Source organism: Emydura macquarii, unplaced genomic scaffold, assembly GCF_026122565.2.
Source record: "Emydura macquarii macquarii isolate MOO-44397 ecotype Brisbane River unplaced genomic scaffold, CSIRO-AGI_Emac_v2 contig_2636, whole genome shotgun sequence".
In the NCBI taxonomy this organism is placed as follows: Eukaryota; Metazoa; Chordata; order Testudines; family Chelidae; genus Emydura; species Emydura macquarii.
The window spans coordinates 41,532,268-41,604,356 of NW_027132773.1; the positions used below are offsets into that span (position 1 = coordinate 41,532,268).

The 72,089-nt window shown below is 42.2% G+C and overlaps 1 long non-coding RNA gene and 1 pseudogene across 1 annotated transcript; both read right to left on the reverse strand.

Annotated features, from left to right (window-relative positions):
• Positions 1-33,094: 33,094 nt before the first annotated feature.
• Positions 33,095-38,422, reverse strand: LOC137163719 (uncharacterized). Its single transcript, XR_010922807.1, has 3 exons — positions 38,216-38,422; positions 33,820-33,908; positions 33,095-33,647 (listed from the first exon to the last, which is right to left on the reverse strand). It is a non-coding gene; the product is annotated as an uncharacterized lncRNA (long non-coding RNA).
• A 26,260-nt stretch (positions 38,423-64,682) lies between these two features.
• Positions 64,683-70,185, reverse strand: LOC137164007 (F-box/LRR-repeat protein 3 pseudogene; annotated as a pseudogene).
• Between the last annotated feature and the right edge of the window lie 1,904 nt (positions 70,186-72,089).

The following is a 72,089-nucleotide window of genomic DNA, read 5'->3' on the forward strand; positions in this document are numbered from 1 at the left end:
AGCTGATTATACGATATACTTATATGGACTGCAGTGATCACAGGCTAACAGCTGAAGTCTTATGAGTGTAGGTCAGCACCCTTATTCAGTCCATCTTCTCTCATTTATTTCCAGCCAACATTACTCTGTTGGATTATCCTCCTGCTAGGATTGGCTTTCACTTGTGTTCAAAGCACTATATAAGTCCAAATGCCTTCCAGACAGATATTCTTTTCTTTTTACATTTCCTGCCACTTTCAAAGAGAAAATAACAGGGATTGGCTGGGGGAAGGAGGTTGTGGTGGTGGGGGGAGAAGGGGGTGTCATTGCAAAAGTAAATAAATAAATACAAAATTATGGTTTTATCCTGGATGAAATCTGTACAGCCAAACCATATTGACTTGAGTCCCAATAAAAAACAGACACGATACCTCCTAAGGAAATACTGTCATTCAATCAATATGTGAAGCATTTTGACTAGCCCTAATGTGGCCCCACTCACACCACAGTGGATCTGCATTAGGATTGTGCAGACTGGATTCAGATTCGGATCCTGAGCAGCGCTCTCCCCAGGAAGCACGGGGTTGAGAAGGTGGCAGAGCTATCATTTAGTTTGGGCCCCCGGTTGTGAGTCTTTGCTTTGCTGTTTTACCTGTGCTGCAAATAGTCAGATATGTGCTGTTAAACAGGTACTGGAATCCAGCAGATTTGGTGGACAAATCCAGTTCCCCATTTTTGGCCAGGATGAACTGAGCAGTTTGAGGACGATTAATACTTATATAGCACTATAGAGTTTCATGACACTTTACACAGAACAAGACTAAGTCACGGCCTTGAAGAGCTTTACATATGTATTGATCCAAATAACACAATGACCTGGTGTGAGAACGGCAACATGGAGCCCCTGCGTGGACAATAGCAGTAGAATGCTAGCCCCCAGAATGTAAACTCTAAGTGGTTTGAGGCCAGGATATCTGAAACGCCTTCTCGTGTGCTACTGCCTGACTGTGATCAGTGCTTGACCTGGAGTCCCATTGGTTTAGATGTGGGGGGCCTGCTGGCAGGGTGTTTTCCATGAAGTCCCTTGACTGGTATTTACTCCTACTTTGGTCTGTTTATGAGCAGATTGCCAAGGCCCTCTTTATCCTGAGTGGAGAGTGGAGGGATTGAGTGTTCATAGCAGTATAGAATTATGATCTCCATGGTTTATAGGGGCAGTTCATTTGTTTACTTTTACTTTTATTTTTATAGTTGTATTTTATGGAGTTTGGGAGGCTGGGCCAGATCATCTAATGTAATTCCATTTACTTCAATAGAGCTGTGCAGATTTCTGCCCACAGAGGATCTGTCCCTTTACACTTTGTAAATGCCCAGGATCTAGAATTGGAACACAAAATATAAAACATATTGAAAGCGAGTTTTGTGGAGGAATTTGAACGGATGTAGGACTGAGGATCTCTCTCCTGTAAAGGCATAAAAAAACCAGCAAATGCTATTTGCCAAAAGGACTTGTGACCGTCTTATAATGTAGGATGCACACCAATGCTCCAGGGACAGTTCAATAAAGTCAGCAGCATGTGAACAGCATTGTTATGGACCTGATATCGAATGAGCAAAATATACACATTGGTAATCCCTTGTCCCTAGACTCTGTAAATAAAAAGGTCAAATAGCCTTGATGAAGGATCTATGGAAGTGTTTTCTGATCTGGGTATAAGTTGCTGTAAATTATTTTCTCTGATAATTCTTCACAAACAGGGATCCTGTTGGAGAAATGAAACGTGAGTAGATTTGGGAAAGCATTCAGAGACCATTGGCAGACTGTCTAGTGGCTTGGGATATGGGTGCTATTATTAATAATATTTATACACCACCATAAATATATATAGTGCCTTATGGACTAGGAGTCTCTAGGTATGATTCTACTCTTCACTTCCACACTCCCCAAGGCCAGTCCTCTTACAGAAGCAGCAGAGATCCTCTAGAGCCCTGTGTCTCTATTCTGTGTGTCTGCCTCTTGTAACTGGGGAAAAGGCAGATTTGGATTTGGATTTCCTCAGTTTAGCCCTCCAGTGCCATATGCACCTCAAGAGTTCCAGGAACTCTTCTTGCTCCTGTGATTCTAACATGCCTTATAGCTTAATAAGCCTATCCTGCACTTGCAGGGTTGCCTCCAGTCTCTCTGTCCCTGCCCCTCCTACTCTGATTCTGGCACATCATGGCCTGTAAGGTGAAGCTTATTCTGCTGGCACAGAGCCTCCAATAAACGTTTGTTGAAAGTGTGGGAGGCCAGGACTACAGTGAAATTTCTATATTATTAATCATTATCATGGTGATATAGTTTGCTGTTAAACTAAAATGGTTATAAATTGATCTACAAGGCGTACAATTACCCTATTTGAAACAAACTAAGGGGAAAATGATCTTCCCTAACCCATGCTGTGCATCTCATTTCTATTGCACATTTCTGATTTATTCAATGTGCAAAACTCCTGTGGAAGTTCCATTTAGGGAACAAATATGGAATACCTAACAGAGAGGAGCAGAGAGGAGAATTTTGCACTAATAATTTAAAAATTAAAATAACTGTGTCCTTGTTTTAAACTGGGTGAAGTTACATTAGTGGAAGATGAGTACCATGGTGTTGCCTTTTTGCAAACATGTTATTACTTGTTTTGTAGTGGCCCAGGGTATGTCTGCACTGCATCTGGGACCGAGCCTCCCATTCTGGGTCCACAGACTTGTCGGCTAGTGGGACTTACATTAGCATGCTAAACATAGTTGTGTAGGCATTGCTCTGACACATGAGTGTCAGAGAAGGGATGGGGGCAAAGGGCCATTGCCTCCCACTTGTGGGAACCTGAATTCACCAGGGGTGCAATGAGAGGGGGGTCAGGGATCTAGGTCCCCCCTTGACCTCTGACCTGAGCTGTGTGGCATAATGGTGGAGTCCCTTCCCAGCTGGCATGACGAAAGGGCAGCGAGACCAGATTTGAGTGGCATTGTGATCCATGCACGAGGTCTTAACGCCACCAACTCAGATCTGGCCCAGCTGCCCTTGGCTGCTGGGCCCTACGCTACTTCAGTCCTTCCAGGAGTCATGCTTAGACATTCAGGCTTGGGCCGTCAAGCCTGGGATGGGCTTAAGAACCCAAGCTCCAGCCCAAGCTGCAACATCAAAGCAATGTCTGCACAGCTACTTCTAGCACACGAGTGGGGGCCCCTCTCTCAGTCTTTGGACCCAGGCTGGGAAGCTTGTTCCTAGATGCAGTGTAGCCATGCCCCCCAGAGACCTGTTCCATGTTCCTTTTGTGCTATGCAGTGTACAGGCAAACTTGGTGGAAATTCAGAATTCACCATTTATGCTTACCCTGGTGAAATTTTTCCCCTCAGAGTTACTAGCACTGATCCTGCATCAGGATCTACTAATGGATTTTAAAGAGACTTCACAGGAGGGGCAGAGGATTAGTCTATGGTACAAAGTGCACCTGTCATAAATAACAGGTTCTTTATTCAGGCAGCAACGTAGAGTTAATTAAGATGATGAGACTGGTGAAGCACACACACAAATTTATGTGCTTTTGTTAATACAGAGAAATATAATTGTAATCATACAAAAATCAATAAAAATAAATAAAAGAATAAGATAAGGACAGTAAAGTGGTTTCGTGCATTGTCCACACTTACAATCTTACACTGTGCATACTTACAATCCTATGGAGACCATTAGGAACAAAGATGGAGGAAACAGTCAGTGGAGTTCCCCACAAGAGGATGACACTTGGTTAGGCTTCCTAACTAGTTGCCCCACATCATCATCCCAATGTCCCCAACTGGGGATGGGTTTATCAACCTTTTCTATACCTTTTTCCATTTCACCCACATACATCCAGTACCATATCTCCGCCCCTGTTCAGATTTGGTATTCTGGGAGACCAATGTTAAGGTTCCGGTTGTCCGTAGTGGTATGCTGGTTGAACAGAATTACATTCCACAGTTAACCCAACCATTTGTGTCAGTCCCTTGCCCAATAGTTTTGATATATCCGTGAGGTTAGCTCCTATTACAAAAAGCCCTAAGATGCTACCTTATATTCATATGTGGTTTACTTATTTGGTAAACGACGCATTACTAACCTATCACAAAATACATATTGCTAAATTTTATAACCTCAGGTCAGGCACATACCATTTCATAACTCTTGGTCAGGAACATAATATTCATGCTAACTTATGCCATGTACCAGATTCTACTAGGACTCACTCCAAGCCCTGAACACGTAATGCTTAAACTCAGTAGCCAACCCTATTTTGAATACATAGAAGTTTGTTCTTCTACTTGCTGTTACAACTTCAATAACTTCCATTCTTATTTCTATGAACATTCTTAGCAGGTAGATTATAATCTACCCCAAACTATAGACCCTTCAAGATGAGGTCAGGGGTCAACAGTCAACAGGACTCAGAACAGGATCAGGCCTTATAGCCAGATCCAACATTCACCCAGTAGAAAGACCTCCATTGATATCAGTGGATATTGAACCGGGGCCTTCATAAGGAGTTCTGTTGTTTACTAGACAGAATTGTGTTGCTGGAATTTTACTGCCCCACATTTGAAAAAAAACAGATATCAGCACTATAGCTTTCCTGGAATTTCATAGTAAAGTTAAGGAACATGTAGCTAAAACACCCAGATCTTGCAATATAGACTAGGGAAAGATCACTCTGAAATATCACTCAGAAATAGGTTTCTAATTAGCTGTACCCAGGAAGGTTATATTTATAGGGTCAAATACTGAGGTTCTTACTCAGTAATTACCCTGGTAACACTCTCATTAACTTTAAGGAGGCTCCTAAGATTTAGACCATAGGTAAGAAAAATAAATATTGCTGATCAGTGGCTAAGACATCACAGTGAAAAATCACCTGATGTTAACTGGGGGCTTGTTTTCTCTAATGTCAGTGTTAGTGATTAATAATTAGATGGATATTAATTACATTTTCAAATAAGCACTTGATGTACAAAAAGGTAGGGCAAAGAGACACTAATGTTAAAGCATAGCTGATAATTTTGTATAACCTTGTTTTAATCCTAAATCTATCCTTTACAAGTCTTAGCATGAGCAAGGAGACAATAAATCACTTATGAATAGTATTATCTTTGTTAGAGCTGCTGTGCAGGAACCTCATCAGTCCAAAATGCTAATTTATTGCAATGAAGGCCAATGTGTATCAGTGGCATTTTTGAAATGAGGTTTGGAGAACTTTTCCTCTTCTGACTATTCATCTCACACTCGTTCCTTCGTCTGCTCAAAGTGGTGGTAGCACCTGATCATCTGATGAAATAGGTACAGCTATTTCACAGATACCATCTAAAAGTGGTACCATCTAAAAAGGAAAGAGATTCTTCTGGGCTGGTTATTTTGAGAACTGGGACCTAGTCTCTGCTATGCTAAAACTTTAAGGTTGATTTTGGACAAGTCATTTACCTCTTTGTGCATCAGTTTCCCCATTTGTAAAACGGGGATAGTGATATTTACCTACCTCACCGGGATCATTAAAGTTTCTAAAGTACTTTGAAATCTTTGGCTTGGAAGTTTGAAGTATTCTCTGCTTACAAGAGTCAGCCAGATGCACTCCCAGCAAGGTAGCATGGTCTCTTACTAACCCCCACTTTACTAATGGATTGCACAAACTATATTCAAGAATTACTTTGTCTGCCACTGACTGTAACCACCGCTGAAGTAGGACTGAGCATGTCTAGACTGAAAGCTAATGAATCAGATGCTCCACTGTGTCAGAGTGGCAGCCTAGGGGGCTCAAAGGGAATTATTTCCTGTCAGTCCATCATGGGGAGCAGACAGGGGTGTGGGAATAAATATGCAGCATAGCTCTGAGTGGCAGCAGGGGGAGGAAGGTATAGAAAAGGGGCTAGGAGAGGCTGGGTCTTGTGGGAATCCATTGGAGCTTGGGGGAAAACAACTAGTTTGGATGATTCTGAAGTTTCCTTTAGGGGAATAACAGCTGGGTGTTTGCAGTACTAGGTAGAGGGAGCAATAGGGCAAGTTGGAACCCGTGTATTGCTGCAATGGGAGAATGGTTGGGATCAGTAAGCCAGGTGGTGCAGCTTGAGGAAAAGGAGTGTCCTCTTCCATCTCCTCATCTGCCACCAATCAGCCTCCTTCCCTTTCTTTCTTCCCTTCTCCTCAGTCTCCCTCCCCTTTCTTTTCCTCTGCAGAATCCACTCCCTATTCTCCATCTGTCTCACCTTTGACCACCAGCTCTTCCAGCTCCTGATCCCACACCAACATTATCCACACATGCATGCCAAATCTTACTCTATTTCCAGGCCTCCCAAGATCTTCAAGATCAATGACAATTTATGGGGTTCCCTCTAGGACTGTGTCATGGATTGTAACTAAGGAACAGAAAGCTGGGACAATAGGCATGATAGCTCAGAGCCCTTCTCAACTCCAGTTAGTCCTTTGGGAGGGATGAATGATTTCTTATCTCTGATGCTTTTTACCATATATTTAAGGGGCTGGCTTTTGTCTTGTGATATTTTGCTGCTGTTGTTTCCCTGACATTGCTGCTTCCTTTAACTGGCAGGACTGATTCGTATCAGAGAAGTGGCTATGCTGTTGATTATCAATACTCAGACTCCAGGGCTCTGCTTTGAGCTGCATCTGAGCCTCCCAGGGAAAAGGGGTAACTAATAGAGTCTGTTCTAGCACAAACTAGTTGGGAATTTTTTGACAGAACATTTTTTTCTTTGGAAAATACCAATTTTTCGAAAAGATTTCTCAGGTCAAGGTTGGAATGTCAGAGAAACCTGCCCCAGAGTGGCCAATAGGCTGGTGGTTTGGGCCGTAGCAAGCCCAGGTTCAAGCTTCTGCTCTGCCTGAGCTGGAGCAAGTACTTAATGTCCTGTATCCCATACGAGTACTCTAGCCACTGGGCTGTAGAGTCATTCTCTCCTATTGGAGCCGATCCACTTTGTAGAAAGAATTAAATCTTCGTCAGGCCAAAGAGAGCGCACACTGACTCTATATTTCAGGGGCTAGGGCACTCACGGTTCAAGACTCTGTTCCAAATCAGATAGAGCAGGGACTTCAACCTGCATTTTCCACATCCCAGGTTAGGGCCCTGACTTCTGGGGCAGTCCCGCTTGTTTTGTCATTAACGTTTTCAAAAGGCCGCATTTTCATTCTGATGTGGAATGAAAAATGTCTAGACCTCAAACTTTTTCCATAATACAGAATTATTGTTTTCTAGCCAGCCCTGGATCTAACTGGCATCTCGCTGTCCACGGCCACAAAGAACAGGTCTAGCAGCCTGGAATACCTGGATGCATAGGGGTATCTGTCATTTCCCAGCCATGTTGCTGGCATCTGGCAGTGCACCAGCTACAGGTTACCATATAGCTGGTTAAGTCAGGGTACTGGCTGCTTTGTGCCAGTGGAGCGAGCTCAGGACCCACTGAGGTGGCGGGTGCTATGGAAATGCAGATTATAGGGCAGGATATGCTAGTGAACAAACATTATTACACAAGGGATTATTTCTGCTTGGAGCCTCAGATTGGCATATGCCTAGTGGATGGGCTTTGTTTATTCTGTTGAGCGAGTTTGCAGTTCTTGTTTGCACTTAATTGTCTTGCTAATTTATTTGTTTTCATTTTTCGGTTTCTTATTATTTGTACTTAATTGTTAATTGTAAGGATTTGTGGTTCAGTTGTATTATAATAAAATAGAAGCTCTGGAGTGGAATGCAGAAGCTGCTTAATTGTACAGTAACAGAGTATAATAGCTTAGGATGGGAAAACTTGAGTAGACAAAATATGATTTCCCTGTTTCAGGTAGGACATAGGGTTGTAACAACCCTAGTTTTATAAAAAGTGCCATAGGCTCTGTAAAAGCACTTAATGACCCGTGGCTTTACAGATCTAAAAGACAGCACCTCCTGTAACTGTCTGTTAGCACCATGCTGGGGCATAGTCTCTGTACTGGCTCAAACTGGAGTGTAACTAATTTAAATTCTCCCATGAGGTCTCTCATCCAAGCACTGACCTGGCAAGATGCTGCTTGGCTCATGACATCTGACCAGATCACAGTTTGTCATGGTTTTCTTTCATTTCCCACACATACAGTACAGTCATTTAAGTAACTGAACTAGTTAAAAATTATTGGCTATGCAATTTCATGCATCTGTGAAAATGTATTACACTACAATTCCCTGCATTTGCTCTAATTTGTGCTAATGAAAGAGCTTGGCACTGTCTCTAGTAAGTCTTATGAGGAGGAAGATTCAGAGGGATCACTGTAATTATTTCAGATTAGAATAATAAATTTGATTTTATCAAATTAAAATGAATAAAATTCTCATTAGTGATTTGATTTTGTACTGTTTAATGTCCAATGTGGGGTGCAGGTCTGGATTTATCCCCAGGACAGAATATTTCTAGCAAGCTCTTGGAATTTTGAAAATTATGATTCTCAGTAGGTTATAGAGAAATATTTTTAAAAGCATTCCCAAGCAAGCTGGAATTGTCAATCAAAGTAAAAATATAGATTTACATCTTGGTATATGCCTTGAGAAATTTGAGTCTGAGAGGGTTGTTATAATCTGCTGGAGAATCTCAGGTAGTAGGTGTGTAAAAGCAACCTAGCTGAAGTGTAATAGGTAAGTTTAATGAATATTTGGGCTGCTAATCAGGTACTTAATTATGTAAAAGGGTATTATGTAGCCCCAAAAGTGTACCTGTAATCAGCAGAGTGATAAGGGGCCATATCATACTGGTGTATGTAGTTATAAAACAGTGATGCCTTTGTTTTCTGTATACTTTACCTTTACATTTCTAAGAAGTACACTTTTGTTCCAAGATGGCAGCCATGTTGTTCTCAGAGTTTCTACAGGCTGGTGCACAGGAGACATACACACTGTGCTCACCATACAAATTTGACTATCTTCTTTTACTTAAATTAAAATAGAAGTCATTTCACAGTGAAAGTATATGATTAGTTTGTGTGTCTGGAAAACAAAACACCTTTCTGCACAGAACAGGACAGAAGGGTCTAAGAAATGTGGAGAGTTGGGCTAAAACTGGCCTCATGAAATTCAGATGCATCATACATTCCAACAGGACATCTCAAGTTGTCCAGTGCAGTAGGATGCACAGCCAGAAAACTCATTATTATGAGAATCATTGGGGAATCTGCATTAGTATAAGTCTCTAATCATGGATCTGTATGCAGGGGATAGGTGATCAGGCAGCTGAAGCCTTTCTGCTGAGCAGACAGCTCAGCATTAGTAAGAGCATTTTGCTCCTCTGAACTCTTATTTTTATAGAAGCACAGAAATGGAGCAGTTTGATGATAGCAGCAGATTTACACACCCATATTTTGCATCACATGCTGGATCGTGCCAACCCACATAGAGGTTGGTGAACCACACGACACACGTGACCACATCCTATGGATCTCGGGCTCCTCCAATACCAGCAGAATAGCTCTTCCATGCTGTACTGCCATTGGTCGAGCAATTGCTGTGGTTCTTTTAATTTGTTTTGCAGGGAGCTGTGGTAAGCAGCAAGAAAATATGCTCTTTTCCTTCATCTAACTAGAGTCAATTTTTGGTGAAAAGTTGCACCATCGGAATTGGGCACAAGTGTTTGAGCTGAGATTCCAGACAAACAAATTTTCACTTTCACCATAGAAATTTTGCTGTACAGTTATCAGTTATTATATTAAAACACTATACCATGGGATCGTTTAATCAGTATGGGAGACAGCAAATGCCTGAAGAAGAGGATCTGCATGTAGTTGACTGATCTGATTGGACCAAAAAGGAAACCTAACCTGGACAATATGTTTATAGCATGCGCTTTTGTCAGGATTTTTCCCTCCGCAACTCTATCTGCTATAAATCTTTTTAATTTGCCTTACATATAGACTCAATCACACATCATTCTTTCATTAACTACATCTTAGCTATACATATTTCAGTGAGACGTATGGAGAAAGGAAAAATAACTTTGCAAGAAAACCGGCTTACTACTGTTTTTCTTTGTGAGATTTATGAGACAGCATTTCTTGAATGGATTTCTAACCAAACATGCAATTGGTTGTTTGCCCAGAAGTCAACACAGAATCGCTATCAAATATCTACCACAAATTAGTATATTGTTCAATTTCTAAGTCCTTGACAGTCTGGCTCAAGCTGCTCAGTAACTATTAACATCATTTGTGGTTTGCTAATGCAAACCAGAGATATACTGCTAGATGACTCTCTCTGCTCTACACGGAAGTTTGATTTGTTTACACCCTTAAAGGAGATGGAACTGGGCAATAGCTAATCCCTTTTCCAAGATTAGGGCTCTACAGAAGATATTATCCTCTGAAAAAGTATTGAATTAATTTGCAAATAACAATACCCAAACACTGAAAGATTTATTTTCTAAAGCTTATTGTTTTAAACACATCCAGTCCCTTTAAAACTACAAATCCTATAAGCAGTGATGCTTACTGGCCTTTGACATAGCAATATGTATTTAGTGAACAGTATAGTAATGTAGATTTAATAGACCACATATCTTCTTAGGTGATGTATCAAAATTTAAATGTTCTGGTTTTTGAGAATTATAACTATATTATGTGGATACACCCTTACAAATAATGAAAAGCAGCACAAAGAGCTCTGGTTCAGCAGCCTTGCATCACTAATATTGTCCATCAGATTAATGTGACAGTGTGATACAGCCTTGGCACTAAAACTCAGATGAAGTAAAAATAGGTTATGTTGAATTCCTAAATTACCATTGCTACTTTTCATGTAAGATGGTGAATTGCTATTTTTCTTTATAATTATAAACATGATGGGTGTTTTAGCTGGCCATCGCAGATGGTGAGTGAGGGACTGTGTTCAAACATAACTCAGGCAGTGTTCAAAGGCATGAAGGCTCTTGCTTTCACCACTCTTGCTGCTGCCCTGGGAGAGAATGCAGGCAAGCAATCTGGTCATCACGGTCAATTATTTTAGCAGTTTGTTATCAAACATGAAATAAATGATGAATACAACTTCCACTTTTACCTAAGCTTTTTAAAAATATGAGAATGCTTTTAAATATATTTCTATATAACCTACATAGAATATGATACATTAAATGGCTTGATTGCCAGAGATGCTGGGATACTCACCTCCAACTAAAGTCAATAGGAACTGCAGGTGATCATTACCTTTGAAAGCCAAGCCTCTAACGCCCAATAAGACCAATTAAGAACTAAATCCCAAGTAGTCCATTATGCAGGAAAAAACCGGTGGCTGGGACAAGGTTCCCTTCAGAGACTGGGATGGTAGACCCTTTCCACACACACAAAATATGAAAAGTGACCAAACTCCAAAGAGCTCCCATTGACCTCAGTGGGAACAGAATCAGTCCTTGGAGAAGCAGCATGGAGAAAAACTTCCCTTCTCACCCCCAGATGTGGTCCCTGCCAGATCAGGAATCGTGTCTGTTGTCAGGGCACTAGGAAAGCAGTTTGCAGGGCTGCCACTGACTGTGGAGGAATAAAGAACTCATTTTTAAAACAATCAGATAATGAATTGTGTGTATTATTGAGAAAGATACACATATACACATTTCATTTGCTTATTTACTTTATTTACTTTAAATTTTGCCAGGCCTACAGGTGCAATTCATGAAATCATAGAACTGAAGGATTGGAAGGGACCTCAAGAGGTCTTTCTAGTCCAGTCACCTGCACTCAAGGCAGGACCAAGCATTATCTATACTATTCCTGACAGGTGTCTGTCCAACCTGCTCTTAAAAATCTCCAGTGACAGAGATTCCACAACCTCCAGAGGCAATTTATTCCAGTGCTTAACTACCCTGACAGTTAGGAAGTTTTTCCTAATATCCAGCCTAATCTGCCCTTGCTAGAAATTAAGCCCATTGCCTCTTGTCCTGTTCTCAGATTTTACAGAGAACAATTTTTCTCCATCCTCTTTGTAACAACCTTTTATGTAATTGAAAACTGTAATGTCCCTCCTTTGTCTTCTCTTCTCCAGACTAAATAACCCCAATTCTTTCAATCTTCCCTCAGAGGTCATGTTTTCTAGACCTTTAATCATTTTTGTTGCTATTCTCTGGACTTTCTCCGATTTGTCCACATCTTTTCTGAAATGTTGCACCCAGAACTGGACACAATACTTCATTTGAGGCCTAATCAACGTGAAGTAGATCAGAAGAATTACTTCTTGTGTCTTGCTTACAAGATTCCTGCTAATACATCCCAGAATGATGTTTGCTTTTTTTGCAACAGTGTTACACTGTTGACTCATACTTAGCTTGTGATCCACTATGACCCCCAATCACTTTCTGCAGTACTCCTTCCTAGGCAGTCATTTCCCATTTTGTATGTGTGCAACTGATTGTGCCTTCCTCAGTGGAGTACTTTGCATTTGTCTTTATTAAATTTCATTGAATTAGAGTATTGCTTTGTATAGCATCAGTCTGAAAGTATTTTTAATAAATGTCTCTGCACAGTGGAATGCTCATAAAGTTTTGAATCATGGGCTAGAGGGCTTGTCATCCTTCTATTACCTTTAAATCAATTTGTCATTTTTTAAAAGCTTCTCTTTCAGAATCTGAATGTGAAATGTAACTGCCATTGTGTTAGTCTCTCTGGGCCAATTCAGGAAAGCACTTAAGTATGTGCTTTAGCACTCTTTTTGAACAGGACTGCTTTTCTGAATTATCATTCCCTCTTGACAGAGCAGTGTATCTTCACACACACTCATGATGCTCATGTGTCATTAAAGAGGAAATCCCACTCTTGCGTTCTGACTAGGATTGACTTACTTTTATTATGAAACTCTAGCCCATTAGCAAATATTTCCCCAGGCATAACTTTTAAAATCCCTTCCACATGAACAATTATTACAATGCTCTCCAGTATATAACTAGAGCTGTTTGGAAAATGTGGGGTTTTGAAGAATTGAAAATCATAAACTTTTGGCTGAAAATCAGAAGTTTTAATTCAGAAATATCATCACAGTATTTCATGGGAGTTGTATTTCAGATGCCTAATGCACCCATTCTCCTCTATCGGTAGAACTTCCTGGCTGGACTATATCTTTCATGGTGCACCATGGTTTCCAACCCCCTTGCTGAGCCACCACAGTGCATCATGGGCATCCCCAGCTGTGGTGCATCATGGGAGATGTAGTCCAAATAGAGAAACTATTCATCCCAAATGAGTGTTGATAAAACCATTGTACCTCAGCACACCATCATGTATATGCCACATGTATTACAGAGAAAAGTTATTCTAAGAATGTTTGAGAGTTTTAAAAAAGTTTATTGGGACAGTTATTTTTTGTCACTCTTCATGTCAAGCCAAATGTCTTTCCTATAAGGAATACAGCTGCACAAGACTCAGAAAGACATCTAAAAAGCGTCTAAAATAATTCTAAAGTGTCACAGCTTTGATGTCCATTCCCAAGGCCTTCCAAGGCTAAAAGTGGGAAACTATCTGCTTTGATGGACTAAAGTTCCCATTTTCTTTCCTGTAGGGGAACAAAATATTAGACTTTAGAGCGAGGACATTTTTATATAGAGAAAATCTGCCACGGTTGCAGGACTGATTCATGTCCTTCCTAGGTCTTGGGCAGATATAATGATTGGGGGAAATTCTATATTTGAGGGGGGAAGTAGGATTTCTTTGGCACGATGATTACCCTCTTGCCCCCTGTGATGCTGTTTAAAACTACTCAGAGGATCTGAGTGTTAGATAAATTCTGTGGGGGTGGATTAACAGAGACGGAAGAGGTTGTTAAAGGTTCATGATAAATATATTTATCATTTGGCTTTGCAATTTATTACATGTAAAATCTTTGTTAGCTGTAGCCATCTCACAGATCCAGAATTTTGTGAGCAAAGGCATTAGCAAAGAGTCAAATGCCAGTGCCCTCTCTCCTGCTTCTTTTCACTCAAGCTGTTGATACCACTTATGATAATTAGCATCATCCGGCATGAGTAAATGTTTTCAGTGAATATGCTTCTTAATACAGCACTTATATGATGGATACATCTCAACATTCTTCTTCCCAATAGCATGGGATAGATTGTACCTAGCCATTCTCAGTTACATAGGGAGTAAGCCCTTCCACTAACTATCCTGTGCAGTTGAGTAAGGGATACTCCCTGATGCTCCTCACACAAAGAAGTGGGGAGAGTGGAATGAGCAGAGTCTTGGCTGGGCCTCTTCTACTTACCAGCCAAAGTAGCTGGCCAGGTGGCTGGAGGGTGGAAAGTAAGCTGGATCCTGCAGAGGTTTGAAGTAGCATACTGCCCTTGACAACAAAGGAGAAGCACAGCAAAAATTGAGTCCTGAGGTTATGTCTACACTTAAAATGCTACAGCTCCACAGCGAAGACACTTACTACAGTGATAGGAGGTGTTATCCCATCACTATAATGAAACTACCTCCTAAGAGGCAGTAGCTAGGTCAACTGAAGAATTATTCCATTGATCTAGTGCTGTCTACACAGGGGGGTAGGTCAGCTTAACTATGTCTCTCAGGGGTGTGGATTTTTCAGATCCCTGAGAGATGTAGTTAAGCCAATGCAGCTTTTCTGTGTAGACCATCTCACATGTCACAGTTCCTGCTCAAGTTCCTCTTGGGCAGCACAGCTACATGCTGCTTCTTAGACTTGGTCTACACTAGAGACATTTGTTGACCAAAGTCAGCTTTTTGTGCAAAAACAGTGGTGGTGTACACTCTGCAATCACATCCCCACTGACCCAACTTCCCTGATTTTGCGACAAAATAACACCATCTCGATGAGAGGCATAGCGCTTTTTGAGCCAAATTTTTAGCTACAAAGTGTCAGTGTAGACACCACCCTTTGTTCTGTCATGGTAAATGGCCTCCAGGAAGTGTCCCACAATGTCCATCCTGACTGCTCTGGCCATCAGTTTGAACTCCACTTCCCTGCAGCCATCTGCCCTTCCATTTTAAAGTCCTGGGAATTTTTGAAATTCCATTTCCTTCTTGATCGGCGTGGAGAGCTTACATTTCATCTTCCCGGCTGACCATGGCAACTCCATGCACCAAATTGTTTCCCTCTTGGAGCACACTGGAGCTTTTTGATCTGATCAACATTTGGGGAGAGGAGTCTGTGCAGTCCCAGCTCTGCTCCAACCAAAGGAAATTTTGATACATATGGTCAAATTTTCATTTAATGGCAGAGAAGGGTTATGAACAGGACACACTACAGTGTCGTGAAAAAATAAAGGAACTGTGGCTGGGGTACAAAAGGCTAGGGAGTCAAACCGTCACTCTCATGCAGAACCAAAAACCTGCCACTTATATAAGGAGCTGGAAGCCATCCTCGGCGGTGACCCCACCTCCACTACCAAAAGACTCATGGATACTTCCACGGGCCTGGAAGCAGCAGACACCGAACCCAACTCTGATGAAGAAGTCATGGACGAGAACGTTGAGTTGGAGGATGATGCAGAACAGGGGACTGAGTCGTTTGCAGACATGGGGAGCCAGGACACCTCAACCCCTGAGCCAGTTCCAGCCCTCCAGCCAGGATGCAAGAGAGGGGAGATTGGGTAAATGATATTTTTGAGCTGATGCTGCTCAGTTACATGAGATATAGCTGTCCTTTGCTTTGTTGCATTAAACAGCTTGTTGAAGGGATAGAAATGCACAAGAGTAGCTTTGTTTGCGTGTGCTTCCCATTCCCCAGTGCAGCTAGGCAGTGTGGCAGAGAAGTGTGTTAATGCACACCGAAATTTCATGGAAATCCTCCAGAGAGATCTCTAGGAGACTTTCCTAGAGGTACTCGCCAATCCTCTGCTGGAGATTCCTCAGCAGAGCTGCTTTGTTTCTTCCCTCGTTGTAGGAAACTTTCCTGTGCCAATCATCAATCACTTGTGCAGGGTCCAAAGCAGCACACAGGCGAGAAGCATAGGGACCCGGTTTGAAGCTGCTCGCGTGGAGGAGATGCATCCCTGTTTACTCTCAGGAGTGAGATATCAGCTTCTGTGGCCCCCACCTGTGGAAAATGGTGGCACGATTTGAAATTTTGTCCCTATCTACCTTCATCAATACTCCAAGCAACCACTCAGAACCTTTTCCCCAGCTTGAGTACCCCCTTACCCCAGGCACAACTCACCATGCCCTTGTTGGTTGTCGAGCTGTGCATTTGCCAGGGAGAGTGAGAAAGAGGTGTATCTTACAGTAGTGCATCAATGCTGTTATTGCACTCACAATAATACTTCTGTTTGTTGTGCTTCTACAGATGTGCCCTTGACGGGAAAGCCCTTCACACCTGCTGAGCACCTGCAACTGATAAGAAAATTATCACAGAGGAGCAAGGAGGAGATGTTCCAAGAACTCCTCCAGACCTCTGAGATGGAAAAAATAGAAAAAAAAAAGCATGGAGACACACTGTGTCTGAAAATCAGAAAATTGATAGGCAGGAGAAGAGGGAAAACGAGGAGCAAATGACAGTAAATCACAAGTGCATGATAAAAACCAAAGGAGCAAACAGAGCTGCTAAAGTCACTAATAACACTGCAGACTGAATTTGTGAGTGCTCGTCCCCCCTTGCAGCCAATACAGAACTGCTTTCCATGTCCTCCTCAAGCTCCACCCACACATTCCTACCAAACTCCTGGCCCATCTTGGTACCCTGTTCACTCCACCCCTTCAGAAAGCTTCCAGAACAATAGCTGGACTTACACCCAGTTGTCATAACTCATAGTGCCCCTTACTGCTTTGTCCCCTCCAGCCAAGCTTTTCATGTGTGTTGTGAATACTTATTTAATAAAGACATACTCTGTGAGGAATAATCAATCTTTATTTGTCTCTTGCACATGGTGGTTGCACCTCACATTGATACACAGTGCAAGCTGGATAGCAGTCATAGCATGGCACAGTGCTGTTTACAAAGACACTTTATTGTTGCTCGTTTTCAAAATTATTCCTCAAGGCCTCCCTGATTCGAATGGCCCCCAGCTGTGTCCCTCTAATAACCCTGACATCTGGTTGTTCATATTCAGCTGTAAGGCAATCCACCTCCGCGCTCCATCCAGGGGGAATCTTTTCACCCTTAGTTTCACAAATATTATGGAACACACAGCAGATGGCTACAAACATGGGAATATTTTCCTCATTTAGGTCTAACTGGCCATAAAGGCATCGCTAGCGAGCTTTTAATCTGCCAAATGCATATTCACTGGTCATTCAGCACCTGCTCAACCCATTATTGAATTGCTCCTTGCTGCTATCCATGTTGCCCATACAAGACTTCATGAGCTATGGCAGTAAGGAATAGGCTGGGTCCCCCAGGATCACTATGGGCATTCCAACATCCCTGGTTGGAATCTTTTGGTCTGAAAAGAAAGTCCTTGCTTGGAGCTTTCTCTACAGGCCAGTGTTCCTGAAGATGCGTGTGTCATGCACCTTCCCTGACCAACCTGCACTGAGGTCAGTGAAATGTCCACTGTGATCCACAAGCATCAGCAGCACCATAGAGAAGTACCCCTTTCTGTTTATGTACTCCATTGCAAGATGTTTTGGGACCAAATTTGGGATGTACGTGCCATCTATCACCTGCCCACAGTTAGGGAATACCATCGCTGTGAAGCCATCCACTATTTCATGCACATTTCTAAGACTTTCAGCCCTATGTAGCAGAATGTTATTAATGGCCCTGCATACCTGCGATAAAACACAGCTCCCAATTCCTGACTCCAAAGTGATTAGTGACCAACCAGCAGCAGTCTTGAATTGCTAGCTTCCACATGGCGATCACTTTGCGCTTCTCCACTGAGAGGGCAGCTCTCATTCTGGTGTCCTTGCGCCGCAGGGCAGGGGCGAGCTCTGTACCGAGTGCCATGTAAGTGGCTTTGTGCATGCGAAAGTTCTACAGCCACTGCTCGTCATCCCAGCCCTGCATAATGATGCAATCCTACCACTTAGTGTTTGTTTCATGTGCCCAGAAGTGGCGGGGCACCGAGTGCAGATGGTTTGTGAATACAACCAGTAATCTGGCTTTATTTGTTTGCAGGGCACACAGCAAATCAGGCACCTCGGATTCCTGTTCTAATTGGGAGCTCATAATATACTGCTTGACCAGCTGTGATGTGTTCAGAACACTGACAACAACAGTGCAGTGCAGGATCCATTTTTTCAGATAGAGATAGCAGGTGCTCAGGAAACTGGGGCTGTTGAAAAATGTCATGAAACACAGCCAGAAACTCTTGGAATGATGGAATGGAAATGACTGCATCATGGAATGTTGAGCCTGGACCCGTGGTGCAGTGCAATCCTCTCTGCCTTCCCACAACCCTTAGTGGCAGAAAGTAGTGAGTTGCACAATGGGATAGCTGCCCACAATGCACTGCTCTCACTGTTGATGCTAGAGCACCAAGTGTGGATGCACTTCGGCCAGACGAGTGCTGTGTGGACAGGCACAAGCGTAATTACAGCGCTTTTTGATCATTGATGTAACTTGCGTCGACAAAACTTTCTAGTGTAGACGAGGTCTTACTATGGGCTCTGAACAGACCTGCATGAAAAGGAGAGAGAATGACATTGCAAAACAAGACACAAAAGTTTCCCCTTTCTTCTGGGTTTCCCCGTGAATTTAGGGCCTGATTGTCTACTGCCTTGCAGCATAATGTTCCCAAGTCAGAATACATTGCTCATTAAGCCAGACAGAGCCTTTCACACCCTCCTTTGTACAGGTTTGAGTGACCACACAAGGTGTAAGGTAGCAGGGAATTGGGATCTTTCAGCTCATAATTTCCAAAATTCCAGTCCTAATGGTGTTTCTAGAATTGTGTCTCATCCTATCCAGTGCTTTCAAAAAGACTGAGCAATGATCACTCATAGTATTGACAAACAAACATTTCAGAAAATCAAATCAATACTTGATTTAGTGACATCCAATTTCACATATTTCATTTGTAAATTGTTCACTGTAGATTTTATTTACCTTATCATGAAATACCTCAGCTTTATAGAAAATCAATTCTCTCTCATTTAAATGTTTTCTTATAACTGAGCTTGGTGTTCATTTATTTTTGTACTGCTCCTATTAATAGGGAGGTATATTAGACATATCTGTCAAGAATATGCTATGTTACTTTGCTATAGGTATTCTAGAAGAAGTTTGCTGAAATTATTGTTAAAATGAGTATTTTAAAATGGTATAATTTATGTATCCAGAGTGACAGATTAATCATAACTGCCTATATAATATGAAACTCCAATTAAAATAAAAATTAACTTATCAAAGCTGTCTCATATGCAAGAATTAGCTTGATAGTAGAAACAGACTCTGGGCCAACTTTTTCCTTTCAGTTATACTGTTGGAAACACAGATTAACTCATCTGAAATCAAAGGAGTTGCTATGGATTTACATGGGGTAAATCAGAGAAGACTTTGGACTACAGATGAATGGAATTTTGATTTAAATTTTGCAAAATCATAGCAAAACAAGGGGTTAAATTTTCTAAAGCACAAAAGTGACTTAGGATCTTAACAGGATTTAGGTTCCTAAGGGCCAGATTTTCAAAAGTTTTGAAGGACTGAACCTGCTAGCAGTAATTGTGGAGTATCTAACTGGGCTTTGTTACAATAGATAGCTTACCAAAAGAGGGTGTTATAGTATGATAGCATGGTTATGTACAGGGGAATGTCCAGGAACTTAGAGAACTCTTCTTACAGGAAGTACTTAATAGGGTTGGGATGTATGGAGGAAGGAATAAAGTCTGAATGTTGCACTATCTTGGCTTTCTCTCTACTCATGCTTGAACACTGAATTAGCTTTTTAGCAGCATATTGAGGAACGTGAGCTTGCTATTTGCTACATGGCCTGGGTGTAGTACAACAATATTCCAGATGATTGTTGTGCGAAGCCTTGGCATCTCATAGTTTGGTTTCTTTTTTGTAACATTGGCTTTCGGACAAATACTGTCCTTGAATGTGCCTACAGCTCCCAGTGGAGTCAACATGAGCTGTGCCCTCATGCATGACACGTTAACTCTTGCTTCTGTAAAACAAGGACTCTTGAGCAACTTGGACTAAAATTTTATTCTGGTGCAGAAATAGAAATAATTAGCAGCATTTTCTACAAGTGATTTTTTAAGCTTGCTGCTTATTAGTGTCATGTCTGAACACTGAAATTAACATGTATCATCTTTATTGTCATTATTTGTAAGTTACAATTTGCATTTGAGGATCTGATTGGAATATTGACTAGGATTAATACAGCCTTTCTTTGTGCAGGTAAATAAAAAACAGGATAAAAAATTATGAAATAGGGAAAACTGGCCTCCGTAACACAGTAACATTTTCTTCTATGTATAACACACGAATTAATATAGATAGGGGTGTAAATGACATGGTTTCTCCTGATACAAATGCATTGTTCAAAGCATGGTAGTGGAGGTGCTATACCACAGAAGATAGGACTGATTGCATTGTAACTTACATCTGTGCTCTTTCTTCTACCTTGTTTAATTACAAATGCTGTTCCTGTATAAGGTAAAGCACTGGCAATATTTTAAAATGCTGATATGTTTATTTGCATGATTTGTTATGGGTCTCTATAATGTAAGACATATAAAATGTGATATCAATGCTTAAATATCAAGGTGTTAGGCAGCTTAGAAATACCTGAGACCTGATTCTTGAGCAAAGAACTAAAAGGTTTTAAGGCTTCATGAAACATAATATCATTGCACTCAGCCTCCTGGGTTCTTCCCCAAAATAAGACTTGCTTCCCACTTGTTCTAACTGCAGATAGAGAGGAACGGCTCCAAATTCACCTTAAATACCTCCCTCCTCTGTATAAGTTCAAATCAGCATTCTTTCTCATTTGAAGCTGAAACACTCAGAGATCGCCCCCAGACACTGCCTTTGTGCAAGGAGCTCATATGAGACAGGATTCTGTGCCACAAGCATTTGCGGCCCCAGATGGTCCCCTTCATTCCAGCCCCCCTCCTCTATGATCACAGAAATCACACTGGATCTATTGCTAGGGGTCATTCACAGACACAGAGGATGACACTGAGGCCTGGCCCACATTTACTGGGAAATTCATGGCAGTCGATGGGAGATACGCAAGCTACTCTACGTACCTTGCATATCTCCCATCGACATCTTAACTTCTACTTACCGCAGAGTCTTCACTTCCCTGCGTCGACGGAAAGTGCGCTCCCACTGATGCAGCGTTCCTCTTTTTCTGGGGTGGATTTATTAAATCGACTTCCAGATGGATTGAGCAGGTCTCCACTTTTGCTCAATCGATTCCAAAGAATCAATCTGACGGCAGTGAGTTTGCCGCCATCGGTGAAGACATATCTTGATTTTGATCCTAATATTCCCTCATCTGGTGAAGTAAGCATGGACGCATTTTTCCTGGCTATTTCCTCAGTGAGTTGATATTACTATTATTATTATTATTATGTTGTGAGAGTATCTACAGGCTCCAATCATGGATCAGAGCCTCCTTGTGCTAGGCTCTGTATATAACACACAATGAAAAGATGGCTCCTGCCACAAGGAGCCTACAATTTAAGCAATAGCAGCATTGCAAAAATGCCAGAAATTTGGAGTAAACAATATTGGCCCAGATTCTGACCCCTGGTGGGGGATGTGTGTGTGGGGTTGGTAGGAGATTTTACACAGCTCTGGAGATGTCAGGAGCCTAGAATGGCCTGTGGAAAGTTCCCCCAACAGACAAGCAGTGAATGATCAGCATATGTGTGCCTATGTTGCAGCCCCTAGAATAGAGGCCTGGCAGAGATAAGCCCTTAGGGTTGATCTAATTTAACTGACTCTTGGAGCTTTTCCAAACTTTCATCAGAGGCAGCATGAAGTTGCACCCCATCTCATTGCCTACACTTAAACTGTTGCAGCAGCAACATGCACTTCAGTGTCCTTCTGAGGCTATGTTTACACTTAAAAATGCTACAGCAGCACAGCGCAGACACTCACTACAGCAACTGGCAGGTTCTCCCATCCATGCAGGTAATCCACCTCCCTGAGAGATGGTAGCTAGGTTGACAAAAGAATTCTTCCATTGACATAGTGCTGCCTACACCGGAGGTTAGATGGGTTTAGCTATGTCACGTAGGGGTGTGGATTTTTTACACCCCTGAGCAATGCAGCAGGGTCGACGTAACTTTTCAGTGTAGACCTGGCCTCGCCAGGCTGCACTTGTGTGCTGCATCTTCAGAGGGGTATAGAGATTGGCCCTTAGTGAAGGATTTTTGTTGTTTTAAATTCCTCTATTTTTACTCCACTTTCTTACCTATTCCTTTCCAGATATTGCCTGTGCTGCTAGGAGCTTCTCTGGTGGCCATGGGAGTCCCCTGAACATCAGGCTGCAATGAATTCCAGTCTTCTGATTTCACTCACCACTCTAGGGTCTCTTCCTCACATTCTCTGAACAGGTGCTGGTTCCCTCTGATGCCAGGCATTCAACTAGAAAGCAACAGATGATACAAACCACTCCATCCTGCCTCATTATCAATGCATAGTGAAAAAGTAAAACATCTGGTATCTTTCTGCAAAGTTTACATTCATCACACCCAGGACCAAAACCACCATCAGAACATGGGCAGAGACATTCAGAGCCAGCATCTCTACTCAGGTTACAGAGATGCTAGTGCTTAAATGCTCCTGGATTGATGCACTGGGGAAGTTTAGAAATACTTTCTATGATTACAGGACATGATGCAGAGCAAAAGGGAGACACTAATGCAACACTTCAATTTTTAAAAGCTTTCCAATGAAAGAGCCTGAAGCTCTTTAAAAAATTTAAAGTTGTTCAGAACTTTTTTAGTCACTTCCAATGTTCTTAGTACTTTGAAAAACATGTAGTCTGCTGTCCTGGTAGATATGAAAAGGCTTCTGTCTTGCAACAATTAAAGCTAAAGGAAATTTTTCATTATATTCCTGATTTTGACCCTACTCAGATTTTCAGAACTGTATGTGCATATTTGCACACTTAGTGTGAGCATACAATTTCTATGTTTGCACATGCAATTACAATTAATGTACATGCAAATGTCCCGTTAACATATTGTCTACATAGTCTGTTCTATGTGAACCACGATGGATGTAGTTTAAAATGTCTGCAGCCATGGGAAAACCACCAAAGGGCAGTGGGTTTATGATGCGTCCAGCTAACAGAATTGGCAAATTATAATAAATAATAGTGCTTGATGCTGAAGGTCACAAGGATGATCCCTTGCCGCAACACACTGTCTGCTATAGACAATGCTGAGCAATAGGCAGCTACAGGTCCACTTGGCAATGAAGTCAGTTTGCCCCATTTCCTCAACAGTGGACTGCCATGAGGCTCAGGACTCAGGCCAATGCTTTTCAACGTTTACACAAGCGATGTGCCTCCAATGAAGTCGCACAAATTTGTATTTGTGGATTATCTAACCCTGACAATGCAAACAGCCGGCTTCAGCAACATCAAGTCCACCTTGAATGAGGACCTAAACACCATGGAGGAGTATTTCTGGAATTGGAGGCTCAAGCCAAATGCTCACAAAACAGCAGTCACTTCATTCCATCTTGATAACAGGAATGCTGAGCGCACCCTGAAAATGACCTGCTGCAGCAACGCCGTGCAACAGGACCCCACTCCAACCTATCTCAGAGTGAAGCTGGATCACGCACTAATCTTCCACAACCATTTGAAGAAGGTAGCTGCCAAGACAAAGACAGGGGTCAAGGTGGTCCAGAAACTGGCAAGCACAAGCTGGGAAGCAGCGGCATCTGTGCTATGGACGTCAGCGATGGCCCTTGTGTACTTTGTAGCTGAGTACTGTGTACTGGAATGGACCAGAAGAAGCCATACTCGATTTGTTGATGTCCTTGGAACACTGTAATGAGTTGCATCACTGGAACTCTTAACCCCAATGCCTTGGCTGCCAGTGCTGTCGCACATTGCTCCTCCATCCATTTGCTGCAATGCCACAACCCTTCAGGAATTCCAGAGGATTGTGGAAAACGAATGTGTTCCCATCCACCAGGACCTTAACAATGTCCCTCACCACCGTTTGAAGTGGCGAAAGCTCTTTAGGACCTATGCATTAAACCTTCAACAATGCAACTTCAACCCTGATGAAGCTGGAAAACCAAAAGGAGTTCACAAGAAGTTACAAATAAACATCTCGTAAAAGACCCAATGAAGACCCTGGCTTCGATCTCCTCCTGAGATCATGGGCAACCCTAAACCGCAGCCGCACAAACCCTGGCAGCTGTGGATACTTGCTGCACAAATGGAACCTTAAAGACTCTCCAGTGTGTGACTGTGGTCACCTAGAACAGCCCATGGAACATATAACAACTCAATGCCTGATTCACAAATACAAAGGAGGCATCACAGCAAAAGTGCTACTCCAGACTCAGTTATCTGGCTTAACCATCTGATTGTAAAATTATAGTTGTTGCTCTATATTTACATCAGCCATACAAAGAAGAATAAAATAACAATAATAATGATAATTAATAATTACAAGCTTTTTACCTAGCACTTTGCATTTGCTGATCTGATAGCACTTGGCACACCACGGTATCATTATCCCTATTTTATATATAGGGAAACTGAGGTACAGCAAGGTGAAATGCATCCAGGATTTAAATGTATGGAGTCTGACTGGCTGGGGGAATACAAGGGCAGGATTAAGGATGTTTCTGTATTCCTTAAGAGTACAGTTGCACACTCTCCAATGAGGTGTTTAATTTAAAACAAATTTAACTTTGAATTTCCTGACTTTCAAAAGTTTGTGCTTTTTCAAAGCTACATTACTTTATTAAGGGATTTTTGATACATATTTAGGACCTGAATTCCACTTTAATTAAGTTTTTTGTCTGGGATGTTTTAATTGTTGTTTGAATTCATCTTACTCAGCTTTACGTTCTGAATTCAGTTTCACAACAGTTGGCAGGAACTTGGAACCCATATGTTTAAGCAGACAAGGGTTATGTACAAATAAATTCCACAGTAATGTAAAAGGTGAATGGAAAGATGTGTACAGCTATGACAATGTGCAATGTTTGAGAACAGCTGCATGCAGCTAAGCAATAGAAAGGTAATAAGGAATTATAGTATTTTATTTATTAATTCAATATGTCCTGTTTTATTCACTGGCATGTTAAGAATGCAGAACAATAAACCATTCTCATTTGTTTTCCCTGGTGGGAGGAACTGATCAGACAAAATCAACCAAAGTGTCTGGCTACAAGTGGATTGGGCTGTAACCCCTTCCAAAAATCATGTTAATGTTTTTATGGGAAAGGAAAAATAGGGACTTGATTCTCTCCCCCACCATCCCAGCCAAGGTACTCACCCCACCTGAATTGACAGAGGTGTCGGCTGCCCCGATTGCATATTCCTGGTTTCCTGGGACCCTGTGGAAGTCTCCGCAGTGGACTTTGTCTGCATATGGGAAAGGGCAGATGTGAGGTGTGCATCATCCCCTACCCAATGCAGCCTGAAGATGTTAATTAGCTTCCCATAGGAGCTTCTCCATGCTGTGGGGAAGCCTTTGGCAGCATGACTCTTTGGAGCATGCTGTCAGCAAACCAGCAGAATTAAGGTCATCTCCCTTGCCTGTTATTTGATCATATCACTTCCCTCTATGAATCCCTGCACGCACTTCCACTATCACATCAGATTTAATCTTGTCACCACCTTCAAAGCTCTAAATTGCTTTGCCTCTCTCTATTGCATCACCCGCAAGGAGTTTTATGTTGCCCCCTCTTCTCCACCCATGCTCAGCCCACCATATGTTTGTCAGCTTCCCACACATTAGCTTCTGTGCCAGTCTCATGGTATGGCCTCTCTGAGCTCTCCCAGAAAGCTCCTAACCTTGCCCACATTTAAATCTCTTCCTTAAAGATCACTTCTCTGGTATTGCCAACTGTGGATTTAGGAGACTTGTATAAAGAGTTCACTGCTTGTTCCTCCCCTTATTCTAATCTCTGTCTACTCACCTGTTTGTGCTTAAATGTGAACTTCTCAGGACAGGGAGCATCCTTCCCTGAAAGCCTGAAAGTGCTTAGCACAATTTGAGTGTCACCATAAATAAATATGTAATAACAGGCCTCCAAGTGGATGGCTGTGTGTAGCTGGCCAGATCTCAGGGACTCTGAGCAGATCTCAGGGAAAGTGTTTGGGGGCCAAACTCCCTGTAGAGGAGCAAACCCCACCCTCCAAGGAGAGTTTCAGAGGGAACTTTGGAAAGAAAGCCTGTAAAGTTTTCCTTCCCAACTTGATATTGGTTATTGGTGGGCAATCGCTGGGTATTTCTCACTGTCTATACCCTGCCTTTCAGGGGCGTCAGGCATTGGTGCATCTTGGTCCCTCCTGTTGTCTACCTGTGGCACTTTAATAATTTGGTTTATGTCCGGTTGTTGGGTTTAGTGTATGGGAACTGGGAGGTGTTAGTCCCCTTTCACATACAGATCAGACTAGATGATTTGGTGATCCCTTCCGACTTCTGTGTCAGAAGGGGCAATCTGAGACTAAAATATGAGACAGCAGACACTTAAGAGAGGGAAATACCACAAAACAATATCAGTGAACAGTCACAGGAATTTTAAAAAATCCATTTCACTTTGGCTATGTTCATGTACCCTTGTGCTTTTGTGATTTCTGCGAATATTCTTGTGAATGGATTTCCTGACAGGAATATTCACAGAAACAGAAAATTTTAAACAAATATAAGAGAAAATTTGCAGAAACCTAACTTTGAACTTGTCCATGTGAGTATTTACTCCAGAAATCTGATACTATGCACTACGTTTATCCATCCAGGCAACAAAAGCAATAACCTGGGATCTGTGTGTCCAATCAAAAATAACTGATGTAGCTCAAAATTTGAATAGCACTAATGGATATTCAAGTATACTCTATACAAGACAGTTTTACCAGTAATACAGGTATAATTATGCTGGTGTAGTTAAACTGATATAGTTATACTGGTAGAGTAAAACCAATATAGTTATACTAGTGCAAACCTTGTGTGGACACCCTTCCAATATGAGTGGCTTTTTAAGATAATTTTATTTAGCGTAAATCTCTTCTCAATCGACATAAACTAAACCATAAAAGGGCCTCTTATACCAGAATAAGAACCACACCGGCAGTTACACCAGTATGACTATAATTGGTTAAAATTCACACCTTATGTCTATTGGTAGAAGTTCCTGTGTAGACAAACCCTTACATAGAATTGTGTGCAAAACAGCCCCAGAGCAGAATTAATCATAGTAAAGTTGTGACTATTGTAAAATGTTTATGGGCTGGCTGCCAGCTTGGCTGACTCACCAGGAATTGAACTGCGAACTTCCAGAACTGTATTCACTACAGTTTGAGCTCAAAAATCAGCCTTTGTAGATGAACAGAATGAGAGGCTAAATCATAGTTAAATAATTTATTTTCTATGCACAGAGACCTGCTGAGACCTATGTTTATATTATTTTAAAAAATTCTTCATTGCAACTGGAAATGGAAGATAAAATAGCCCTCTTGACTTTTATATCTAGAACAAATCAGTAATCTATTTAACAGAAAATTACCGGGCATGGTGATGTAGCTGGACTGGTGATATTGTTAATAAGCACCATAATCCCTTGATGCTTCCAACTCTTTCCTTCTTGATAAGAGTTCCTGTAATCCTTATTTTAAAATTACTCTGACTGCAGCATTTCTTTGCTGAATGTAGATCTAAAGTAATCTATCAGTTTGCCCTGGATCCATATTCACTCTGATATCAATGGGAGGATTGAGGCCAGCACATGGCCCTGAGGGTTAAATATTAACATTAAATGTTAATGTTTTAGACTTAAGAGGGAAAGAAAGTTAAATAATTAAGCAGCTAGGTTTTTTGCTAGGCTTGTATTGTATAATGAGGTTACTGTTATCTCTATCTGGGTGGGCAGGTGGGTAAAGATAATTACTGCCCGTACTGGATATATAACCAACTAAGAGCATGTATGTTGATGATTTTGGTCACAGAACTGTGATGAATGAAACTCTTGCCAGTGTCATGTATCATTCAAAAAGTATAGCTGGCCCACCCTGCCGTCTCAGCTTGTCAGACACAATTGTTTGGTACTGACTGAAAACATTAAGGTGCAAAACACTAAATTCTGCTCTGATATGTATATGCAGCTCTTCTTCAATCAACAATCTTGAGTCTTTCTGCCAGTTAAAGTGTCCAGGAGAACTGCACCCTTAAATCGGAGGGCAGATTTAGCACTAAGTAAATAGTTCACTCTCTTTTTTTAATCTCAGATCTTAAATGACTTTCAGTTAAGAGAGAGGCTACAGTGACATTTCCATGAAGAATTACAGTCTGAGTCTAGAAACCAACCTCATGCATGTAGTTCTAGTAGATTTAATTTTCCAAAGTGACTAGGAAATTATGATTGGGATTGTACGGCAGGGTTGCTTGTGATGAGGGGTGGGGGTCAGCAGCCCTGGGGTTCCCTTCTGGTTTATGTCCCATGTTCCTAAAATCTCAGTCAAATATCACTAGTTCAGCTACACCACCCTGCTTCAAAGCTTTAGCTGGTCACCTGCAGGGATTAGTAAGGGATTCCCTCTCCTACCCACCATTTAGTTTGGGTTTTTTTTGTCTCCTTCCTCTGAAGCATCAGGGAGTGCTGCAGCTGGACATGGAACCCTGGACAGCGTGTGCCCAGCCACTGAGGTGGCACTGATCATTCTCTCTCTTGGGTGCCTGGGTGGCTGGTTCTTGCTCAATTGCTCAGGATTTTGCTCAGCTCTGTGACCAAAATCAGGATTTGACTGATCATCATGTGTGGGATTGGAAAGAAATTCCCTCCTAGATCAGACTGGCAATGACCTTTGGCTTTTGTTCACCTTCCTCTACAGCATGGAGTGCCAGTCACTTAACAGGATAATCTTGATATATCACACTAAATCAATTCACTGGCGCACCCTGGTACCTCCTGTTTTAACACAGCACACAATAGTTTAGTCTCCTATTGGCTGTAATACTTTGGTTTAATTCTGGTTGTTGAGTTTAGCATGAGGATGACCAGGTGATATTTGGTGGCCTGTGACATACAGGAGGTCAGACAAATGATCAGGTGATCCATTCTGGCCTTAAACTCTAGGATTTTAAATTGGGGTGCAAATTTTGGAGGTGGGTGGGCACCAACTCCAGCACTTTCTGAGAATTGGGCCCCTTTATGGGGCCACCTGGTTGGTACCTAAAAATGAGGCAGATAAAATCAACAAACACTTTTGAAAATGTAGGCATTTCATTTACTTGCATGAGTAAAGGTTGAAAGGTCTGACTCTCAGTTTGGTGTTAACATGGATGTAACAAGAAATAGGCAGTATCACAGGAGTCCCATGTTCTTAGCATAAAGAAATCCACTATCACTCTCAAGTGTCACCACTGCTATACTTTTTATCTAATTTACATAGCCTATTTTCTTCACTGTGCAAATTCTAGCCAAACAAGCATTTCTGAGGCCAAATGTATCTGGCATGATTAAGAGCAACATTTGAACTGCATGAAGATAAAGTATTGTAGGGAAAACCTGCAGTCTAAGAAGAGGTTTCTATTTTGATTTGCAACAGCAGGAAAGCCCATTTCCCTTTGGTAGCTTTAACAATGTAATTAACCTTAACTTGAGCCACTCTATTATTAATTGCTCCTTGGTGAAGAAATTTCACAGCATTCTGTCTCTAGTGTTTATGTTAGTTCATTATTGCTAGGAGAGGTATCTTTAGATCATGTGAAGACAGCTCCCAGTTACTCTTCTCTGGCCTTTAAAGAATGCTGAGTAAGTTGTTCTTCCCTATTAAAATTCCATTATCGCCTCTGGAATCATAGCAGTTATTATGTAAACTAACAGAGCCCAGTTGGGCAACTTCAGTTTCTTTTTTTAAAGGTGACTGCTAAATCTAATGAATGAACAAACTAAATCTGCCAAAATGTCATTTTCATTAATAAATCTGTATATTATTAGAATCCTCTCATTGGGAACTGGATATCTAAGAGGATTAATCAGGAGATTTCAAGCTTTTCTTCTGTGAGCTGTTGGTCTGATTCCAGTCTGAAATGGTTGCAACCAAAATTTCATTACCTTCTGATAGCTATTTGGTGATTTCAATCCATTACCAATTGACAGGTGGACCCCATAAGAATCCTCCCCAAACCTCAACTGGTGCTAATTTATACCTGTTTGGGCAATCAGAACACACAGGCTAAGGTATTATTCTCTTTTCCAAAGAACTGGTCCCTCCAGGTCAGGGCTGGTTGACAGGGAAATGTGAAGAAGCTTGTAGTGTTGAGGCTCAAGCCTTCTGTGGGCATACAGAGCACTTCAACTTCCAGGTGCTGCCAATTCAGATCCCTTACTAGCACTAAATTCTGTCCACATGCGCATGTACAAAAAGGAGTTTCCCAGTGCTTATATTCAGAAAGCTTTCACAGCAAAGAACACAAAATAATGAGATTACAAATTATTCTTTCCCCCTTTTTCTATCTGAGGCCTAATACTAGATACAATTCGAGTGTTTAATTTTATTATAGAAACCCTCCCAGTTCTCAGGAGTGTCCCACTAATTTCACACTTGGAGTTCGGTTGGAGGAGAATAGAGTTTGGGTGAATTCACACAAAGCTAGTACAAACTCTATGCACCACTTAAGTACTTGAAATAGGCAGCTTGTGGCTGGAGCCAAGAATCCAGCTCAACTTTTTAGAATGTGAGGTCTCTGTTTTCCTACAGGAAATTTTATTAAAGTTTAAAGCATAAGAACAGAATGAATTGCAGATATAATACGAATCTAATTTATCAGCCTTTGGGTATTTGAAAAATATATATGCAATTATAGATTGCTGAAAGCATGGTTTGATGTTCTATATTTTGGAGCAGTCGGAACACTCTCTAGTAAGGTAATTAATAAATGATGAACCTAAAATAAACAAAATGCAAAAATAAATAATATATTAAGAAGAGCAGCAGTGCCTCACTGGACACTTCTCCACAGTATCTTGTCCTTTATCATCAACCTTTTTTTAAGGTCTTTTAGCTTGATTTCAGTCAATGTGACAGTGTTTTTATCCATCTATTTCGATTAATCTATCAATTATGATTCCTTGTGACTCCGTCTTAAATGTTTTGCCAAAATCTACATATGTTACATCAGCCACTAATTCTATCAAAGAGAGCAGTCATGTTTGTCTAGACAAAGGTTTCGCTGTATAAACCCATAGGGTGGGATTTTGTGCTGTGCCACTAAGAAGCACAGTACAGCACTCACAGCCCAGGTGGAGGGAAACTAAGGTGGCTTCAAGCCGTATTTTTGCTCTCCCCGTTCTGGGTAGCAATCAGGTGCTCTGAAGTACCTTAGGCAGCTCTAAGTTATGGCAGGCCTTTCTCCAGTTACCTCCGGACAGAAACACCACTAGGAATCCTTGGGTGCACCATGGCTCCATCCCTGCCCTACCTCTAACATTCTCCCTGTGCCCAGGCTTGTAGTGAGGTGATCATAGGGCATTGTAAGCTGAGCCTACAGAATTCTCTCCTGGCTGGATCAGGGGCCCTCATGGCTTATAAAAGGACACTATCAGAGGGATACAGGATGCCTACTGTTCATGGTCCCATACTCTCTACCCTCTAGTGTGTTGTCCAGTCTAGTAGAAGCAGGGTCTGAATAAACTTGCGCCTGACACTTAGTGATAAATTGATGGGGTGGGGGAGATTTCAGGAGCAGATTATATTTGCATAGACACGCCTACTCTGCCTAGCTGGGCAGCAGATGGAACTGCTTTGCCAAAGTGATCAATTTTGGCTGGTTTTGGGTTACAATTCATTTTAGGTTAATTCCTTGTTTTGCCTGATTTGCAGACTGAAGATTCATCTGCAGGGCCCGGCTCAACTACATCCCGCTGAACAGAGGTGGGAAACTGAGGCAAAGGATGCTGCCCAGTGTGCCATGGGGTGGGTGTTTGCTTATGGTTATATGCTTTTGAAACATGATTGTGGTGTTTTCATGAAGTTGGGTTCCTCTTCCTTTTTAAAAGAGAAAAAACAAGAGTCCTGTAGCACTTTAAAAACTAACAAATTTAATTTCTGCAGGCATTCGTTAGTCTTTAAAGTGCTACAGGACTCTTGTTGTTTTTGCTGTATACAAACTAACACGGCTACCCCTCTGGAACTTTTTAAAGAAGTTTTCTTTTGTTATACACAGACTCTGTGCTAGAAGTATTGCTTCTCTGAGGTGCCCAGGGATGGTGTTTAGTTTTCCCAGATCACTGGGTGAAGGCTTGAGCTGCTTCTGCTCTGTATTGTTAAGCGGAACCTAGATATTGAATCCGGCTCTTGTTGCAGCTGACATCACCTAGTAGAAGGGTTACACAGTTTTAAATGACCCAAGCAACGGGGCTTCCATCACTTCTCGAGTGAGCTTTCATTTTCAGGGTGAAATAGAGGTTGTTTTCTATAATAGGCAGCCTAAATTCTCCGTATCTTAATTCCATCCTGTTATTCTCATTCATCACCCTAAATACTTCACATTCCTTACTTCTTACACTCTTTAAATGTTTGTAGACATTATCCTTTACTCCCTTGGTTATCTCTTAGCCAAGATAAACTGTACATTATTACCTCCTTAATCATTTTTGAAAAGTCAGTCCTTCCAGACCTCCAAGTTTAAGAGGAATAATTAATAATAGTTACCATGTTTTAGAAATAGCTATGATGGATCAATAGATGAAACAGTGTGCGGCTTAGCTGTTTTTAAAACCCTTTGAGATTCTGGGAAGGAAGAGGCTTGGAAATACAAAGTATTAGTCCCCTAAAGAATGCATAGAACACTACTTCTGCAGCGGTGATCTGCTGTCACAGGGTTTAGTGCTGACTAGCATATTTTGCTATATAAATCCATGCCATCAAAAATTGGACTAAAATATTATTTTGTACCAAAATAAAGATTTAAGAATTTTACAATTGTTTAACTGACCGGATTATAGTTAAGGAAGTGCAGGGGTTTCTATGTGGAGCACTCACTATATTGCAACTTACTGCAATGTATTCAAGTGGGATTTGGCTTTACTACTTAGATTTCTGCTGGTGTTGTCTTTCTGGCTGCAGTGCTGATTCTTCTCATCCATCCATCTGTGGGTACTTTGGTTAGGCCTTTCCAAAACAGTTAAGGGATTTCTTCTTCCCATTTGTCACAGAGGCCAAAGGAGCAGAAACCATCAGAGATCTCCCCTTCCACAGTGACAAGGAGAAAGGATCCTGGGAGATTTTTTTTCTCTACTGTTCTCTGTGACCAAGAGGAGGTGGTCAAGAGACAGGAAATTTTAATGCTACCAGCTCTTGCTGGTAACCAATAAGCTGGAGAAGTCCTGAGCCAAACACACTAACTCTCAGCATTTCAAAAATCTGGATCCATTTTGCATTTCCTTCTTTGCATTAAACTGCCAGTAAAAGTTTTTTTAATCATGATGGATGCTGACAAATACTACAAGAGAACAGTGCAGAGTGTCACTCTGGTGTGTGACTAATAGCTTTACAATATCCAGTAGCTAAGTTAAATAATGGAAGGGAGATGAATGGTGTCTCTCCTATTGAACAGGAAAAAAGAAATAAGAATTATTAGAACTATTGATTTTAAAGGAATGTGATGCAAATTGAAACCATTCAATGCGATATTTCTGGAACTCTGATCAATCAAAACAGTATCCACATAAAACTGCTTGTTGGAAATGTCAGAAATAATTGTTCAAGAACACTTACTTTAATGCATCTTGTAAGAAATTTTTTTTTTTACTCTTCTAGTGAGCTGCTCAAAATCCCCATTCTTCCACTGAACAGGAACCGATGACCTATTGATTTGGGAATTAAAATTATTATGATGCTGCCTCTTTGTCGTTCGGACACATAATCAATAGCAGAGCTGAGAAAAGCACTGGTGATAACCCCTCTTTTGACAGCTTGTCAATAATGTAGGCATCATGATCAAAAGGGCTGTAGTAAGACTCATAACCTGCATCAGGCAAACAAGGGTACCAAGGGTAGGGTGAAAAATAAAAACTCAGTTAAGTTTTATTGCTACGAAGTAAGCCAAGGACAACAGACTCCTTGACAAGAACATGCAAAAAAAATGTTCAAATGAAGAGATCTCATAAAAGGTAAAGCAAACAAATTATTGAGTGAGCTTAAATCATTAGTTACAAAACACTGGGTACTCCTACCTTGTCAGTTTCAAAAGAAAGTGAGATTTAAAATTTTCAAGGAGTTTATCAATTACTTCATTTTAATCATTTTTCCATCTATCAATAATTCCACTCATCATGTTCTAGAAGCCTTAAGTGAATATATAAAGCAAAGTTTTAAAAAAGATGATACAGCTTGTATTTCTATAATACTACTGAAAGCCAACCATTTCACTCTGCAATGAAGAGTCATCCATCCAGGTGTGTTGAACCTCAGTGACTAGGAATATTTCAATTAAGTCGGGGAATTAGGCAAGCAAAGATGAAGATACACTTGAATATCCTTCAGCTGACTCTAATATGTGCACCCATATCTGTTTCCATTACCCATTGTGCACCAGTAGTTGGAAAATTACTCCATTTCTGGATACCATAATAGGATGGAGACCTGGCCCCACTGGAATAAATGGCACTGGACTCCAAAAGACCTGAGGCACACTATGAACAATTAATTAAGGCTCACAACATATTTATGAAGAAGAGAAGTATCATTAAATCTACCTTACAGATTTGGAAATGGAGATTAGGTAATTTTCAGACTTGGATGGCTAAATTTGGACACAAAAATCCATACCCTGAGAACCTATTTTGAAAATGTTAGCCTAAGTCACTTGACCAAGCTCATACAGGAAATGTGGCAGAGCCAGGCATAGAACTCAGAAATTGTTATTCCTTTCCTATGCCTTCTGCACCAGACCAAGGCTGTGTCTCCACTACAGAGCCTTTGGCATCATAACTCCCTAATCTAAATGCAGTATACACTGATGTAAATCCTGTTAAAATATGTATAGCAACACTATATGCAAAGTTATAAAATTCTACTGTAGGATTATTACTGAAATATGTTGTAATTCTGGGTAACATCCACAAGTCAGTTTTTCAGAGACAAAGACACACTAGCACCCTAGACATCACCTACTCAAGTGGCTATCCTCCAGCAGGGGTGAAGGTATAAATAAGGAATTTACATTTAATCACAGAAAACAACTTCCACAAGGGACTGCGTGTCACCATGACTCATCAAGGATATTTCTAGCACAAGAAATTGAATTATAAAGGGGAGGAAAACACTTGACTTCATCTCTCCTCCTCCTTTCTCTCTGCTCAGAACATCAATGACTCTCAAAGAGGGGGAGTAGTCCCAGGCTGAAGAAACACCTAGCCTGTGAAATTTACTGCAGCATATGATGAGGAAAACCTTTGCCTTTAAGTCCATTTAACTTGTTAATTTAGGTACTAGCTTGCATATTACTCTTATTTTCTTTTTTAACCAATCCTGACTTTTATGCATTATCACTTGTAATCACCTGAAATCTCTTTTTCTGTGGTTAATAAACTTATGTTTATCTTAACTAGTGTGTTTGGACTAGAGTGTGTGGGAAATTCCATTTACAGTAACAAGCCTGGTGCCCATATCATTTTCCTTTGATGAAATGATGGACTTTCTATGAGGTTGCATTGTTCAATGGTGTCTCGGATAGGGTAAGACACATTTCTGGGGGAAACTCTGGGACTCAGAGGTGTCTACCTGTATGTAATTCATGAGTGTCTGGTCAGCGTGCTCATGTATTTAACCGGAAGTAAATTTGCATGCCGAACACTGTGTGAACCAAGAAGGAGAAGGTGGTCTGACAGCAAAGCAGTGTAAAAAGCACCCCATGCTAAAGGATTAAGGGGACACTGCTGTTCAACTGCCAGATTGTACCCTGGGTAATGTCACATTGCTTCAAAAATTTTAACCTCTAGGTTGACTGAAGTTCAGGAGAATAAGAATCATGTAAAGGCTTTTCTGTTAATAACCAGTTTTCTTAGGGCAGGACTACACCTAAAACACTGCACTGACACAGCTGCACCAATGCTGTGCCACGGTAGCTCTTTAATGAAGATGCTCTACGCCGAGGGGAAAGAGCTCTCCTGTTGGCGAACTTAATCCACTCCCTGAGAGGCGATAGCTATGTCAACTGGAGAAGCTCCCCTGCTGACAGTGGTGTCTACACAGGGCGTTAGGTCAGTATAACTATGTTGCTTGGGGGATGTGTGAAAAATTCTATATTGTAGACCAGACCTTGGACATCAAGGGCTTGCTTTCTACAGACATCGTGAATCCAAAGGATCAGGAAATAAAGGAAACTTTGTTCGAGTTTCCTGAGTCATTATCAGAGACAGATACAAACCTACATCAAAAAAAAAAAAAAAAAAAAAAAAGGAACATTGGTATGGTCATAACTTGTCTCACAAATATCAGAAAGATCTAACCTGAGTTTTTGGTAAATTGTGCAGAGAAAACAATAATACCTGAGACTGCTGTTTTAGTTAATGAGACTAAAGAGATTTCTAAGGAGGAGCAGCTTTCTCTACTTATTTGATACCTTCATGAATGCTCTGTAAAAGAAAGAGCTATTGGTACCTACCACATGCTTGAACATGGTGCTCATTCCTTGGCAAACTTTATGTAAGGCTAAACATTCAGTACGATACTTGATTGGCAATTTTGACTGGGACAATGTTATGACAATGCAAGTGTAATGAGTGGGTGGGCTAATGGAGTTCAAGCAAGAATAAATAAAAAGCACCGTACGCTATGTACTTTCGTTGCCATATCCACAAGTTAAGTCTTGTTTTAATTGAGACTATTTCAGATATGCCTGTACTTTCAAAATTCTTTATCACTGTACAAGCTTTGTACAGCTTTATGGCCAAAAGCAATACCAGATACAAGTAAATTGTTAAAGCTCAAAAACAGCTCCATAAGAAAGTTATTCAGCTAGTGTGACTGACAGCTCCTATGTGACTTTATTGGTACCGAGCAGTAAGTACTACAAATCTACACTATGAAGCTATACTTGCTGTACCAGAAGCAATCAGTACAGATCATTCAGAAGTTTCAGATGAGGTAACTAGATTTCAAACTAAGCTAGGGTCTTTCTTAGTGTATTTACTTGTCTTGGAAAGAATATTTCATCTGTGAAGTGCATTATTAGAGCTTCAAGGAAGTGGACTTGTTTTACTATGTACTACACACTTGATCAAAGAACTAGAATCAGCAAGATGTGATGCAGAGTGGGAAAAAATAGTGGAAAAAAGAATTTGTTGTTGATATCAGCATTGAAATGGATTTATGGAATTTTTGTCTAAATGTCCTGCAAAAATTCAGAAAAGTTTCACATTGACTCTCTGTTAGACAGTACCACTGAAAAAAAGACATATTGGGGAATCGAGTCTCAGTAATAGATTTTGAAGAACTTATTTTGCTGTTCTTGACCATTTCATTCCTGAGTTCAACTGGTGTTTTATGGATAATCAACAGTTGCTGGAACTGATGGAAGCATTTGATGTAGATCCTCAGAGTTCATGGACTTCAAGAAACTGGAAGATTTTTCACATTGAAATATTCTCCTCAGCAATATAGAATCAAATAATTAAGTAAAAGGTGAAACATTTATATGATCTGAAGAGAAACCAGAGTACATGGCAAACATTTTAAAAAACAGCTGCTTAATTCTAGGCTCCTATGTCCATACTTAGTCACATAAATAAAAGATCAGATCTGCAAAAATGCTGGATCCATATACACCTCCTTTCCACATAAACCCCCTTTTCTCCCACTTTGTCTTATTGCAGATATTTTGCAAAGCACATACACATTCACTGAGTTAGCAGAAAGACTGAAGATCACAAAAGGCATGAGTCCTGTATCAATTTAAGCTTCTTGCAGTATTAATTTGCTTGCATCCCTCTGTGTCTCTGGTTTGCTCCTGGGAAGTTTGAAATGTGTAATGAGTCCTGAATGGAATCATTATAATAATGGGAATTTTGCCCGAGTAAGGACAACAAGATTTAGCCCAGATATGGCTTATTATGTACAAGTGACTGTTTTTAAAATCCAGTTCTATGTTATGGAGTGTAGTGGTTTGTACCTAGCCCCCTTGCTGCCCAGGCCCTCGGCTTCCACAAATCACTTCCAGACAATGGCTTCATGCTCCAGCAGTATGCTTCATTTATAATGGGTTCCCTACCACCTCCTATATAACCAGTTCCCACCAATTGCAAGGGTCTTACAGATTTTGCTTCTAGTCAAAAGATAGTCAGCCTTCCCTTGCTCTAGCTTTCCCCCCCTGAGTGTTTGCCTCTCCTTTCCTTCCACAGGGCTCTTCCTGGGAGCTTTTATAGCCTTCCCAAGTTCTACAGCTGTTCCTAATTCCTTCCTTCCAGGCTGGCTTGCTCAGTTGGCTCCCATCTACCCTTAATGAGGGCTCAATAGCAAGGCTAGTTCAGTTTGGCTGGTCACACCCTGTTACAGGGGGCTGCTCTCTGGCTCTTAAGCTACCACTCTTCTGCAGGGACCTATTCCTCCCCCTTGGATCCCTTAGTGCTACTGCTACCAGAGTGGGGGCCTTGTTGGCCTGCAACCCTCCTGTCCTACCAGCTGGGAGGGAGGGAGTGGCCAGCCGGCCCCATCACTCCCTGTGGAAGTTAACTACTTGCTCCCACCCCTGCTGCTATGAGCCCCCCCTTCCCTGCAGCTGCTTCTCCCCTTCAGCCCATCTGCTTGTGGGTATTCCTGCTCTTCCCCTTCTCTGGCCTTGGCCCCTTTTCCCTATAGCTGCCCCTGCCAGCTGGCCCCTTCCTCCCCTTTGCTCCCCCCCTCCCGGTTTGTTAGTTGGTTTATCTGTGTGCTTGTTGGTTTGTTTGCCTCGCCCTCCTTGTCTTGGCTTTCTGGTCAGTTAATTTGCCCCAACCCAGCCCCTGTGTTGGTTTTTTCCCTGCCCCGGCCTTGGCAGTTTGGGGCTGGAAAGGCTCAGGGGCAAACTTACCCCCACTTCTCCTGCCTGCCACTACTTCCCCATGTCCCTGGCCCCCGTGCTTCTGTTCCCCAGCACTCATGGCCCCCTGTTAGCTGACCCCCCTTTTTTAGTCAACCCCTGCACACTGCACTCCCCTACATTAGTTTAGTCCCTGCCCCCCTGTGCAGCTGGAGGAGCTGGTGTTCCAACCAGGGCTGGTGAGTGCATCACCCCTGTTTCCCTGCCTGGTTTGACCTCTCCATATTCTCTTGTGTTGGTGCCCTCCTCCCCTGCTTTCAGCCTAGCAGGGAAGAGCGGTTGCACCCCCTCCTAGCCCCATCCCTTCCTCCTCTGCCCCTTACCCTCCCCAAACCTGCTCCTTCTGCCTCCCAGGATGGCGGGTGTGCCTGGGACCCCCTCCCTGGATGCTCCTGCTCCTGCTCTTGATCCGATCACCTGTCCCCGCCTGTAACAACTGGCTTTGCTGCCGCTGCTGGGCCACCAGGCACCGGTCCCAGGGCACTGGCGGTGGCAAGCTTGAGCTACAGACTGGGGACCGATGAGCTAGGCAGCAGTTCTGCAGAAAAGGACCTGGGGGTAACAGTGGATAAGAAGCTGGATATGAGTCAGCAGTGTGCCCTGGTTGCCAAGAAGGCTAATAGCATATTGGGCTGCATTAGTAGGAGCATTGCCAGAAGATCACGGGAAGTGATCATTCCCCTCTATTCGGCATTGGTGAGGCCACATTTAGAATATTGTGTCCTGTTTTGAGCCCCCCACTACAACAAGGATGTGGAGAAGTTAGAGAGAGTCCAGTGGAGGGCAACAAAAATGATTAGGGAGCAGGAGCACAAGACTTATGAGGAGAGGCTGAAGGAACTAGGCTTGTTCAGTCTACAGAAGAGAAGAATGAGGCGGGATTTGATAGCAGCCTTTAACTACCTGAAAGTGGGTTCCAGGGAGGCTGGAGCTAGGCTGTTTTCAGTGGTGGCAGATGACAGAACAAGGAGCAACGGTCTCAAGTTGCAGTGGGGGAGGTCTAGGTTGGACATTAGGAAAAGTTTTTCACTAGGAGAATGGTGAAGCACTGGAATGGGTTATGTAGGGAGGTGGTGGAATCTCCATTTCTGAAGGTTTTTAAGCTGCGGCTTGACAAAACCCTCGCTGGGATTATTTAGCTGAGGTTAGTCCTGCTCTGAGCAGGGGTTGGACTAGATGACCTCCTGAGGTCCCTTCCAACTCTATGATTCTATGACTCTGGGTACTCTACTGCTGCCATGGCTTCTTCCCCCACTGTTCCAGGCGGTGCGCCCTTGGTGGGTAAGAAGGGCCAGGGGGGGAAAAGAAGAGCAAGAGCTCTGCCCGGCAAGAGATGCCAACTGGGGTGGGTCCCTCTCTCCTTCCTCCCGTCCACCAGCACTGGGGGCAGCAACACTCCCACGGTGTATGCTCAGGTGGCTGCGGCCCCCTCCTCGTCAACTGGCTGACCGCTGCCTCCAGCACCATCCCTGGAGGCTAAGGAACCCCTTCCCACCCTCACCAGGAAGCACGAGGTCCGCTGCCTCCTGGTGCTCACCTTGCCCCACGTGGAAACCTACATGCGGGTGGTGGGGTCCAGGGCCATGGTGGTGGCCTCAAAGATGTACGGGAAAGCAGTCTTCTTCCTGGAGTCTGAGGTCACTGCCCAGGAGGCAGTGGAGATGGGACTGGTGGTGGGGGGGCATCCATGTCCCTGTGGAGCCCCTGGGCATATGGGTGGTCCCCATCTCTGTCCTGCCCTTCCTCCCCAATGCCGCCCTTCTGCCTCTCCTCTCCATCCTGGGGAAGCCCCTCTCCACGATCAGCCTGCTTCGCCTCGTCTGCAAAGATCCCGCCCTCTGCCACCTCTTCTTGTTCCACTGGCAAGTGCAGCTTCAGCTGCTGCCAGCAGCACGTGGTGGGAAAGCGCTTGAGGGGTCATTTCTGGTGCCCCATCAAGGGACCCAGTACTGGGTCCATTGCTCTGCAGGGGCAGCCCAGTGCTACCTCTGCTGGGCGATGGGGCATGTGCGGAGGGACTGCCCCCTGGCCCGGCAGTGAGGGAGGCCCGGGACCCCCGAGACCCAGGAGGATGCCAGCCAGGCCAGCAGCCTGGTCCCTGTGGCTGCCCTTCCTCTTCCGTCATAGTGCATGACCTCCTCTCAGGCCCCGGGGGTGACACCCCCCCCTGAAACGCCCAGGCAAGCAGGCAGGCCCTGCCGATGCCTGGTGCAGTCAGGTGGGGCCTGTGGAGGAGAGGAAGTCAGGGCCGCCAGTGTCAGGCACTGTAGGATGCTTGCCTTGGGAGGAGGCCTCTCCTGCCCCGCCCCCAGTTTCCCGCCCCTGTCTTCCCAAGCCCCAACCCTTGTGCTTTTGTCCCCCCGGTCCTGCCCCCCCGCTGACTGGCCCTCCTCCTCAGAGGATTGTGTGCTCATGCAGGGCAAGTGCAGCAAGCGCAAGGCCAGCGCCCAGCACCCCCACCCACTCGCTGCCAAGCGCGGAGAGAGCCCCTGTAAGACCATGAAGGGGGCTGCTGGAGCCGGGCTGTCCACCATGCCCCTGCCGGAGCCCTGCAGGCAGTACTGGCCGAGGAAGCCATGGCAGCAGATGTGGGCCGCACCATCTCCCTCTTGCAGTCCCTCCTCAAGGAAGCCTCGCAGGGAACCCCTCCTGCCCGCCTGTAATCTGATCCCCCCACTGGTGCCAAAGCAACTGCTGCCTCTGCCGCTGGCGGGGAGGACCTTGTGGTGGCGGGAGGGGACTTATCATCCATTTTCGATGAGATCAATGCCCTGGGTCTGACCCTGGCTTGCCAGGGGGAGGATGACCCTTCCCCCATGGAAGGACTTGATCTGGGCAGCGCCCAGTCGCGCCTCCCATCCTTCCCAGGCTGCTACCCCTGTTCCTATCCCCGGAGCACTCCTGGCTCCTAAACCTGCCCAGCCAACAGCAGCACCCCCATCAGGGCCACCGCAGCCCTTGTGGCGACAGCCGGGGCTGAGTGGCTGGGCTCTAAGCCCACAGGCATCCCTTCCTCTGCCATGGGGCAGCCACCCCTCCTACTTTCCAAGGGTGGCAGTGCAGCTGCCCCTCCACCTGGGGCAGAAGCAGCTGGCACCAAGGCCACCAAGGCGCCTGAGCCCAGCCCCATGGAGGATGGCCCCCCTTATCCACACACCTAGCTCCCAGCCCTGATCAGGAGGCACTGCGCCCCACCAGCCCAGTCGCTAGGGACTTGTATCCCACCCCCAATGCTGGCCCTGGCCCTGACCACTCTCCTGTTCCTTGCCCTGACCCTGTCCCTGCCCAGCTCCTGCCCCTCTTCCTGCTCCCAATCCTGCCCCAGCTCCCCTCCCCGTCCCCAACCATTCCCTTTCTCCCCTCACCACTTCTCCCCTCACTGCACTTCTGCCGCCCCTGGAGTCATCGCCTTTCCCCTTGAGGGTTCCCAGGGAGTGACTTTTGCATTCATCTCAGCCCACCTGGGGCTGCAGTCTTCTCTCCGCCACTGTTCCCAGTGCCCATACCAGCAGGCCCCGGGGGCCGGGCCAGAGGGCATACCCCTCAAAGCGCTGCAGGATGAGCTGCGCACCTTCCTCCTGGACACACGTAATGCGCCCTGAAACTCAAATAGAAGCACCCTGATACATGGAGAAATACAGAAATTATAGGTGAGAATAGATTCTTGATTTTTCTGTTGGGTAAAGCACATGATAAACAGGATCTTTAATACAATTCCCATTGTTCCAAGTTGAAGTATCGGCATTCTAAGATATTCCTGTTCCAAATAAGGATTTTGAACCAGGGATAAAATATTTAATGAAAAGGAAAGAGGTTAAGTGAAATTGACAAGATGAAATACATTACAGTGAAAACAAGTTGAAAAATCCACCTGTCAGCTGTGAATTGCTTCCTTAGGAGGAAAGGCTCAAATCGCTAAACCCAATTTATACTGAGAAGTCAGAAAGCTCAGACAGACTCAGTTAAAGCTTACTAGAAACTGACAACTTCTATTTTGTACAGCTCTCTGCAACACCTAGATTAGCTATCATTGGCCTTGGTAGACTCTTGTGTATGGAAAGCTGCTGCTTACATAGACATAAAATTATGAGATCTATCAGATATTCCAGCATAATTATATTTTCAATTGACTGTACCTGAAATGATAAATCATACACAGGCAACTAAGCAAACACCTGGATTTCAGCCATAGCTCTCATCAGAATAATCAGGATAATATTTTTTTTATTATAAAAGATAACTACATGTTGTCATCCACTGCAAAGTATGTAGAATTAATGTAACAGGCACAGCTAGGCAAATAGTACCAAAATAGTTTTGTGATTGGTTTCATAAGCAAATGTGAGGTTTCTATGCTGTTAATCACAGGGCTTTTTTATTAGTGAGTTGCAAGTATTCTGATATCTGCTGGTTCATTCCTAGAAATGTTTGCGAGTCCTGAAAGTTTCGTGAAGCTGAGCACAAACTACTATTCCTGAACAGCTGCACTTTAAAGTGAATTATTTGCTATTGATCATAATCCTTGTTTAAAAAGGAGAAGCCATCCCATAATGGAGCAGAAAAATATCCCTCTGGCTCGGGTGACCAATCATAGACCAAGAACAAGCAGCCAATAAACAATGTGAATAGTTGGTTGTATAAACCATTTGGTGAGAATTTTCAGAAAAGTACAGTGGTATGAATCAGGATCCATTTGTCAATGATTTATGAGCAGGAAAGAAATTAACTGAAGGCCTGATTGTGGTTAACCATTCCCCTGATGTGCAAAGGAGTGGAGGCTACTAACAGCCTTCCCTGCCTTGCATGGCTTACATAAGGGCCAGTCACTGCTGCAGAAGTGAAGAAGAATACCTCAGGAGAAACTATTCCGGCTGCTCTCGTCTGCCCCAAGGAGCCATCTGCCACTTGGAGATTGCTAGAGTGCATTGCATGCAAGCCATATCCCCACCCCCAGCCCTCTAGCATGCCCACTATGCTGGAAGCTTCAGGGAAATGTGGTGTGGGAGCAGGCTATTACATTTCTATATTTTCTAGTGATGCCCCTACACCAGGAGAATACCCAACTGGGGAGATCCAGCAGCTTTTTTTTGCATTTTGTAGCCAGATGTCCACAAGAGAATCTGGCCCAATGTCTTTAAATTTGCCATTATAAGAAAGGAAACACACTGTGAATACTCCAGAGCAGAGGAGAAATCCCCTTCCCAGCTATCTTGGCTAGAGTCCTTTCTCTTGAGCTGCCTGGCTGGTCTCTGAGCTCCTTGGATTCTACCCAAGCAAGGTCAATACATTATATGACTCCTAACAAGCCCCGACTGCCACTCAAATCCAATTGTTTGAACCCCTGCTGGTCTAATTCCTGAATATACCAATAGAGGCTGGGGCAGTAGACAAGGGCTGAACCCATAAGGGCTGGTACACCTATTGCAACATCCCTACTTGAAAGAGAGAGGATATGTCTACATATGGTCGATATAGCCATATAGTGTAGACACAGTATACATTAACAGAAGGGGGTTTTCTATTGGTGTAGGAACAACACCTCCCTGAACGATGTTAGCTGTGTTGACAGAAGCACTCTTCCATTGACATAACTGCTTCTACACTCGGTGTTATGTCAGCATAGCTACATCATCACAGGTGTGTTTTTTCACATCCTGGACTGACGTAACCATGTTGATATAACTTTCAAGGGAGACCAAGCCGGGTTCCCTCCCTTGCAGTTCTGTGCAGTTGCAATCTAAAAAAGTTGCTATAGCTGAAGCCTGTTGGTTTAAAAGGGAGGAGTCTATTGACAAAGGGGAGTTCTTTGTGGAGGTCTTGTGAGTTGGGAATTGAATCTGAAATAGCTCAAATTTTATGTTCGTACCCGTTTGTTTTCTTGGGTGCCTGAAGATATTGGGAAGTTTGAAGTAGCTGGAGTGTATAGACAGGGGGGAGGGTGATTATGATTCTTTGGTTCTATTTGAGTTGAGTTCTTTGCGTATGTGTTTGAATTTTATATATCTGCTTAAGGCCTGAAAAACAACAATCAAACCAATAGAAATTGGCTCCCATAGGCCGCTACAACGTAAGATAGATATTTTGTATACAAATATTAAGAAGGTAAAAAATAATAAAATCAAGTGTGGCTCTGAGGTGTCCTTGGAAAGAAGAAACTTAGAATGATATTTTGTAAAGATGTGAAGGAGTTCATTGATGCAAAAGCACAGTCTTTGATCCTGCTTATGCATCAGGCCTTTAGAAATGAAAGAATCTTTGCAATAGAACAAATGTTTAAGACTGAAAGTATGTGTCAAATCAATAAAATCAATCATTTCATATTTCACTCATTCTTGATCGAATTCATTTTACAGCTGTCATGACATTAGGACAGATTGACCAGAGGCATGTGGCATTTCTCCAGGCATATTTTTGAAGTTCAAATGTACCCACCCTATACACGCCCTCATCATGTATCATTTGAAAACTTATTTTATACATGCTTAGATGAGGGGTGATGTGGGGCTGTAAGCTTGTAGGTGAAGTGAAACAATGGTCCTCCAAAATAAGAGAGTATCATTCTTTTCACAGTTCCAGAAACACTGTAACATACCTTTTGGTTTTCACTGTGTAAGTTAATTTCAACACCTTAATGTGGTGTTTATTGATCCAAGCTATCAAACAGCAATGTATTAAAATATTTGCATTGGTTTTGCATGGGCAAGTGTTCTTTTCAAAAATGATAAAGCTGTTATGCATAATGTTATATGTTATATTATGTTATGTTACAGCTGTTATGCAAAAATACTGATCCACAAATTGCAATATACTAACATGAAATGTTTTCACATAACAATTTTCATTGTCAAAGCATCTCACAAATTACTATAATAGTTTTCTGTATTTGCAATTGAAATTTGCTGACCAGATCAGTCTCACATGGAAGGTTGTGCACCAGTATCTATAGAATTTGTACATCCATAGTTTGTACTGCATGGGTGGGTAGATACAAATGTATGTGAATTCCTAATGTAATGCTTCTCCCTTTGTTCTTACAATGTAGCAGCTAGTCTGTCTGTTGGAAGGTTTTAATGTGTAATTGCCTATGCTTACAGTATTAGCCTTTGAAATATTCTAGAAACTAGTTTTTTAATTCAGTGACACTTATGCACAGATCAGCATTAGTGTTAGAGATGACAATACACAGGTTAATATTCTGAATATGCAAAAACTATGAACGAAGTAGCCTAACAAGAAGTAATGAAGATAAAATCCACGAACAAGTCCTTGCCTCTGCTCTGAAGAAGGATGAAGAGCATGTTACAGCTCTTTTCAACCATGTCAACAACATCAACAATATGACAAACCCGTTTGACCCTGAATCACATCCAGAGCTCCTTATCAACCTACCTACTGGACTACATGTAACATCAGATGTACAAGAGTCTCTACTGAAAATCGCAGGTGTTGGTGAAGAACAAATGAGAGATTTGTGAAAGGTGCAATTGACTCTGAGACCCATAACTTCTTCATTCCCGTCAAGAAATCTGGCATCAAAACATTTGATGACATGGTCAAGAAGACCTAATCTAAGTCTGGCAAAGGAGGGACAATCACAGCTGCTATCAGTCCAGAAATAGTTTTCTGTAGAGTCCTGTCTTTAGCAAGATGCAGAGGTGATGTTTCAGTGGCAACTGTTCTTGGTCATCTAATAGGACCTGTGCCTATGCCCCTCTTTCATGCTGATGGAATAATGAGAAGAAAAGACAAAGCTAAATTAGGGGATCAGATGGAAGATCAAGCTGAAAGAATCCAAGCTAAGAGCTTGCAACAAAGAAACTGTAGAGTGTGTCCACACTGCCATAAAAGACGTGGCATGGCTGTGGCTGGCCCAAGTCAGGGGACTCCAGCTCATGATGCTCAGGCTGCAGGGCTTTAAAATTGTAGTGTAGACATTGGGGCTCAAGCTGGACCCCAGGCTCTGAGAACCCGTGAGGGGAGTAGGTATCACAACCTGGGGGACATCTCAAGTCCAAACATCTACATTACATCTACATCTATTTTTAGCCCCATACCTGAGCCCTGCAAGCCTGAGTCAGCTGACCTGGACTCTAAGCTTCGATGCCATGGGTTTTTCTATTGTAGTGCAGACATACCCACAGCATGCATTAGAGATACCATAGCTGTTAGCCAAACGATGGCTGGAGACAAATTCCACACAGTCGATGAATTGGCTGCTGAGTACTTGAGGCAGGTCCTAAAAGGATTTGACAAAGCTAATTCTGTAATTGAAGTATCTGACACATATGACAACTGTAACGCTGTGAGAACTGCAGAAAGAGAGCACTGGGCACACTCCCACCAGCACCAAGCAATTTTCCATCTGGTAATGCATTTTTGTCAAAATAGAAATATGATGTCAAAACATTTTACGTCAATAATGTCAAAATGTTTTATTTTGACAAGGTAAAATATTTAATTTAGACTTTTATCATTTCCATTCATGCAGAGGTTTATATTATATTAAATATTAATTGCAATATTATAATTATACTGTATTTGTATTATATTATATATAATTGTACTATGGTATATGTAGCATATTTAATATCTTACATACTGATTATATTTAATGTTAATGTAGTTAGACATTATCAAAATAAAACAATTTGATGTTTCCTAATCAACAATTTTCAGAATTTATATTTTGTGGAAATGTTTTGACATTGACTGATTGTTCCAATCTGAAAGGAAAACAAGTTTCAATATGTTGAAATTTCCTGTGGAACAGAAATTCTGTTTTCTGACCAGCTTTAATTCACAAGGCCTTTGATGTTCTTCTCACATCAGTGTACGCTGGTATGTATCTCTTATTATTGGGGTTGCGGCAACACCTTGCTAGATCAGGACTTCACCGTACATATGCATAGTAACTGATAGTTTCTGGTCAGCAAAGTTAATAGTCTAAATAGATGAGACAGTTACAGGCTGGAAAGGGATCAGAGACACAGTAGTAAGGTGAAGTGACTTGCCCAAGATGATCAGTGGTAGAGCTAAGAATAGAATCCAGTTCTTCTGTACCCCATCCACTAGCCCACACTGCCCACTGTGGAATAAAATCTTTGATATCAATACAGTTACACCCAAGTAAAATTGGTGTAAGTGAAAGGCAAATCAGTGCTATTTAATTTAGAGAAATACCTTTCTCTGCTGATTAGGCTTTAAAAAAAACTATAACATGAAACTTTTAATTATAGTCACTGGTATAACCTCTCTGGGAAATGCGAATTTCAGCTGAACAATTTCTATTTTTACTTAAGCTGCTGGTGTTCTATAATATTATATATATATATATATATATATATATATATATATATATATAAAATAACTACTGCTGCTGTCATGCTTAACAACTAAGTATGAGGAACCAGATCTTACTGCATGTCATTTTATTAGTGATAGGTTAAGGCCGCTTGTATGACGTATGACTAGATAGTCTGATAGAGATTTATTGAGAATAGTTACATTTCAGCGTTTAACTTGTAATCTGCAAGAGCAGTTATCAAGAATGATTTCTAATTATTTTGGCTTCTTTCCTGTGCATTAGTAGGGAGAAATTAGAATCACTATGTACTTTGAAGCTCATAGAGTATTCATAGGCCATCTTTAGCTGAAGTTAATTTATATGTAAGTGTTCTGTTTATACAGGCATATTGGGAAGATCGCTGATTAATGCTGGTGAGCTAGGTAGGTAATTTCACTTGCTGGGAAGAATTCCATCTTGAAATGTCTCATTAACTTGTTGTGAGTAGCTATCCACAAAGTTTATCTATTAACACTACAAAATGGTGCCTTCATATATGATGATCCCATTACACACAGCAGCAAAGGCAAAGACAATCACACAGTTAAAAAGTTGTTTTTGCTTTATTATAGTCTCTAAGTTTTTGATTTAGGTTTTTGACTTTCCTTTGTTTTTAACATCCTCTTAGAGTTGGATAAAAGCAGTTTAGCCAACAGAGCAAGAGCCAGTAGCTCCTGAAGTGGTCAGCAGGAATGTGGAAAGGATCCTCAGCTGTACTCACTGGAAGGCACACAGGGCAGAGGAATTCCTTCTCCCTGCTATCATGAATGCCCAGAAAGGAAGACCCCCACCCTGATGCGGAGAAGTAGGGAGAGTGTCCTTACATCTAGAGGAGGGAAGAAGAAGATACTAAGGATTTCATTCTCAAAGCCTGAGAGTCCCAGAAGAGGCTATTACAAGATTCTAGTTAACAGTATCCTCCCTTGGACCTCCTAATTTATTCACTGTACTGGAAAAAAGAACGGCTTTTGGAGACTTTCATCTTCTGAACCTTAGTTCTACCAGCCAGTCCAACTGCCAGTCTACCAGCCAACTGACAGCCCACATACCCTTGATCTTTTTTTTCCCTGGCCTGAATTACAACATTCAGAAACTATTTGCCTTTTTCTCCCTTGGAAAAGCGAAACATCGACCACCATGTAACTGAGAGAAAAGAGCCAAGGGCTGCCTGAAGAAACCGGGAGTCAAGGCTTTCCTTAGGTGAAATTAAACCACCATTCTTGGCTTTGAAACACAGCAGATTTGTCTGGATGGAGGCTGCACAGACATACCTTGCTGGCACTGAGTCTGTGAATTGCCCAAATGTTAGAACTGAATGTGCAATTAAATTAAAGTAAAATGGTTGCACTAAGCAACTGGCCTACTTTGGGGCAGTGTGCAGCTGTGACGTCTGAAACGAGCTCAGAGAGGTATTGTGCACCCTAGTGCTATGGCAGTCATTAGCCAGAGCTGTGCAGAGCTTTGTATTGTTTTAATAGGTGCTCATCCAAGTCTCAGTAAGGGAACAGAGATGACTGCAGGGGCAGGAGCACCAATGCACCTCTGATGCCAAGGTGTTATTTTTTAGGCCCCACACATAGAAGGAGCCTGGCCACCCTGCTCCTTTGCCAAGGCAGAACATGGATGGCTGGATTTGTCCCAAGAAGGAAAGATGAGGTAACAGTGCTGCTGCAGGGTGTTTGGAGGTGGGTGCAATGCTTCTCTCTCCATTGTATTACACAGGATGCCCCAAACTACATGCATATGTAACAGAACCATTGTGCAAAGGCAGAGTCATGTCATAACAATTTATAGAAGTCCCTGCCAGGATGCTGCTGACATTATTTGCAACCTCAGAACCATTCTAGCTGTGAGATTAATACATAACTTGACTGGAAAAAAGGTCAAGTTTAGGTCATTGTAGCACGGGATCCGGTCCAGCCCCGCGGTTGTGGCCCTTCTTCGGGCCCTGACTTGGAGGAAGGCCACCGCACCTTCCTACAAAGGGAATGTTAGCTGTGCAAGGAGTCTGGTGCCCTGGCCCTGAGACAGGGCGGGCAGGCAAACAGTCTGTCGCTCGGGCCCTCAGGCAGGGCGGGCGAGCAAGCAGTCTGTCTCTCGGGCCCTCAGGCAGGGCGGGTGAGCAGTGGGTCCGCTCTTGGGAGCAGTTGGGAGGGGGCTCTCCCGGGGTGGCTAGGGGTTAGGGGGATGCAGGCCCACCCGTCTCCACTGCGTCCCAGCCCAGGGTCCTAGTAGGGGCAAAGACGTTGCCACTAAGTCTGCGGGGCTCCCGCCACAACACGCCGACAGGGCTTGCCCCTGTCCCAGCCACTAACTATGGCTGTCCCTGGGCCACTTCCTGCCCTTATCCCCAGGTACCTGCCTCCTCAGGGTCGCTGGGGCACTCTGTCCGGGATAGGCCTGCCAGTCCCTCCTTGTCCACGGGCGGCAATGCGGGGAGCTCCTCCTCGAGGGGCAGCTCCTCTAGGTCATTGTGCGTGGGGAATGGCTCAGCTTCCGGCAGCTCATCTAGGTCCTGTCCCAAGTCAGGGGGCTCGGCGGCCGGCAACTCCTCCAGGTCCTGTCCGGCCTCATGGGGTATGTTCCACCCAGGTTGATGCGGGGGCTCAGTCCAGTCCCGGGGTTCGGGTACCTCGGCCCAGTCCCTCTGGCCGGGTTGCCTGGTCCAGATCCTTGAAGGCCCCACCCAGTCTCCAGGTCCGGGTTGGGCCGGGGGTGGTCGGAGGCTCTGCTCAGGCCTAGGCCTCTGCCGGCAGGGCAGTACATCTGCCTCCAGCGGTAGCTTCCTCCCTTCTGACCTGTGGGGCCTGTGTTTTATACTCTCAGCCCTGGATGAGGCTCCGCCCCCCTGGGGCTGGATTGGGCAGCAGGTCGGACCTATCTCTTGCCGGCCTTCTGGTTGCTGGGAAGACTGGGCGGCTGGCCCTTTTTCTGTCCCACCCCGCGGTTGTGGCTCTTCTTCGGGCCCCGGCTCAGAGGAAGGCCACCGCATCTTCCTACAGTCATGCTTAGCTAACACTAGCTAGCGAAACCTGATCTAAACTCAGCCACTTTACCTTGGTTAAACCTCCACTTGCTAAAATAAAGCTAACGGTGATAGCCTGCAGCTATACTAGGGAAAGACAAAATGGAAGATTGGGCCAAAAGAAATCTGATGAGGGACAACAAAGACAAGTGCAGGGCCCTGCACTTAGGACAGAAGAATCCCATGCACAGTTACAGACTGGAGACCGATGGGTTAGGCAGTTCTGCAGAAAAGGACCTGGGGGTTACAGTGAACAAGAAGCTGGATATGAGTCTGCAGTGTGCCCTGGTTGCCAAGAAGGCTAAGAGCATATTGGGCTGCATTAGTAGGAGCAGTGCCAGCAGATCGAAGGAAGTGATTATTTTCCCTCTATTCAGCATTGGTGAGGCCACATTTGAAGTATTGTGTCCAGTTTTGGGCCCCCCACTATAAAAAGGATGTGGACAAGTTGGAGAGAGTCCAGTGGAGGGCAACAAAAATGATTAGGGGGCTGGAGCACAAGACTTATGAGGAGAGGTTGAGGGAACTGGGCTTGTTTAGTCTGCAAAAGAGAAAAATGAGGCGGGATTTGATAGCAGCCTTTAATTACCTGAAAGAGGGTTCCAGGGAGGATGGAGCTAGGCTGTTCTCAATGGTAGTAGATGACAAAACAAGGAGCAATGGTCTCAAGTTGCAGTGGCGGAGGTCTAGGTTGGATATTAGGGAAAGGTTTCTCCATCTTTGGAGGTTTTTAAGCTGCCATTTGACAAAGCCCTGGCTGGGATGATTTAGCTGAGGCTTTGAGCAGGGGGTTGGACTAGATGGCCTCCTGAGGTCCCTTCCAACTCTAATCTTCTATGATTCTATGATGATGATTCTATGATTCTAGGGAAAGTGGATGAGTTTATGTCCTGCTTAGCTAGCCTATGTTAGTTTAGCCTGACCTAAACAAGACCAGTTTTCCTAGTCTAAGGAAGTCTGGAGTGGGATTATATTGCTGGGTTTGTTTCTCTTCAGCAAATCACTCTGAATTTGGATGACCTGATATGGTTGTGACACCCCTCAGGGTAAAATCAGGACTGTTGGATCATTGTGCCCCCTTAACTCTCCAGTCTGGTGTGCACTGTGCCGTGCCTGGTGAGCTGCCGCTCTGCCTACTCTCCCCAGCTTCTAGCATGAAAATCTGCCCCAGACAAAAAACAGAATGCTATACCCAGCCACGCTTGAATTGCATGTAAGGTGACATCTGCATATCCCTAGTTCCTGCCGTGCACCCCAGAAATATGACATCTTGTACTGCTCAGTTACTTACTGAGCAATACAAACCCATAAAGTCTGTCATTTTTAACAAAGAAAATGATCAAGCATCAGTCTTTGTAACTTGCGTACAATTCCCAAGCCCTTCAGCCAAAAACACACTGGTTTAGATAAAACATTAAAATAAGTTGATTAACTACAGAGGGATAGATTTTAAATGATTATAAGTAGTGTACGCATAGAAGATCAGAAGTGGTTACAAAAAGAAATAAAAGATAAAAAACTGCAAGCTGTTTTCTAAACTTCACCAAGGCTAAATTTTAAGCAAACAGCTTTTCTCACCCCAGTGGATGTTGCAGGCAGTTCACAGTTCTTAGTACATAGGCTGGGGTCTCTTCCTAGCCTGGGACTAATGTTCCCCAGTTCCAAATCCTTCAAGCAATCTTGTTTCAGTAGAGATGGGTGGGGAGAAGAAAGGTGACCAGGGGCCTTTATTCCCCCTTTTTATATCTTGATCCTTTTCCAATGATACCTCACAAGGCATTTTTTGTACAAGATTTATCATAATTTTATAAAAGTGGTGAACATAATAGAGTAGACTCTCACAATGATGTTTCCCAGGGGCTTGTGTTATGGCCCCATATCTACATAAATACACCCACTTTTCACTATAGCCTACAGATTCAGGCTAGCTCCTTGGGACCAAAGACAGGCAAGCAGAGAGGGAATGATGCCGAGTGAGCCAGCTGATTGTCATTGACATTCTGAAGGCAATTAAACCTGTAGCACACAACTTAAACTGTGGTGTGATCCAGCTTCAGGAGTGATGCTGAGGACACAGGTAGGTATAACCTTGCAAAATGCTGAACCACCTCCCAAGAGATGCAAAGTGATTTCAACTCCCATTTCCTTTAGTGGGAGCTCTGGATATGCAGCACCTCTCAGGATTTAGCTCTGCTCTACTCAGATGAATATCCTTATTCTAAAATGGGCTGTGCTGTATAATATTTTTAATCTAATACTGGGTTGCTGGTTTTTTTGTTTTTTTTTACAGCTTTGGAAGAGAAGCTCATGAAAACAAATTGCTAAATAAAGTTAGAGTGTTCAATCTTCAAATAAGCAGTAATAGATTAGAAACCATATACTGTATTTTAGCTACAAGGAAAATTTTATTTTCCTTTTAAAATAAATGTTTAATACAAATAAAATGTTTTTGGAGGTGAATGCTGAATATCACAAGGCTGTCACAAGCGTGTTTCAGCTCAGAGATATAAAATGAAGATGAATGTATGAAAATATGTACAATAAGCACTGCTGCTTCTCTATTCAGATCTCAGCCACTCTAGCATGCCATCTCTAAGGCCTAAATTGTGCCTGTGCGCTTTCCCCACACAAAGCAAGTGGGCAGAGAATAGGTGGGGAATGAGAGGAGGCCCCCCACCCCACTCTGGCTAGCACAGTTGTGGGTTGGTGGAAAGGAAGGTGGTTTGCTGCTGGTATAGGCTAATTGCAAATTACTACCCCCCCCCTGGAGCAAGGGGAGAATGAGAGCAGGAATTTTGCTCCAGACAGGTTCTTCTGAGGTACCCTGGGCTACTCCTGGGGTGGTGCAGTTTATGCCCTTACCTTGCTCAGAGCTGTGCCTAAATGCACAATCTATTCCTAAGGCACGCTACACAAAGGAAGCCACAGATATCAAGAAATTTGAATGGAGGACCATTATCCTTGAAGAGCCACATTGTGATATCCTTTCTCACAATGAGTAGTATATTACTCTGTAACTAGTTCTATGTATTACAAATGGAATTACTGGCAGAGTAAAATACAACTCACCAAGTAAGGAGATCAGAATCTGGCCTTTATTGTCTCTCAGGGCCATGTTCTACTATTCTTATTCATGTCGCGCAGTTCCTTACTGCTCACATTGCAGTGGAATGTGTATCATTTGATATCAAATGTGCATAGTTTATACATAAACTACAGCTGATAAAAATGATGTGACAGAACCATTTTCTAGCAGAAAACGCTGGTTTGATGACATTGGAATATTTTGTAGGAACATTGATTTTATTGAATTTTTTGAAGAAAAATTATCATTCATTTTGTTAAAATCAAAATACTGTTTTGATTTTATTGTTTTGACTGATATAAAAATATCATATTATGTCAACTTTATTGAAACAAAGTGCTTCAACATTACTAAAATGAAGCACTTCAATAATGTCATTCAGATATTTCTAGAACAATTTTTGGGGAAATTTTTGTTTCACAGAACATTTTGACTTTTTATTCATTTTTTTCTCTAATTGCCATCATTGCAAACTCATCCAGCTTTGGGTCCCCTGCTCTGTATTTTGTGTAGTCAGTTACACCTTGACAAAATGAATACAAAGTGTATGTAAATTCTTACCACCAATTAAAGTGAATGGAGAATTCTCGGTAGGTTTCATTTTACATGCTCTTTTCAAGGGCGCAAGGAAACAGAGAATCTGGCCCTACAAGTCATGCTGGATTCAGTCCTTCTCATGCATCAGAACTAATTATATAGATTCTGCAGATCATACAGTGTGATGCTGGTACACTCAGTGACACCTGTGCACGGTTTTTGACTTTGTACCTCCTTACAACTGTGCAGTTCCCTTGCTTTTCAGGTTTGCAGAGGTGTAGCTGTTTGGAAAATAAACAGTTCTGCTAATGATGCACTAGGGAGAAAACAATCAAGCTCAGTCCTAGCAGTGATGATTCTGCAGTGTTAACAAGAACTAAAAAAGCAGTAAAAATTTACTTTGAGTTGGGATTTTCAAAAAATCCTAAGGGATTTATTTGCCCAACTCTCATTTAATTCAGTGGGATTTTGGTGCTATGTTGTAAGCTCCAGTCTTAATCACTGAAGAAATGTGTGTATACTCACAGACAGAAAATCTGTTGAGTAAAAAGATGTCACTTCTTACATAGTTCCTTTTCACAGTAGAGTTATACTTCAGTGTCAGTTATTAAAAATTATGAGCTGGATAATTAAACCTGTATTTATAAAAAACAGAAGAGTAAAAATAAATATTAAAATAACAGTGTTACTAATTGCACCATTTCTAGTTTTCAGGAATCACAGGTTTAGAAAAGGTGAAGCAAATTTGACACCCACACAAGATAAAATATACCAGGAAATGTATAATTACAGCTTTCCACTCATCCTGAAAGCTTTAATGGTAAAATCTACATGTTTAAAAAGTGGAAAATTTAGTAATTTATTCTACTAATGTGTAGTATTGGATTCCTATCGAGGACAAGGGCTCTTAGTGATACAGTAATTCAAATAATAAATAACAATAATGAAAGGAAAAGATTACTTTTGTTCCTTTTGTTTAGTCAGAGAAAAGCAAGAACGTGTTATCTTTGCTTTTCACATAAATATTCCCAAATAACTCTTATTTTAAGAATGCTGTACCAGGGATCGGTGGACAACTTTTTGAAAGTGAATATCAACCTGGGGCTCAGCACACAGCAAACTAAACCTGAAACTTTTGGAGGATTTTTAGTTCAATACCCTCAATCAAGCTTAAAATCTTCTGTGTCCCAAGATGTTCTTTCTCTCACAGATCTCTTCTCACATTTTGCCAAATTGCAGACACCACCAAGATACCAGTCGAAAGCATGTTGCACTGTATTGGCATTCTATAATGGTCCCACCTTTCTAAGGCATAGCAACCAAAGGAATCCTGGAAATGTAGGGCTGGAAGGGACCTCAAGAAGTCGTCATGTTCAGCCCCCAGTGCTGAGACTGGACCAAATAGTAAATGAAACAGTGAAGGCCTGAAATATTTTGTATTGTGATGGGAATGTCAAGTAACTTACTATATATAGGGCAGGTAGTCTTCATAAACATCTCACTAGGATACTGTTTCAAAGCCCACTCAGATCAATGGGAATCTTTCTATTGCCTTCAAAAGGCATAGATAAGAGTTGTTCCAGAGGCAAATATTCCATTTTCTTATGCTAATATATTGTTTTGAGTAGAATAAAGCTGGGAATAGTACATGGTAATTCATTCAGAGACCTCTGAGCCATTTTGTTTTGTTTGAAAAGCTGCAAAATTTTGTTGCTGGAAAATAAATAAGTAAATACCTTTTGAAAAATTAATTAAAAATAAAATTAAATAAAAAACAAATATGAAAAGGGATTTTTATTTTTATTTTTTTTTACCTCACAAGCCTAGTGACTGTCAATGTTTATTTTGACTGGATCCAAGGGCCTTCTACATTTCACTTCCTTTTCCTGGGAGCAAAATGATTACTTAAATATATACAAATAAAAGAACCAAGTAGTAAATTGTGTTTCTGCTGAAGTTTGGAGCAAAGTCTGCTGAATCAGTATAAAGTAGTTCCTGATTTTCAATTAACCCTTCAAGAATCTGCTGCTTGGTTGAGACCTTTCGTAAATACGGGCGTGAACAAAGTTGGAATTCCAGAGATAATGAAAGACCTTTTTAGTTAATTGATTTTTGATGGTCTATTTACAGAGACAATACAAAGGAGGAGAACATAATCCTGGAAGTGTTTATGGTTAATATCCCCCGACATATTTCAAGGCTTGATCTTTATATTAAAAAAAAAAAAGGAAGCAAAGAACAAGAATATTGTCTGGCAAGGTTCTTTTTTTGAGAGTAGTGATTGTAGTTCAATCAAATGTGTGACTGTAAATACAAAACCTAGGCAGTCTCCTTTCAATATAGTCCTGGATGCCATAAGAATTTTTTAGCCTGAGGCTTTATCACTTGCAGCAATACAGAAGTTCCCCTTTTTACACAGAGGAGGGGGAATCTTACCTCTCACCTACTCTGTTATCAGCGCAGAGCAACAAAGCAATTTAGAACCTTTTGCCTTTAGTAGAACCATACTCATCTTCCACAATATAGGAGGCAACCTAAACTCATTGATGGCCTGAAAGATTGAGGGACCGAGCATCTTCTGTGAAATGCAAGCGCCCTCATATCTCCTTGTAGGATCAGGCTATGAAGATATCTGTTGGGAGTTATGGCTCTTTCCCTTAGTGCCTGGAAGGGTATCCTGATTCTGTGTATATTGGCAGTATAGGGTCAGAGGCCCAGATCCTCAAAGGTATTTATGTGCCTAACTAGCACTGAAACCAATGAAAGTTAGCCACTTAATCTGCTTAGGTGCTTTTGAAAAACCCCGGTAGCCACTTGCCTATCTGCATCTTTGTGCCTGATTACCTTTGAAAATCTAGGTCCAAGTGACTCAGGAGCACAAGTCCCACAAAAAGCCAGTGGGACTTGTGCTCCTAAGGCCCCCGATGCACTTTTGGAAATCCTACCCAATAGCTTGCTTAATTTACAAGTATGTTTGTATATGCAAATGAGCTGCTGTGGAACTTTTTGAGGAAACCTAAACTGAAGAAATGAGTGTTGCATTTGGCGCTGAGTGCACCTGAATTCCTTGGTCACAGCGCATTCCGTAAACTAGGTCTAGCGCCTCTGAAAGTTCTGACTTGCACTCACAGCCCTTCCTCCATTGATCAACGTTTTCATTATTCCTGAGGACATGACACTAGGAGAAAGTCATGGTAACAGGGGGAGGGATGATTTCTCAGGGGGCCAGGGCCAATCCCATGGAGGACTTTGAATTAATATTGGACTTGTAGTCAGTACAGAACCAATGCAGAGAGCAGACCATTGTGGTGACTGAACATAGTGACCTCTGTGCTAAACAGACAGGCTGCTGCATTTTGTACCAGTTCAAACTTTTTCTGGATGTGCGTTTTCCTAGATATGTGTTGCAAGAAGTCACAAATATGGAGATTACTGTGGCCACTTTAGTGTCTGATCGGATGGAGGACAATCTTTTAGACACCCACAGGTGTAAGTGGGCATTTTTTCTGCCATGGCTATTTGGTCATTGAAGACTCCAGAAAGACCCCAAAGCTGCAGCCAAACAACATGTGGGCAGACACCCTTATTAGAGGGGGATGTTATAGAGGAGGAAAGTTCTTCAGAGTATTTCCATCTTCCAACCAACATTGTTTTAGTCTTGCCTAGATTCAGTTTTAGCTAACAGCTTTAATCTCGGGGCTGGTTTTGGTGAGGCACTGAGAAATGGTGATCCTTATGTTTAATGCACAGGAGATGGGGGCATTCCTCAGCCTGCTGGTACTTCAACCCATGTTGTCTAAATGAGCAATTCCAGAGACTTCATATAGATATTAAATAATATGGGGAAAGGACTGAGTCTTATGTGACTTGTACTCAATGGGAGTAAGGTGCCTGAATACTTTGAGAATCTGGGCCTAAGCATTTTTCACTGCATATGTGTATAGTGCCTAGCAAAATAGGGCTAGTATTCAGATTGGGGGATCTAGGTGCTACCACAATTAAAATAAAGAAGAATATGTGGTATTTTGCAAGGACTGTAGTGTCCAGCAATTATTATTATTATTAGTTGTTTTAACATGGGTGGTAGAGTCCCTTCATCAGAGCAGATGTTGACAATCTCGGTTAATAAGGACCCCAGAAGCACATTGTTCAGAAAGGACAGGAGGTAGTCCTGACTGTTATCAATGTTTCTAAGACTCCTTGTCTTAGCCCGTAATTGGACTGCATTCTTAGAAACTTTTGCACAACACTAATCACAGGTAACAAATACATTTTCCTTTTAGGAAAAGCTCTTTGTGCATTGATGAGGCTAAAAACAACCCAAGTTGATATTTCTACAGAGTATTCTAGTACTGAGAACCAAGGACTAAAATCAGTGGAGTTAATTGTATCCTGTGCTGGAAAAAATAAGTCCCTAGGGTTTTATTCACAGTTATGCCACTGACTTACTCTATGAGCCTGGGCCATTTTATTTTTCTGTGCCTAAAGCCAGTTCTACGCAAGGCAACTTATGTCGACCTAACAATGGAAGTGTCTACACTTTTAAATTTTGATCCCGTCAACATAACTGTCCAGCTATGCTGATTTAATAACTCCACCCCTATTAGTGACGTAGAGTCAAGGTCATTGTAGTTAGGCCAACGCAGTGTCCATGTAGACATTGTGTTACTTATGTTGACTGTTACTGGCTTTCAGGAGCTGTCCCACAATGCCCCACACCGACAGTACAATCAATACAAGTGCTCCTGGTGAGGACGTGCACCGCTGACACAAGGAGTAAAGTGTAGGCATGCACAAGGGATGTAATTCCTGCAGCGACTGTATGCCAATGTAAGTTAGGTTGACTTAACTTTGTAGTGTAGATATGCCCTCAGTGAACTTAGCTTTAAAACTGGTGTAATATCTACCATTCTCATGGGAGTGATTGGTAATATTAATTAATATTGATACAATAATAAAACACAGATTATTTTTATGATCTCAAGCTTTGTCAGCCAGTCAATACTAACTTGTTTCTTAAACATGTAAGATGAAACTATTAATAAAATGGTGAAAGGAAAAATATTTTTTTGACAGAGAGCTCCAATTTGATTTATTTTGGCATTCAATATAATGAACTGGTTATCTTCATTCTCAATGAATTAAAGTGACTAAAATTTTATCAGAACAGTTTATCAAGATCAGTGATAAATAAGGTTATTAAACCTAATGTCCCAGCCTCATTTGCTTTTCACACACAAATTCACAAGAGCCAATATGCCATGATTATTTAATAACATTATGCTAACAGCTATAAACACTATTTATAAAGCTGACATTTAAAAAAAAATCTTAAAACAAAATAAAGCCAAACTCAGTAAATATATGGTTTAGTTTCCTCATTAGAAGCATGTGGAAAATCACTGCATTGTGGAGGAGGAGCAGACTCTGGGTGATTTTGCATCAGCAAGAAAGTCCAGAGTTATTCAGCAGGAAATGCAGCTATATGTCCAAAGGCCAGCACTAAACACTCAGTGTTCACTTCCTCAGGTGATTGAGCTTAAGTGATGTATAGGCTTTGTGTAGGCTGTCTTCACAAGGAGGAATTTTACCACAGGTAACTAAGGGCTTAGGTTCATGCTGTATGTTGTCATGCTGTATGTCGTGGCAAGGTCCTGCAAGAAAAGGAGAGAAGAGGGGCTTATGAGAAATCATGGCCTGGGGCAAAGCCAAGTATCATTTCCAGTAGAGATAGTTGTAATTTTTCAACTGAAATTATTTTTGCTGTTGAAAAATAGTTTTTTCCCCCCTAAATCAGGATTTTCATGGGGAAAAAAGGTTTTTTTCCTGAATCTTTCTGTTTTTTGATGAAATTAGAAAATAAAAAGTACTTGAGTATTTTTGTTTCCCCTCCCCCCTTCTGCTCCTTGTTTTTCTCTTCTGTTCCTCCCTGGCCTTTTATTGGGGCAAAATGGAAAAGGGTATAAAAAGACAATTATGGAAAAAAGAAAGCGATGGAGAAAAAGGAAAAGCAAAAAACCAAAACATTTCAAAATGCAAATTTTCTAACCTTAAAAATGTTAATAAAAATTTCTGTGAAAAAATTCTAAAAAATGAAAAAATCATTCCCCTTCCAAACCTGCAGAACAAAAAATAACTTCAACCTTTTTTCTATGAATTTTTTATTATTTCCATTGTCTGACCAGCTCTAATTTCCTTCTTGGGAACAATAATCCATTTTATCTGACATGACTAATATTTGCCCTGAACTCATATGCTCTCCATTGTCTCCCTTCAGGAAAGGAAAGATTTTTTAAACCACTTCGAAAATATTTTCACAGCCAGTTTGCTTAGAACACAGAGAGTTGTGAATGCATTATATGAATCTGCGGTGTCTATGAAATCTCTGCATCCCAGTTACCATAACTACTTCATCTGCCTTAGACATTCACGGTGCTTGCTCAACCCACACATCTGATGGAGTTAGAGGGAAGAAGAAGTCATCCATGAGAGTCTTCTGTTCTCTCAAAGGAATATGTAATGGCAAAGACATATAAGAAGGGGAGCAGGGGAACCAAGGAGGCAGCAGCAGGAAGGGAACTGGAGGGGAATCTTCATTCCCTGGGGAGAGGAGGAGCAGAAGTGGGATGGATTTTCACTCCTGCTGCAGAGGAGGAACTGAGAGAGCACAAGCAGCAATTAGCCACCCCTGACTGCAGCGAGTTGCTGTCTCTCTCTGTGGGCACAGGAACCCTCTCATTGGAATAGATGAACCCCTCACAATATGACCAACATTTTCAAATTAATTTCACGGAGCATCCTAGTCCCCTAGCCCCTCCAACACCTCACTGCCCCCCATAATCCCACTGCCACCTCCATTCCCACCATTGCCCCCTACAGACTCACTAACAGCCCCACTGCCATTCCCTTGACTTCCATTAATATTCCCATCCAGTCTCCCCTGCCTAGTTCCTTGAACTCCATAGAAAACACAGTGAGACAAGAGGCATTACAGCCCCTCCCCACCAACGCAGGGCCCTGCCTCAGCCACAGGCGGCATTCAGGGTGGCAGAGCCTCAGTTACACCTGGGAACGTGTAGACAAGAAATTCACTCTCAGCAGGGTGTTTGCAGCAGAACAGAACCACAGGGGCCTGCCTCCTCCTCCCTGCTGTGCTGAGTCCCAGGAGAGGAGGAGGAGGAGGAGGAGGCACTACCCCCTTGCTGATCTTCCTCCCACTGCACCCCAAGGCCTGAGGGTGAATGGGGCATGAACACCCTCTCCCACCTGATCCCCAACTCTTCCCCCCCCCACTGCATTGTGTCCCATGGTGAATGGGGCTGTTCCCCACTCCCTAAGCGCCCATCTGCCCCTCCGCCCCTCCCTGCTGCAAATGCCCGGGGGGGCGGGGCATGATGTCCTCCCTGATGTAGTGGCCAGCCAGCACCGGACCACTCCAGCCTCTGCCTCACTCTGCCCAGGCTCCATTGCCACAATCCCACACTTCAAATCTACACTGTTGCCCTGCCATTGGCCACAGAGTCCAGCTGACTCACCTCTCCCACATACCCATTGGCAGAAGCAGAGCAAAGGTCAACTATATCACCCAGAATTGTGTGTGGCACCCCCATCCCCCTCACCACACATACGTGGCTGACCGATATGATTCTGGGTAATGTAGTTTTTATGCAAGAGATAACATTATTACAATGCCAACATACACTCCTTGATGGCTCGTCAGCAGCAGGGCTCAAACCTGGGGACCTCTTGATCTTAATGCATGAGCAGCTACTGCCTGAGCCAAAAGAGGCCGTCTTCTTAGTCAATGCTGTAGCAGGCTCATGAATCTCTTCTTGGCCTCGCCACCACTAGAGCCACACGTTACATAGTCCCCCTGGGTGGGGAAGTGTATCCTGAGCTCAGTAGAATTCAACATAAGGGCCACTGGTCATAAGGCTGATGCCCCTAGGTGGGTTTTTGGCAACAGGGATCAAACCTGGCACTTCTTGACCTTAACGTGTGAGTTCTACTACCTGAGCAAAAAGACACATCTGTGATTTGGTACTACAAGTAGGTAGCTAGACCAACTATGGCATGCAAGGCATTGCAAATGCATTTTATATGTATGAACTACAATTTACATTGGTGTACAAAGTGCATCAGGAAAAAATACATATTCTCCATTCCAAGGAGAAGTAAAATTGCCTTCTCCACAGGAATTCCTTATTCCTGATGTGCATCAAGAAGTCATGCCTGCAGTCCCTACTCAGGCAGCACACCCATCTAGGTTGCAAATCTTGCTAGCTTAACAAAAACAGGTTTAGCCCTGACACTCACTACAGGAGAAGTTAGTGGTTAAGGCAGAGTTCTGTGAGATATAGATGAGGCTCCCACAATTCCTAGGGCTTAATGGGGCCGGTTTGGCCCCGTGCATGGGAAATGCCTTGGGTTGCACTAAACTTTTAATTTTATGCCAGGAAATGAAATGATTGGAGCCAGGTGGTACGCTGCAATCACATCCTTCCCCTTACCAGCAAACTTCTGTACTGGCATGGCAGATATGTCATAGCCATCCTACACCAGGCAGAGGTGTCCAGTGTCCATTGTAAGACATCCTAATAGACCCTGTGTGAAGGAAGCCTGGGCCAGAATCCTGTCAGTTTAGTCTTTAAGACAAAAACAAAAACTGGTCTTAAACAAAAAACAAACAAAAAACAAACAAACAAAAAAGCACTACTCTCTCACAAATCAAAAATCTACTATTTCCTATATACAGTGAGTTTACCAAAGTGCTTCACTGCTTATCCAGGAACTGAAATACCATGAACTATTAGGTACATCAGTTTTAACAAGGTTTTATGTTCGTCTTGTACAGTTAAATCAGTACACAGAAAGAGAAAACAACTGGTGTTACGGAATAACTTGCTGACAGAGTGAAAATGGACTACAGAATGTAAGTTAAAACCAAAAGCTTTTTCTTTATTGCAGCATGTCCTTAATTTGCCACAATATTAAAACATGTATAAGAACATATTAAAATATATTTAATTAGCGATACTGTTTCAGATTGCTATTTTTATACAAAGTATTTGTTCTATATGTTCAACAAAAAACATTATTAGTGAACAACTGGAAAAAGTAACGTTGCAAATAACAATGTTTAACCGAATGTTCCAAGAGTCATTTAACTGCATATCAAGCAGGCAAGCTTCAGATTCCCTTTAACCACACCAGTGAGACTAACATAATAGAACACATGAAATACCTTGTACCAACTGTGTTTAATGGAACAATATAATTAAACAGAAACCAAATGAAAGTGCTTAATTTAATTGGAGGAAGGAACACCTCTAACCCACAGACATCCTTTCAAAGAGTCTACTGTTATGTATACTATGTTCTATTTTCTAACTTAATCTAGCATTGCCACCCTTGAGCACTTTGTTTTTGCCTCTGTGCAGTTCATTAAACTTAGGAAATTGAAAATTTTAAGTAGTTTTGATGCTTCATTTTTTATACTTCCTTATTTGCTTAGAAAGCAACACCTTGATCCAACCAATTTTTGACCGTATTAATATTTTCTGTAGCTAGTTTACCAGGTAGGCGTCATATCAGGGAACCACATTCTTCCAATGTGCTTGGAGACTTCTGAATGAATTTGATCCAGGTTGTAGTCATTATCTGGAATTAGTACTTTCTCCATAATAGAAAGCAAGGCAAGCCTGCCTCCTCACATCTTTACAAATGTGATAAAACCTCTGCAGGTAAGCTCACATTCACCAAGGCCCATGGGGGTTAAGTTTTTACAGCATTCAGCAGTGACTGAAGTCCATTCACACACACCACCAATTTGATCAACCAGGGGCAGTTCATTCCAATATACCTAACATATCTAACCCACCAAAGTAAAAGTGCATAACAAGAGTTTCCGCTCTGAAAAATGTATGAAATTCCTCTTCATATAAAAAGAAGTACATCACTATATTGATTTTAGGGGAGTGCTTAACAAATGCTTCCAAACTTTGCTTTCTAATAGTATGAAATTCAATTTGTCCAGGATTTTCACTCACAACATCTATGCAAAGGTGTTCAAGGTTAACATTTTTTCTCACTTGAAAGAGCCAGCAGCAGTTCATCGCTTAGTATGTAATAATTCAAAGTCAGTTCCTTAAGACCATGACATTGGTCAGCAACACAAAGAATTCCAGCAGGTGACACATGAGTACAGCTGCTCATTTTTAGCAGTTTTAGACTATCACTGTTATTAGCAACAAGACCTTTCAAGGATGGATCATCAACTGGTATGTCATCAATTTTCAGGAATGATAATGCCTTGGAGTTTACAAAAACTACTGTCAGTGAGGATGCAAAATGAGTCTTGGAGACATTCATAAAACTTGGCTTTGCTGTTGAAATCAAACAATGTCTTGATGGAACAAATCACCAGTTGAGAAAGGATGTCATAGACAGCTTCTACAGACTAAGCACTATTATCAGTTTTGAAGCTTACATACTACAGATGATCAGCATGTCTCGTTGATAATTTGCTGAATGAGATCAGGGTGAGTGGACTTTAAATAAGAAGTAGCTGGTTGGTTAAGCTCAAATCAAACTTCCTCTACAGGTCAGGGATATGAAGATCTTCATTCCACCTTCGACAAACAGAAGATAGCAGGGTCTGCTAAGGGCAGGTACTGAAAAACATGTGAAATTACATGGTGTGGCAGGATTCCCCAGTTCATTAAGGTTTGCAGGCAAGATTTACCAAATGCTTATTTGTAGAAACAAGTTTTCTGCTTTTTAGTTCTTTGTGATACTTTGAGAACTGGGCTCCCAACTTCAACAGTCCACCTGATTCTCTTCATTCTGAAAGCAAACAATTTCAGGGACTAGAGTGGTTTGATGTAATGAAGCTACAAAGCTTTCTGTACATTTTCAGGTAAGTAGATCTCTAAACAAAGCTTCCACATAATAGAGGGTAGTAGAGGTAGTGGATGAATGAGGAATGAATTATGGTAGCCTAGAGCATTCACCTGTCCACTTTCACTTCCTGTCTCCACAGCCGCGATGCTCCCTTGGGCTGATTGGGTTGTGGGGGTCGGAAATGGGGGGGGGAGGGGTCAGAATCTCCTAGGTCAACTAGGACCCAGCAGAGCCACCGTTTGTGCGGCAGCGCCTCAGGTGGGAGGTGGAGGAGGTCCTTCAAAGCCTCCCCCACCAAGCACTCTACCTATAGCTCATGTGCTGTCTGCTGCTGCTCACAGTTACTTGATGCAGGTGTTGTCTGCACATTTCTGTTCTCACATCATTGGGTGGTGGGAAAGTCAGTTTTAGAATCACCTCCCCCACGCACCAATGAGGTAGAAGCTTCAGGCGCTCGTGACGTCAATCGTCACATTTTGCCCACTGAAGGGGCTTGAGGGCCTTAACTAAAATGGATAAGGGGACAACCAACGCCGCACCCACACATTCAGGGACAGGCAGAGAAGCTCGATATAGTTTGTGGTAAAAAGGGAACCCACCGCTCTGCTCACCATGCAGAACCCTAAGCTGCTCCCTTTCCTGGTTATCAGCAGCAGGAATCAAACTTAGGGCCTCATAGTCTTAGCACATGAGACACTGCTACCTGAGCTAAGAGACACACCTCTTTTAGGTGTGGCTGTAGCAGGCTCATCAATCTCTAGCTGGCCTAGCCACTGCTAGAGGGAGACAGAGTGCCACACTGGGTATGGGTTACATTATTAAATCAGGAGTTGGGAGTTTTCGGTTGCAAAATGGGAGTCTCCCTGATATCCTGGGAGACTTGGTCACACTGCCCCTCACCCTGAATGATCTGTGATGGGTTTCCCATCAGTCATTTTTCCTTTGCATTTCCTCTCAGTGGTAAAGGCCTGGTCTCTGCAGCAGCAAGGAAAGGGGAGCTGAGGGTTTAAAGATGGGGCCAGTTACTGGCCTGCTGAGCTTACTGTAGTGCTGCCTCAGCTCTGCTATTATTTTTTTGTGAGGGGACGGGAGGATGATTTTCACCCCCTGCTTCCCTGGCTGCTTTCCTGAGGAGGCGGTGGTGAGGAGTGCTCCTTACCAGCTCCCCCCGTATCTCCTTGCCATTCCTGAAAGTGGGGGAGGAACCTCCCCCAAACACTTTTGGGTTCCTGTTTTGTGGGAGAAGGGAGTCTGCTGACTTCCTGCTGCCTCCCCTCTTTGGTGTGTATGTAGGCAGGTGGTTCCTCTCAAAACTGCCACAGATGTTTTGGGGTTGGAATAGGAAGGTACAAGTTTTCCTTTCTCCTCTCTCCTAGTCTCTGAGGTACTGTTGTTTGAGGGAGCTGCAGCCACTGCTGCTGTGTCAGCAGTCTTCACCTCTCTCAGGATGTACAAGTCTCCCTGCAAACGAGGGGAGACCTAGTCAGGGGGCCCTAAATTTCAAAGCAGTGAAAATATAATTTGCCTATTTTTTTATTTTTTATGAAAAAAAAAGAGATTATCTGGGATAGATGAGTGATTCCACACTTCAGAGAGATTTTGGATGGGGTTTCTTATGACTGGCTAAATTACATGCATATTTTAATGAAATAAAATGTAGTGTGTTTGTGTGAGCAACTGCCTTCAGGTGGATAAAATCAGAACTGCTCATCTTTGTGTCATAGATAATATATTCCTAACAGAGATTCTCTCTTAGCTAGAGAGACTGATTCTTTCTGGTATAGGCAGGCCTTAGTTCTCAAAAATGCTTGCAAAAAAATTGGTTTCTCAATATTTATTGTCTTATTTTTTATTAGTATATATTGGTTTTTCCTTTCCCTCTTCTTTTTTTCTTTTCAAAATGGCTGAGATCCTATATTATTTTCCTATCATTTTTGAACATTTTAAAAATAGAAAAACAAAAATGAATAATCAGCCACTCTCAAACCCTGAAAAATCGTAATAATTTTGAATTTTTTCATTACATTGTTTTCGCCCTCTTTGAACCAGCTCTAGTAACAAAATAGTAAAAATATGCACAGTACATAAAAGTATTCCAAGATGAAAGAAGGGCTTGAATGAAGCCCATCTCTATCTGTTCATTTATTTCAACCCTGGTTAAGTAGGTCATCTGACCTAGATGGGTTGAATAGGCTTTTTTCATAATGTAGGTATGATAAAAGGACAAAGATATGAGGATTCTTTTCATTAGAAAAATAGGAGACAAAGAGGAAACATAACAGAAGAACATAAAACTCCAAAGAATATAGAAAAGAGAATGCCTCAGAGCTATTCAAGGAGATGGTAGACTTGTGAGCAATAGGTCACACGCTGAAGCTTCAAAAGGGCTGGCCATAAGGGAAATAGGGAGAAACATCTTACAGAGTGTGTAATTACTGTGTGGAGAGAACTAATAAAATCAGCAGTGGGGACTGTATTCTAGATACTCTGATTGCCTTACATTAATGTAGCTCTATTAGGGGCCAGATCCTCTGTAGATGTAAGCAGCAGAGGTGACTGGGAATTTTTTTTATTAGCTGCTTTTAAATTAGAAAATGCTGATTAATCAAAACCAGAACTTTTTGGTGGGGAAGGGCCAGTTTCAACATATTTCTCTTCTCACATTTTTTTAAACAAAGTTTTGATGTTGAAATGAAAAAATCTGGTTTTCTGGTTTGGAATAACTTTTTGCTTAGAAATTTAAGGCAATTATAATAATAAAAAAAACTGGTTGAAATAAGAACAAAACATTTTGATTAATCACTACAAAATCTGGATTTTTAGTTCACAAATATTTTCGAGATTTTGCTTTTTCATCCCAAATGGGACAGAAAACATTTTCAAAATCTCAAAAATTCAGATTGGAAAAAACATTTCCTGCCCAGCTCTAGTAAACAGGCATAGCTTCATTGACTTCAGTAGAGTCTACTGTCTCAAAGTGTTGCAGAAACTAAGGAGGCCTTAGTGCAGAATATAGGGTAAGTTTACCATGCACAGTGCGGAGCCTTGACATATACCAAACTCTAAATATCTCTTTCACAAAAGCAGGTTTGGCCTGGTCCAATTACCTCCTTTCTTACCTCTTAGTGACAAGATCTCAGCCCAAGGCTGTTACTGCAGACTCTACAGCAAGGACACTCATACCTTTTCATAGTGTGGACCACATATCTTAATAGAGAAGCCTACTTCCTCATCCTAATCATCAGAGCATGGACAAACTCCTCTGTCATTAACAATTGCACAATATCACTGTAGCATCTACAGCAATTGTGTATATTGAAAAGTAATATTAGGAAAGTATGTAGTGATATTTTAGCTTTTTTCAATGGAAACATGGAGGAGGAGAGAAGATCACGAGGATCAATTTGAGAACCTCTGCTCTACAGTAATGGCACCTCAGAATACACAGTATTCCTAGAACTTCCTTGGTGCGCTATCCAAACTAGGGTGTGGGTGTGGGAGAAGCCCGGGAGTTGGTCTCATGTGAGAAGAAACAGTTCTGTTACTGAGGAAGGGCTACAGAAAATCTAGCAGACAGAAGCACCAGTAGAACCCCAGACTCCTGTAAACAGGGAAAGAGAAAGATGCTATGTCTTCCTTGGAGAATGGAAGGGAAGGGAAAGGTTTCCATTTGTTACCTATAGCTGCTGCTCCCAGTCACCCTCTAATATAGAAGACTCTGTCTTTTCCCAGCATGTATTTTTTTTTAAAATGCACCCCTTCAAGGGTCAATTCTGTTTAGCCTTGCGATCCTACCATGTCTTGACTTTGACCATAGCATCCCAGATGCACTTCCATTTCCCATGATTACCAGGATTCTCATGGCTTCCTGTGGCAATGTTTGGCAAACCCCTCAACAAACAAACCATCCCTGAGGTATTCAGATATACCCTAATATTGAGATATTTGAATTTATTCAAGTTCTCTTGGTATCCAGGCACACATCAGTGAAGAAAGCTCCACAGAGTAAACTCTGCCTTCCAACTAAAAGAAAGTATGTTGTTTACCTGCTGCTATATATTTTTCTTCTATTTTTTCCTCACAGATAATAATAACGTTAGTTTCCAAACTCCCCTTACCAGAAGTTTGTCCATCTGTTCAGTGATGTCCCCATGTAATGGTTGCTGGCGCATTTTTTACTCTGGAGGGTATTTTTTTAGTGTTGTCCATTAAGTATCTGCAATATTTGAATCACAGCCTGCATCACATCAGTGAAGAGTTTTTAAATAGCGTTGCAAGGCAAAGCGCCTTATTTTCGCAATAACAAGCATTTCAATTTTATTGCATGAGCAAGGAAAAAAAAAAAAAAAGCAAGCCTGATTCACCTCTTAGCTAAGTGTATATTTTTAGCTCATATGTTTTTTTAAATAAGGAAGGATTTACGTCAAAATACTTCTAGCAGGAGCTGAGTGAGTGAGTTGTACTATGTACGTCAATTAATGCAAGCCATTCAACACTTTTATTAGACTAGCTGTGAATCATCCCAAAGCACACTGCTCGTACACTCTTGGACTCCAATACCGCTGACTGAAACAGTCCCTTGACAAATATCTTTTTAATAGTAATAAATAAAACAATCAAGTGCAGGAAGCCTTGCTGTCACTTGAATGTGTGATGGGCACTGAATGAGTTCCTTGCTTTCCTTGCATCACTTTGTGGTCATCTTCTTAGAAAATTAGTCTATAAAACCCCCAAAGGTCTAAGTCTGCCCTCAGCTTGCCAGTGTAAAGCTGGAGTAACTCCATTCAAATCAATGGCGTTACTTCAGCTCTACACCTCTGTAACAGCAGATTTCTTTCTTAATAGCTCACAGTGCTTAACAAAAATTAGTAAATGGCACCCGTAAATGCATTATATATTTACCATATGCTAAACGATAGCTTTCTCCATAGATCTTACAGCAACCTTCAGGAAAGATCTAAGTAAATAATAACATATAGAATATGAGATCTTGAGTTTAGCTGGGCATGAAACATTCTGAACATTAAAGACACATGCTGCTATCTAGTGGCAAGAACAGGTAATTTTAATACACAGCATTTCATGACTTTTCAGTTATTGTAATACTGTAGCTGTTTTTATGTATTCATATTCTACAGTAAATGTATGTGTTCACAGGCATGATTTTGCTCTGATGCTGATGTCAGTCTGGAATAGTCATTGGAGATATATCTGTGTGTGAGATTGGAATCAGACCCTGTATCTAGGATCATTAATTTTTTTAATACGGATTAACCGTCACTGTGCAAAATTTTATTAATGGCTGTATAACCTTTTTATAAAATAAGACCAATGGTAGGAAAACCAAAAGGCTAATTTATAGTGAATGAGTGCAATTAGAAATGGAGGCTGAGGATGTAATTTTAGGATCCAGAAGTCTGGCTCTACTGTGATCGAGTGCTGAGAACCAGCAACTGAACCAGCACTCTGGTCCCTGAAACTCCAATTAGTTCCCTTGAAGAGAGCCTGATTGAGGAAAAGAGTGGCTAATTACTAGATCAGACTGGCCTGAAGACATCCATAGAACTAATTAGCCCATTAACTGGGAGAGTAGAAAACACAGGCAGGAAGCAAGAGGGAGAGAGAAAAAGGCTAGCAGGGCCAGAGTAAAGGAGATCTCAGGGTGGAGAGATTTCTTTTTTCCCTTCCCTTTCCTTCCCCTCCCTTCCTCTCTTGTGGGAGAAGAGGTTGTGAAGCTGAATAACACCATAAATAGCATTGCTGTACTACTATGTAAAGGTGGTAGAGTGGAGTGCAGTGCAGTACTATAAATAAACTGTTTGGTGATACCTATGAACTGGAGGTGTCAGAGTAATTTGTAGGAGAAAACAGGAATGGGGGATCATACCCTGTTACATCTACCCACCACAAGACTTGTGTATTTATTAAAAATAAATTAAAATAATCTCTGTTCAGCAATTTCATTAATTTTGCAAGTTTAAAAATTAATCACAGAAAGTTTTTATCACTGTGATTTTTACTGACATATTGAAAATTTTGTTAAATTTTGAGAAAAGATAGCAGTGGTACATGTAAA